Here is a 72089-nt window from a genome sequence, read left to right on the forward strand (position 1 = left end):
TATGGGGCGAGGGTCTCCTCCAGTTAACCCAGGCCGGATGGAATTGATGCGTTCGCGTATTGATGCGGCCCGCAACAATTTTTGCCTCTTTCGCCTAGAGTCGTACTCCTCGTCAGATGGACCTCCGTTAATATAGTTTATAACGACCTTGGGGGCGGCTGGGGCCCTGGGGGCGGCTGGGGCCCTGGGGGCTCCAGGATTGTGATGTTGGGAAGTGACTTTTCCTTCAGTATCTGAGCGGAGATATTGCTTTAGATGTCCTGCCTTGATAAGCTTCTCGACCAGATACTGGAGGCTCCTGCATGTTTCTGTCGTGTGACCGTGTTCCTTGTGGAAGGCACATGTCTTGCTATGATCCCTTGTGGATGGGTCTGTTCCTTGGGGTCTTGGCCACCTGAAGTCAGACAAGCCTTGGATCATTGGGAGAAGTTTTTCATACGATATGGAAAGAGGTGTGAGAGGCGGCCTATCCGGGCGACTTGGTCCCTCCTGCCTCCGATCGGACGGCCTTGGTCGGTCCGGAGGTTTGGCATTTCTCTCCACGTCACCTCTAGATGGTCGTCCGGCAACCAAAACTTGCTGGGTGGCTGCACGCACGTCATCTTCGAGCATTGAATATTTGTTGGCACGCCTGAATAAGTCATCCATCGTTGTAGGAGGCTTTTTGGCTAGTAATTCGAAAAATGGAGTGCCTGGACAGATGCTTCGCTTGAAGATCTGCAGGACAGCATCCATGCTGCAAGCCTCTACTTGAAGTACGGCTTGGCCAAACCGCTTCACAAATTCCCTCAAGGATTCGTTATCTTGCATTTTTATGTTCTGCAGGGTGCTGATATTTTGCTTGTGTCGAGTGGAACACAAGTATTGTCCCACGAAAGCTTCGGACAAGTCCTTGAAATTGCCAACAGAGTTGGAAGGTAAGCGATGAAACCATGAGAGGGTCTGCCCTTGTAGGCTGGCGGGGAACACTTTGCACAGTAGCGCATCGTTGCCAATATCGAGCGTCATAAGCTGCCGATAAAGCATAATGTGGTCGAAGGAATCACTGGTCCCATAGTATGTGGAAAATTTTGGTACGAGGAATCCCCTTGGGGGCTCGTAATGAATGATATGAGAGCAGAAGGGCGTGGAGAGCATGTCATCCAGCCTTCTGCTGATGGAGCCAATGGGTGGCTCGTTTGGGAGGTTTCCCCCAGCTTGCTGTACCGCTGGGTGCGAATGAACGTTCCGCGTCACGGGGGTGACCATGGGGTCACGATGCGGGTGAACGTTCTGCACCATGGGGGTGACCATGGGTTAGGGCGTGGTGCCCAGGTTGTGGCTCCTGGTGGCCTTGGTCTTCCAGGCTCTTGTGGGCCTAGTCTTGCGCGCATTGAATTTGACAACTGAGATCTTCTATCACGTTGTCTTTTTGCTGAAAAATGAGTAGAGTCTGAGCTTTCCTCACGGGGAGCTCGGGGCATAGGCGTGTGTGGCTCATGAGGCCTCACGTTGCATGCTCCTGGGATAGCTCCTGTTGTCCCAGGATATATTGATTCTGGTTCTTGTTGAGGCCTTGAGTTTGCTACTTGGCTTCTTGAACGCTGACGTCGAGGAGGCCCTGATGTTGAAGCTTGGATGCGTAATACAACGTTTTCTTCTCTCAATCTTTCTGTTTCCTGGAGGAGAGCTTTCAGTTGTCGTTCGCTTGCCAACTGTCTTCTTTCGATGGTTTGACGCCATTCAAAATTATCATCCTCTCCCCTACCAGATGAACGGCTTCGGGATGGTGTGGCCATCTTTGCTAGTGACTGACTCAAAATGAAAAGGTTCCCACAGACGACGCCAATGTTGATACCTCGCGTCCCTAACGATCCACGTAGTTGCCAAATGGATGGATGCGCGACCTCAACAAAAATAGGTTCTTGATTCAGTCGTTATACCTGCAAAAAAGGTATCCGGACAGGGTGTCCAGACGCACCCTCCGATGGTTTTGTTAGCCATGGTTTGGGAGAGAGATAAATCAGTTGGCTTTTTACTAGGTATAGCAAGCTTACCTTCCTCTTTGTGTGAAGGTTGATATATATAGTATCAGAAGCTTTGATTCCCTCTTTAATGGCAAGGAGATATTTTGTGTTGTTATGATGACATTAGGAGGTGGCAGGGCTATCATCACCCTACGGGTGGCTGACAGAGATCGTGGTAGGTGATGCGGCTGTCAGAGATCGTGGGAAGTGACCATGTGGAATGATCGTAGGAAGTGACTTGTTGTCACTTCATCTTGTCCTCTCACCCTGCAGGCGGCGGAACGTGGGCCATGACAGGCTATTGTGGTAACGTGTGAGACTTGCTTACTTCAGTCAATGATCCGGACCATTGTATCCGGATGGCATATGTTGATCATCCGGATATATTGTGTAAGCCGTTCAGATGATATGTTTATAAATGTCGTTTGATCTTCCTTGAGGTAGTCCGGAAAAGCGTGCCATGTGTGCTTTATAGGAAGATCCGGATGAGGGTGACTCGGATGACAATGCGTGCCATGTGTCACTATAAGATGCGTGCCACGTGTTCTCGGAGGGAGGGGTCCCTACAATGATGACTTCCTTACTATACTACTACAAGACCAGATTGAAGTCCTCCAAGTTCTTCATCAGCATCAGGGGGTTTATGTTGGTGATCGTCTACAAGTAAACATTTCTGTATTATGAGGCAGCTTTAATCTATGAAAATAATGCATTCTTCATATTCGTTGCATTGCATTTCTGATACTTGTAGAAATGCTTACACTAGTGCAAACCAAAGTGAGATACAGATTATGTACTCATTAATCAGTGACTAAAAATAACTTTGTTTATTGTTGTTCTCTTCAGTCTATAACCAACGACAGGTTTAAGAGTACAGAACACAGAGTATTGGCAAACCGACGGGGTTGAAGAGTCTCAGTATTTGGGTAAATAAAAATTTATCAGGAAAATTGTCATCTATTTGCCATAAATAAAAATTATTTGGGAAAAAAATTATTTGTCATAAATAAAAATTTATGACATGATTTTCTAATAACCATTTACATTAACTCATATTGTGATTGAATTTATTTTTTTATTATGAACACAAGATTCATACTAAAATATTATGAAAATGTATTAGCCTCAAATGTATTTTGTGGCTGAACATATTCCTTTGCCACAAATAAAAATTTCATCCCTACAAGAACTTTTTTACCACTAAAAGAAAATTCATTGCAAAAATCTTTTGTTTTTGTTTTTGTTTTTATCTTTTGCCATTAAATACTGTTCATATATAAAAAAAAAAGGATTGTAGCAACAAGAGCTCTACTACAATAAATTCATTTAGTTACATGAAACAGTGATCTACTTGCCTGAAATTGTATGTTGGCCAGTGCCGCCTCCTTCATCTGAAATCTATGTTTAAAGACCCACCTTTAACTTATTGAAAAACATTTGAATCTATGCGGCTTTTCTATCGTCAAGTCGGGGCCGAATGTAATCAAGCAAAGGGTATTATTGTTCATGATGGGTGTGTCCCTTACTCTTCATTGTTGATTTCTTCCACAGCTATTACCCTACCTTGTTTTCTTTTGTTCATGAGTCAAATGTATAAATCTTATAGCAGAGATCGAGTTTCAGATCACTGATTCAATGCTCTTTTGGATTGATCAAAAACTTGAGATGAATAAGCAGAAATTTATTAACATGGTCCAGATTGGCTCAATTCTCTAGGATTGTTTGCAAGATTGTAGGAGATGGGGATGTGATAGACGAGAATCTTATTTTTGGTGAGCCATCATGTTTGAGCATAATTTCCTTTATGTTTTTAAGTACTAAAGGTAATAATGATATTTCAAGTTTGGAAATACATACATCCACTTCTAGCTTATATAAACATTATTTTGTAATTGAAACTTTTCAATTATTATGTTGAAGTCATATAAAATTAATTAATTGAATGTTAATAAATTTAATACAAATTAATAAAATTAAATAGAATTAACAGAAAGGTATCACCTGAATACTCTTCTATTTCTATAATTTTTCAAAACAAAAAATATAAATGATTTTTCAATTATATTTTTATTTTTTGTAAACATAAAATATATTTGGTGGTTAAAATTTTTGTTTTATTTTAAAAAGGAAAAAGTAAAATATGTTTGATAATTAAATAAAAAGGGAAATTAATATAAATTTCTTTTATTTTCTATTTTTTGGATGAAAATTTTTATTCCTATAGGTGGAACTCATACGTTGTTAGTTTAGTATATAAGAATATAAAACGAGGGTGAGTTGGGTGATAATTTTGTATTTTAATTTTTTTAAATTTAGAAAAAAAATGTTATATCTTTCTTTTAAAATTTTGTTATCAAATTTAAAAATTAAAAAGTAAAAAATAGATTATCAAATATGATTTGTAAAATTATTTTTAAATATTTATTATTTTTTAAAAAAAATTAAGAAACAAATTGTGTAAAGATGTTTTAATCAATGTTTTTAAAACCAATCATTGAATTGAAAATTTTAACGATTTACTTTTCATTGGTCAAATTTATAGTGAAATCACAATCAAACTAGTGATGTCATAAATATTTAGTTTATATATTACGAAAACTAAAAATATTTATAAAAATCTTAAAATATATAAATAAATTTAAAATCAATAATATTTATTTTTTATCTTTGATATATCAAATTTAATCATACATAAATGTAAATGTATTAATATTTTAAATTTTATTAAATAAAATATGTCTAATATTTAAATATGAATATATTAAAAATGGCAGAAAATTCAATTATTTAATTTTAACTATATATTAAAAGCTATATATATTCTATTTTTTAAAATTTTTAAAATATTAAATGTTTTCTTATATTATTTAAAATATTAATATTACAATTTTTTTATTGTAAAAAATATATTTTACTTTTGGTTGCAACCCTGAGAAATAAAACACAAAGCAGTTGGGTGATCCCTACGCCATGCCTTGAGCTTGAAGTTCAAGTCACCTAGGTGTATTTTGTTGGGTTTTTTCTCATGTGGAAAACCCAAATTAAGAGCCCAAAATTTTAAGGCCTCTTAGGCCTTTGTATAAAAGGGCTAGAAAAAGAATCCTTTTTTTACTTCTTCTTCCAATTTTTTGCAGCCACTGGAGGTAGGAGAAAAAAGAGAGAAAGGGGAGAACCACCATTTTTGAAGTTAGAGAGAAAAATTCAGTTTTTTCTTCACTGCCCAGATTTCATCAAAGGTTCGATCCCACTTCGTTTGTGGGCCAAATGATCTAAAATTTGGAGGAGAGGTTCGTGACTCATTGATCTTCATTCTGAACGGTGAAGATCGGATTTGGAGATCCGGATGGTCGTCTTTCAGTCCGAGAATAGAGCCTCCGTTTTGATGAGTTTTCTATCCGGACAGTTTTGATCATGAACTCCGATCAAGGTTAATCCGTGGTTCGATTGAGCCAATTTTTGGAGAGCACATTCAGAACTCATTGATATTCATTCTAAACAGTGGAGATTGGATTTGGAGTTCTGAAAAGTTATATTTTAGTCCGAGAATAGTGGTGTGTTTGGTGAGATCTCTCCATTGCTTTTATGCAAATTTGTTGAAATTGCCAAGATCAATATGTCTTGAGACATGGTTGATGTATGCCTCTAGTTTTATCTGGAGAGAATTGTATAACCCATTAATTATATTAGTGGAGTTTTTAAGTGGCCTAAGGCCTAAGGGTACCGTGGTTTTTACTTCTCATATTAAAGAAGGTTTTCCATGCTAAAATTATTAGTGTTCATATACTTGTAGATTGGGTGTCTTCTTGCTACTCTATTTGATTGATTCCTATTAGGTTCTCATAAGAGGGGATAAAACCTAGTTGTGCATTATTTGTATTTATCCCATCAAAGTGGTATCAGAGCATTGGTTCAAGATAATCTGTGCCTTGTGTAGAACAATGGAAAGCAATACAAGTAGAATGATTACTTTGAATGGCTCCAATTATCATGTTTGGAAAGGAAAAATGGAAGACTTATTATATGTGAAGGATTATTATTTGCCTGTGTTTGCTTCTGAAAAGCCAGAAAATAAAACTGATGCAGAATGGAATTTACTTGATTAGCAGGTTTGTGGTTATATCAGACAGTGGGTAGATGATAATGTTCTCAATCATGTTAGTGAAGAGAAAAATGCACAAAGTCTATGGAATAAGCTCGAACAATTATATGCTCAAAAGATTGGTAATAATAAATTGTTTTTGATCAAGAAGATGATTAACTTGAAGTATCAAGATGGAACTCCTATGACAGATCACTTGAATACATTCCAAGGTATTATTCTGGAATGAATATCAAGTTTGAGGAAGAGGTGCAAGGGTTGTGGCTTCTTGGTACATTGTTGGACTCATGGGAGACGTTTAGAACTTCTTTGTATGGATTTGGTTAAGAGTTATGTTCTGAATGAAGAGATGAGAAGAAAGTCATAGGGTTCTTCTTCACAGTCAGATATCCTAGTTACTGAAAAGAGGGGGGGAGTAAGAGTAGAGGTCCAAAGAACAGAGACAGAAGCAAAAGCAAGACTAACAAGTTTGCCAATGTTGAGTGTCATTATTGCCATTTGAAAGGGCATATAAGGAAGTATTGTTGCCAATTGAAGAGAGATATGAAACAATGGAAAGTGAAAGACAAAAAGAATGAAATGATGGTGAAGATGATTGAGTTGCCACTACCACTTCAGATTTCCTTATTGTTTATGATAGTGATGTTGTTAATTTTGCTTACCAGGAGACCAGTTGGGTGATTGATAGCGGTGCCTCAATTCATGTCACACCTTAGAAAGATTTCTTTACATCCTACACATCTGGTGACTTTGGAAGTGTTAAAATGGGTAATGATGGCTCAGCTAAAGCCATTGGTATAAGATATGTGCGTTTGGAGACCAGTAATGGTATTATGTTGATTTTGAAGAATGTCAAACACATTCTAGATATCCGCATGAATTTAATCTCCACAGGTAAGCTTGATGATGAGGGGTTTTGCAACACCTTTCGTGATAGTCAATGGAAGCTCACCAAAGGTTCTATGGTGGTAGCAAAAGGAAAGAAGTGTTACTCGTTGTATTTGATGCAGGCAAGGGTAATTGATTCCAGTATCAATGTAGTGGATGATGATAGCACAGTTGAGCTTTGGCACAACAGACTTGATCACATGAGTGAGAAAGGCTTGATGATTTTGGCTAAGAAGAATCTTCTTTCTAGTATGAAGAAGGGATTTTTGAAAAGGTGTGCTCATTGTTTAGCAGGAAAGCAGACCAGAGTTGCATTCAAAACACACCGCCATACAAGGAAGCCAGGTATGCTTGATTTAGTGTATTATGATGTGTGTGGTCCTATGAAAACAAAAACACTTGGTGGATCTCTATATTTTGTGACTTTTATATATGATCATTCAAGAAAGATTTGGGTGTATACCTTGAAAACAAAAGACCAAGTGTTAGAAGTGTTTAAGCAATTTCATGCTTTTTTTTAGAGACAATCTGGTGAAAAATTGAAATGCATCCGGACTAATAATGGGGGTGAGTATTATGGTCCTTTTGATGAGTATTGTAGACAACATGGTATTCGACATCAAAAGACACCTCCTAAGACTCCTCAGTTGAATGAGTTGGCTGAGAGAATGAATAAGACACTGGTTGAAAGGGTGAGATGTTTACTTTCACAGTCACAGTTGCCAAGATCCTTTTGAGGTGAGGCTTTGAATACTGTTGTACATGTTCTCAATCTTACACCATGTGTTCCTTTAGAATTTGATGTTTTGGATAGAATTTGGTCAAATAATGAAATATTTTATGATCACTTGCGTGTCTTTGGATACAAAGCTTTTGTGCACATTCTGAAAGATGAGAGGTTTAAGCTTGATGCTAAGACAAGACTTTGTGTATTCATTGGTTATGGTCAGAATGAGCTTGGTTATAGGTTTTATGATCCGGTGCAGAAAAAGCTTGTAAGAAGCCGAGATGCTATGTTTATGGAAGATCATACCATACAGGACATTGAGAAGACTGATGTAATAGAGTTTTAGTATAGTGATAATCTGATTGACTTTGATCCAGTTCCTTTGACACATCTTCCTACACAAGTTGAAGATGAAGCACATAATGACCAACCTGACATTGGTGATGTTGAAACCCCCATACAAGTTGAGATGGATGATTATGTTCATAAGCAGTCACCAGTAGTAGAGGCTCCACTAGATATTCCACTCAAGAGGTCTACCAGAGACTGACTGACATCCTTCCACACGATATTCTGTTGATGATTATGTATTACTAACTGACGGGGGAGAACCTGAAAGTTATGAGGAAGCCATGGGAGATGAGAATAAGATAAAGTGGGTTGATGCTATGCAAGATGAGATGAAGTCATTGCATGAGAATATTTCTTATGAGTTTATCAAGTTGCCAAATGAAAAAAGAGCTTTGAAGAACAAGTGGGTCTACAGAGTGAAGCAAGAAGAACACGCTTCACAGCCATGTTACAAAGCTAAATTGGTTGTCAAAGGGTTCATTCAAAATAAAGGTATTGATTTTGATGAGATTTTTTCTCCTGTTGTTAAGATGTCGTTTATTCGTGTAGTTTTGGGCTTGGCAGCTAGTCTTGATTTGGAGATTGAGCAGATGGATGTTAAGACTACATTTCTCCATGGTGATTTAGACAAAGAAATTTATATGGAACAGCTAGAGGGTTTCATAATAAAAGGAAAAGAGGATTATGCGTGTAAGTTGAAGAAAAGTCTTTATGGCTTAAAGCAGGCACCGAGGCAGTGGTATAAGAAGTTTGAATCAGTTATGGGGGAGCAAGGCTACAAAAAAACTACTTCTAACCATTGTGTATTTGTGCATAAATTCTCTGATGATGATTTTGTTATATTGTTGCTCTATGTTGATGATATCTTGATTGTTGGCAGAAATGTTTCAAGAATTGATAAGCTGAAGAAGCAATTAAGCAAATCCTTTTCCATGAAGGATTTAGGGCCAGTAAAGAAAATTCTTGGTATTAGAATTGAGCGAGATAGAGCATCCAAGAAGCTGTATATGTCACAGGAGCAATATATTGAAAAGGTGCTTGAAAGATTTAACATGAGCAAAGCTAAAGTGGTTAATTCTCCTCTAGCTAGTCACTTTAAGCTAAGCAGAAGACATAGCCCTTCTATAGATAAGGAGAAGGAAGACATGAGAAGAGTTCCATATGCCTCAGCAGTAGGAAGTTTGATGAATCCCATGGTATGTACTAGACCAGACATAGCTTATGTAATTGGTGTTGTTAGTCGCTTTCTATCTAATCCAGGAAGACTACATTGGGAGGCAGTCAAGTGGATTATGAGATATTTGCAAGGCACTTCCAAGTTGAAACTCACTTTTGAAAGTGGGAAACCAGTACTTGTTAGCTACACTGATTCAAATATGGCAGGGGATGTAGATAATAGAAGGCCTACTTTAGGTTATTTGATGACATTCTCAGGAGGTGCTGTGTTTTGGCAATCAAGACTACAAAAAAGTGTTGCACTTTCTACAACAGAGGCAGAGTACATTGCAGCAGCAGAAGCATGTAAAGAGTTGTTGTGGATGAAGCGTTTCATACATGAGCTCGGGTTTAAGCAGCAGCGCTATGTGGTATACTGTGATAACCAGAGCGTCATTCACCTTAGTAAGAATTCTATTTTTCATGCAAGATCGAAGCACATTGATGTGAGGTATCATTGGATGAGAGATGCTCTTAATGATAATTTGTTTGAACTTGAGAAGATACATATCGATCACAATGGCTCAGATATGTTAACGAAGTCCTTACCAAAGGAGAAGCTTGAAGTTTGTTGTTCAATTGCCGAGATGGCGAGTCCCTCCAAATAATCGAAAAGAGAGAGATTTATTAGGTTTTTCCTCATATGGAAGGCCCAAATTAAGAGCCCAAATTTTAAGGCCTCTTAAGCCTTTATATAAAAGGGCTAGAAAAAGAATCCTTTTTTTACTTGTTCTTCTTCTTCCAATTTTTTGCAGCCACCGGAGGTAGGCGAAAAGAGAGAGAAAGGGGAGAACCACCATTTTTGAAGTTAGAGAGAAAAATTCAATTTTTTCTTCACTGCCCAGATTTCATCAAAGGTCTAATCCCACTTTGTCTGTGGGCCGATCGATCTGAAATTTGGAAGAGAGGTTCGTGACTTATTGATATTCATTCTAAACGGTGAAGATCGGATTTGGAGATCCGGACGGTCGTCTTTCAGTCCAAGAACAGAGCCTCCATTTTGATGTGTTTTCTATTCGGACAGTTTTGATCATTAACTCCAATAAAGGTTAATCCGTGGTTCGATTGAACTGATTTTTGGAGAGCACGTTCAGAACTCATTGATATTCATTCTGAACAGTGGAGATTGGATTTGGAGTTCTAAAAAGTTATATTTTAGTCCAAGAACAGTGGTGTGTTTGGTGAGATCTCTTCATTGCTTTTATGCAAAGTTGTTGAAATTGCCAAGATCAATTTGTCTTGAGACATGGTTGATGTATGCCTCTAGTTTCATCTAGAGAGAATTTTGTAACTCATTAATTATATTAGTGGAGCTTTTAAGTGGCTTAAGGGTCTCGTGGTTTTTACTTCTCATATTGGAGAAGGTTTTCCATGCTAAAATTATTAGTGTTCATATACTTGTTGATTGAGTGTCTTCTTGCTACTCTATTTGATTGATTCTTATTAGATTCTCATAAGAGGGGATAAAACTTGGTTGTGCATTATTTGTATTTATCTCATCATATTTTTTGTAAACTCAATATCATCCATCCCACAACACGCAGAAGGGAATAAAGAAGGGTTTTAAATCCTTAAACAATGTTGTAGTGGCATTTGAACCAAAGTTGGATCTCAACAAGTCACCTATTGAGTTGGGCCAAATCTTTTTTGCTTAAAAAAAATTAAGGTTATGTTTGGTCCCGAAAAGTACTAAGGAAAGAAAAAAAAAATGTTAAGAAAAATAATTTTATCATGTTTGGTGTTTTATAGAAAATAATATATAAATATGATTAATTAAAAATTTATATATTTTTAAATTATTTAATCTTTACATTGAAAAGTGAAAATAAGTAAAAATGAGTTTGAAGTAGCATGTAAAAATAATTTATTAATTTTAAATCCATTTTTTATTTTCCCTTATTTTTTCTTTCCTTCCATTTTTCCTTTTTATTTTCTTTTCCTCACATTTTCCCTTACATTTTTCGAGAACCAACACATAGCGTAAAGGAAAAACGACCACCAACCCATAACTGGTTCATCGGTTCAGTATGTACTCCAGGAACCGATTCAATATATACTCTAGTCGAGGGTCTGATCAATCAAATAGTCCAATCTAGTTTTAAAACATTGGTCTAAATAATATTAACTATAAGAGAATTTCATCTAGTTATGCTAATTATAAGAGAGAATTCATAATTTTTTACTAACAAATCTCTAAGTGTAATATATTTTTATTTAAAAGATTAAAATTAGGATGAGATATATTTTTCATTTCAATTTTTTATTTTTTATTTCTTCAATAAATAAAGTATTAACATGACAAAATTTCTTGATAAGAAGTTTGCCTTTAGTGTTGGATTTGGTGCACGTTTCAATAAAATAAGCAATATGCAACTTGGGATTATCTTTGCCATCAAACTGTAGAAACTTGACAGATTGATACCCCATAAACAATCTTAAGTTGCCAATTCTCCTATTATAAGGCTTTGAGTATATTAGTTTATAGTATGATGAACCTTCATGTTATGCTTTAACAGCATTTACATTCATGTCCTCGAGTTGTTCAACAGAGACATGTAGACCTTGATAATGCACATATGCATTCTTTCAAATTTTATTTTTTGTTTCTAATTTTTAATTTTCATTTTATAAATATTTCAAATATTTTAAACTTCTAGTCTTTTAAAATTCTATTTTTTTTTAATTTTAAAATTTTAGTACTTGTTTGAATGTACTTTTTATTTTTTATTTTTAAAAATAAAAATAAGTAATAACTTCTATATAACATATGGTAACTCTCATATAAAAAATATGCACTTATTCAATCTCCTTAAAAATTACTTTAAATTTTTTTATAAAAAAAATTGAGATAAGTTAATTTTTTTAATACTTTAATTTTTAAATAATTTTTATAAATTACTATTTTTTAAAAATAAATCTTGAAGAGTTGTTGTATTTTTTATTGGAACTATTATCATTCTCTGTTTTATAACAGAAAACAAGGTGTGGATCCAAATGATATCTTAGTTTTAATATTTTAGGTGACAACTTTTTCCTTGTAATTTTTAATTCTCGATTAATCATAATAACAATAAAAATAAAACGAGAAAAATACAGCATTTAATGTGGGAGGCGCTCAACATTTGGCATGCATGGTACCTTTGAGTCTTGACAGTTCCTGAGAGATCAAGTGATTAGCCATTAGTTTTTCTTTTTTGGTATTAATTTTTTTTATTAAAATTATAATTGATGAATATAATTTTAACCATCAACTATGATTTTGATATAGAAAATGGTTAGTAATAATAATATATGATCACTGTTGTAATAACAATGAATTACTTTGATAAATATTTTTACAAAAAAGTTAAATTTTAAAATATTTAAAAAAAAATTAAAAAGATTATTTTTATAGCATATTCATGTTCTGATGGATAGATCGAGAATCTTATACATCTGCAAAATTATCTTATATATTTGCAATATCCATTTTCTTTTCTACATTCAAACTATTCATAAAAACTTGAGTTTTTAATAAAAGTAATCTTTTTAAAAAATATTCTAAATTTAGATTTTTTTTAAAAAATATATTAACTAATTTTTCTGGCATTATTAATCTTATATCATCTTTTAATTTATATATTAAAACCACATTCATCATAAGTAATTAAAATTATAGTAAAAATTAGAAGCATAATTGGCGAAAATGTGACTATGGTTTTAACACGACAATATAAAATAAATAAATAAATAAGAGATAGATCTAGGTTTAGAAATTTTTTTGTGAGACCTTACTTTTGTAGCAATCGCTAAAAACTTTGCCCATTTGATTCGAAGCTTTTTGAATCTCTCCACCCACGTGGCCAACAGTCTCCAGCCATTTTTTTAATGCCACAAAAGGCAAAACCACCTGACACCATTTACTTGAAAAGTTTTAAATGATCTTTAGAAGAAAAGGAAATTAAATTAACCATTCAACTCATTCTTGGTTTATAGATTGTAGAGTAGAATTTTTAAGGCCATACAACTCATTCTTGGTTTATAGTTTGTAGAGTAGAATTTTTAAGGCAAATTAAATTAATGGTATGACTTATTATTGTTTTATGGTGTGTGGAGTGGAATCTTGAAGGAAAATTAAATTAATGATGCAACTCATTTTTGGTTTATAGAAATACATTTTTACAAGTGATTGAGTTAATATCATCTCCATTGAACCATCATGTGTAACAAATTGATGTTCTTCTTTATAGTTCCCTATAGGATAGTTCACATATTTCCCTCAAATATGGATATTATTGACTTTTCTTTTAAAAAATATTAACATATTTGTTTTCATTAATTAAACTTTTGGTCAGTTTGATAATGATTTTAGTAAGTGTTTTTAGTTTAAAAAATATTTTTGAAAAAAAAAAGTTAGGTATTTGACGAATTTTATAAAATATTTTAAAAATCTTAAAATTATTTGTAATATTTTTTTCAAGAAACGCTCGTCAAGAGATTTTCTTAAAAATACTTGTCCTATTGAGTTCCAATCATAACTATTATAATAAATATTTTTATGATAATTATATAAACATTTTAAGAATTGAGACAAGAAATTATAGGATGTCGCAAATCTTTATACACATTCATAATATTTATAAGATCTATCAATAAAACTTATTATAATAAAATTTTAATAGGCAAAGCTCTCCACTCCCATAATCAACCAACATAACTAAATTAAATCTATTAATAACAAATTTACTTTACTTATATCGATTGATATCAATGAATTACTTTTACCCAAGTAAAAAAAGTTAAATATTTTATTTTTTTTTATTAAGTCAAAAAACCAAACACTACCTCAGTGAAATCAAGGTTTAACCGGATAAATCTATCTTACATTCATTGTAGTAAATTCTAATAACTAATATTAATAAAGAATAGAGATTAGGCCACTTTGGCATTATATTAATTTTCGGTCATTTTTGTATTAATGAAATGTAGATGGGCCCTGCTCCCTCTTTCTCGATTAATGCAATACGCATGGGACGGCCTTGGAATCATATTTTCGATTAATGCAATTCACATGGGGCTTCGCTCTGAAGACTGAATTATATTAATTTTCAACTATTTTTCTACTGGTGCAATTCACTTGGGCCTTCTCCTTCTCGCTCTCTGAATTATGTTAATTTTCAGGCATTTTCTATTAGTGCAATGCATATGGGCTTGTCTCTCTACAAACTTATTTTACACGGTTACAGTAAATTCTAATAACTAGTATATGTTAGTATTATATAGGGTTTTGTTGCTAGATATTAAGGCGTGTGACTCTGAGTCTAGACTGAGTTGTGGGAGTGAGATGCAGGTGAATAATGGCAGACAATGGAATCGGTTGTTGAGATTTGACTCTTGGAAAAGGCAGCCCCACCCTCATATTATAAGCCATGGAGACCTGTTTTCCACTTACTTCTGTTTTTATATACAGACAGTATGGTTTCCACTACTTTTCACAACAATTATAATAATCCATGCTCCATGCCAGGAATCCAAGGCTGAAAAATATTTGTTTTTGTTAAAAATGCCTAAATACACTCAAATCATTCATCAATTTTGGTGGTGTATTCTCATTTCTCTCTGCTTGGAACCCTGCTGCTGCTGCTGCTGCTCTCTCTCAAAAGTCATCTACTACTCTAATCTCCTTTCAGTCTTCACATTCAGCCTTACATCAGGGATCTGCTGCATTTTTTTTATTTTTTTGGCTTCCAAAACACCATCTTTCCTTGTTCTCTTTTTGTCGCACTGAATCAACTTACAAGCAATCCTTGAGCTTTCTCCATCTCTTCACTCTCTACACCTTTCCCTTTTTATCATCCATTCCTAACTTCACTCATTTCCAATTTCCCCACTGTTTTTTCCCTTTTCCTATTCACCATCCCTCTGCTTGGAACAAATACTCTTCTCCTTCCATTTCTTGCGCTCTCTTCTTTTAGTTTGTTCTTTATTGCTGCTTTCATTTGTTTCTGCCTTTTCTCGCTTCCCATTTGTTTTCCAAAAAAAAAAAAAACGAAAAAAAAAAAAAAAAACCGAACTGAAACGAAATGGCAGAGAGCGTTATTACCATCGCTACTACCATTGCTGAAAAAATTGCAGGCTACTTGGTTGCTCCAATTGGACGCCGGCTTAGTTATCTGTTTTGCTACCGCAGCCACATGGATGATCTCAACAAGAAGGTTCAAGAGTTGGGGAGTGTGAGGGGCGACCTTCAGATTACTGTTGATGAAGCTATTAGAAGAGGGGATGAAATCAGACCTATTGTTGAAGACTGGTTGACTCGGGAGGACAAGAATACAGGGGAGGCAAAGACATTCATGGAAGATGAAAAGAAAAGAACCAAGAGCTGTTTCTATGGGTGGTGTCCTAATCTCAAGTCACGTTACCAGCTAGGCAGAGAAGCAGACAAGAAGGCGCAGGTTATTGTTGAAATCCAACAACAATGCAATTTCCCATATGGCGTATCATATCGTGTCCCTCTACGGAATGTAACCTTTAAAAATTATGAACCTTTTAAGTCAAGAGCCTCGACTGTGAATCAAGTTATGGATGCATTAAGAGATGATGAGATCGACAAGATTGGGGTATGGGGCATGGGCGGTGTGGGCAAAACCACGCTGGTCAAACAAGTGGCTCAACTAGCTGAAGATGAGAAGCTGTTCACCGCAGGAGTCTACATAGATGTATCCTGGACTCGAGATTCGGAAAAACTTCAAGAAGGAATTGCTAAAATTCAACAAAAAATTGCAGACATGTTGGGCTTGGAATTTAAGGGGAAGGATGAATCCACGAGAGCAGTTGAACTGAAGCAGAGACTGCAGAAAGAGAAGATCCTTATCATCTTAGATGACATTTGGAAGTTAGTTTGTTTGGAGGAAGTTGGCATTCCTTCTAAAGATGACCAGAAAGGATGCAAAATAGTGTTGGCTTCTAGAAATGAGGACCTATTACGCAAAGACATGGGCGCAAGGGAATGTTTTCCACTTCAACATCTACCAAAAGAAGAAGCTTGGCATTTATTTAAGAAGACAGCAGGTGATTCTGTGGAGGGGGATAAACTGCGACCCATAGCAATTGAGGTAGTTAACGAATGTGAGGGTCTACCAATTGCAATTGTAACAATTGCAAATGCATTAAAAGATGAAAGTGTGGCTGTATGGGAGAATGCTTTGGAAGAACTGAGGAGTGCTGCGCCAACAAACATCAGCGGAGTGGATGACAGGGTATACGGATGTCTGAAGTGGAGCTACAACCATTTGAAAGGTGATGAAGTCAAGTCATTGTTCTTACTTTGTGGTTGGTTGAGTTATGGCGATATTTCAATGCATCAATTGTTGCAGTATGCTATGGGTTTGGATTTGTTTGACCACCTCAAGTCATTGGAGCAAGCAATAAATAAACTAGTTACATTGGTGAGAATCCTCAAAGCCTCAAGCTTGTTACTTGACGGTGAAGATCATGGAGACGATTTTGAAGAAGAAGCCTCAATGTTGCTTTTCATGGATGCTGATAACAAGTATGTCAGGATGCATGATGTTGTTCGTGATGTTGCCAGAAATATTGCATCCAAGGATCCTCATCGATTTGTAGTCAGAGAAGATGTTGAAGAATGGTCAGAGACTGATGGATCCAAATACATCTCTTTAAATTGCAAAGATGTGCATGAGCTTCCTCACAGGTTGGTATGTCCGAAACTTCAATTTTTTCTATTGCAGAAGGGTCCTTCCTTGAAAATCCCACACACATTTTTTGAAGGGATGAACCTACTCAAAGTCTTAGACTTGTCTGAAATGCATTTCACAACACTACCTTCAACGCTTCATTCCCTTCCAAATCTTCGAACATTAAGTCTAGACAGGTGCAAGTTGGGAGACATAGCTCTAATTGGAGAGCTAAAGAAACTACAAGTTCTTAGCTTGGTGGGTTCCGATATTCAACAATTGCCTAGTGAAATGGGGCAGTTGACGAATCTAAGGTTGTTGGATTTGAATGATTGTGAGAAGCTTGAAGTAATTCCACGAAATATCTTATCAAGTCTGTCTCGATTAGAATGTTTGTGCATGAAATCTAGCTTTACTCAATGGGCAGCTGAAGGAGTTAGTGATGGAGAAAGCAATGCTTGTTTATCGGAGCTGAATAATTTGCGTCATTTGACAACTATAGAGATGCAAGTACCAGCTGTCAAGTTGCTACCAAAAGAAGACATGTTCTTTGAGAACTTGACAAGATATGCGATATTTGTAGGCGAAATTCAGCCGTGGGAAACAAATTATAAAACATCAAAAACATTAAGGCTCAGACAGGTTGATAGAAGCTCACTTTTAAGGGATGGAATTGACAAGTTGTTGAAGAAAACTGAAGAACTAAGTTAGAGTAAATTGGAAGAAGTATGTCGTGGCCCAATTCCCCTAAGGTCTTTGGATAACCTTAAAACTTTAGATGTGGATAAATGTCATGGATTGAAATTTCTCTTTTTACTTTCCACAACCAGAGGCCTTTCCCAATTAGAAGAAATGACAATAAAAGATTGCAATGCCATGCAGCAAATAATCGCATGTGAAGGGGAGTTCGAAATAAAAGAAGTTGATCATGTTGGGACCAACTTGCAGCTGCTCCCTAAATTACGATTTTTAAAACTTGAGAATCTACCGGAGCTCATGAACTTCGATTACTTCAGCTCTAATTTGGAAACAACATCACAAGGAATGTGTTCCCAAGGCAATCTTGATATCCACATGCCATTTTTCAGTTATCAGGTATGTTTAAGCTTAATTAATAGCTAATTTCGATAGTTTTTTATTTTTTTCATATCACTTTTTTTATAAAAAAAATAAATCAAAAGAAAAACTAGGTTAGGTCCACATGAACTTTTTAATTGCACCTTATAAGTTTGTTTAAAGCAGATAACATAAGGAGGAGAAGAGAATTTAGTAAATTATTTTACTTGAAGATACACTCAATATTTGGAAAAAGTTTAGTTTGAATAAAAAAATCTTAAAATATTAGTAATGTTTTATAACTTTTATAAATAAATTGAAAATGATTAATAAGGAAAGATAGGAAAATGAAGAGAAAAATGAATCTTCATTTTGTTTATTTATTTATTTTTTATTTTTACAATTATTTATTATAACATAATAAGAAATATTCTATCTCTTTTTCTTAATAATTAACTTTGTTTTTTAAAATCTAATTGAACTATATAATACATTTTTTTATAAAGATAAAAAGCTTTAGTGATTCTCTTTTATTAAAATATTGGTAAAAATAAACAAAAATAGAAAAAATTTAGATAAAACAAATAAAATGATAAATAATATATAAAGACACACATGATTGAATTAATGCTATGATTAAATTAGTGTAGTTTGTCAATAATATAGATATGTATGATCAAATTAGTATGATTTGTAAATGATATTGCATTAGTAATGATAAGTATGACTTTCAAGAAGAATGCTAAAATTAAAGAATTAGATATGAAGGAAGATGTGGGAAAGGTTAGGCCTTTGACCAACCCTCCTATTTGTTTTTATTTTTATTTTTATTTTTTTAACTTATTGAAAGAGCATCTTATTTTGATAAGTTTGTAAATGCTACTTCTTCTTCTTCTTCTTCTTGTTTTTATTTTTATTTTTATTTTTTTAATTTATTGAAAGAGCATCTTATTTTGATAAGTTTGTAAATGCTTCTTCTTCTTCTTCTTCTTCTTTAAGAAAGTGTTTCAACCACAACACCAATGCACTCATCATCCCCCACTATTTTTCACTATTTTGTCACACCAACATAGCATTTCTATGTTCTTTTAACAAAAAATATAGTAAAAAAATCATCATTAAACATCTAATATTATGTGAGAACTTGCTAGAACCAATAAATTTTCTATTTTTTTGGGACAATTTTTGAAAATTTTCACATGATTCTTTTTAGTTCTCCTTGATTGTTTTAAAATTTTAAAATATGACAAAGTGAAGATGTGAATATTTGGAAGTTGAAGAATATTTAAGAAATGTAATATGTTTGTGTTAATCATAACTTTCTAATTGATTGTGTCATGTATTATATTGCAGGTTTCATTCCCTAATTTGGAGAAGTTGGAATTCACTCATCTTCCCAAATTGAAGGAGATATGGCATCACCAACCTTCACTTGAGTCATTCTACAATTTGGAGATCCTTGAAGTGTTCTGTTGTTCATGTCTACTTAATCTTATCCCATCTTATTTGATACAAAGGTTCAACAATTTGAAAAAGATACACGTCTATGGCTGCAAAGTCCTAGAATATACGTTTGATCTTCAAGGACTTGATGAAAATGTTGAAATCCTCCCAAAGTTAGAAACCTTGAAGTTACATAAACTACCTAGGCTAAGGTATATTATATGCAATGAGGACAAGAATGATGGTATGAGGTGTCTTTTCTCTTCTCAAACGCTCATGGATTTTCAAAACCTCAAATGTCTATCCATCCAAGATTGTGCATACGAAAACAATGAAGAGGGACATGTTAATACTCCTATAGAAGATATAGTGCTCTTCGGCGAAAAGGTTAGTTTTCTCCCATTTTTTTTATTTTTATCTTTCCATATACTATTTTTGAAAATATTGACAAAGATTTTCCATAAAAATAATAATAATAATAATAATAATATGAGAAGATCATATCAATCTTTAATAATAAATTTATTAAATTATTTAGACATTTAATTTTAGATAATAAAAATGGTGAATAATAATTAAATTATATAGGAGCTGAAAAAAAAAAGAAAAAATTAAAATTAAAATTTTAAAAATAATAAATATGAATAGAAATAATATAAAATAAAAAAATCATAAGTATTATTTTAATTTAAAAGTAAAAAAAAAAAGGTGCTAATTGGAATAAATATTATGATGAATTGAAAACGGAATTAGAGGAATATTTTAATTAAAAAAGTAAATTTTAAAAAGGAATTAGTGAAATTTATTAATAAGAAATAATGAAAGAATGTATGATATAATATAGAGTAATAAATGATTAGATATAAATAAAAGTAATTTAGTATGGGAATATATGTAACATAGATTACTAATAAATAAATAAATAAACTATTCAAATCATAATATTTTATCTGAATCTTAGAATATTTAAAATAAATAATATTTAGGAAAATTTGGGTAAGGTGTAAAATGGTAAAAATATTTTAAAAATTATGATTGGTTAAAATATTCTAAAAACTATGATTAATATTTTCCTTTTGAAAATAAAAATAATAAAGGATAAAAACTAATTGTCGTTCTTTTAAAATAACAACTAAAATATTCATATTTAACACTTTTATAAAAATTAATTTCAGGTTAATTTGTTGTTTTGGCTAAATAGACATAGCTTTCATCTCAGGTTATAAGTGAAAATATATATATATATATATATTTGTTGAGAAAATCTGAAGCTCTTTTGGATTTAAAATAAGGGGTAAGGGTTTTGTAGGTATATTATAATTGAAGATCAAGATAAGATGGAGGGTGAGGGAAAGGCCTTTATCCAACCCTCTTACCCAACCTGTTTTGTTTTTTATTTTTATTGTTTAGAAATTTATAATATTTTAAATTGTTTTTTTAAATAATTTTTTTCTCTTGTGCAAGGATAAAATTACTTAGTTCTTTGACAATTTCTCTGTTTTTATTAATTTTACAAAAAAAAAAATTCAAATTTTAAGATTTTTTATTTTTTTATTCTTGAAAACATAAATTTGAAATTTTTTTATTTAATTCTAAATTTTATCCATAAGATATTTTCATTAAGGGTAATTTTGGTGTGTTAAAAAAAGTTTTTTTTAATTTATTTAAAAAGCATCTAATTGGTTATTCAACATGGTATCAAAACTTACTTTGGTAGAAGGTCATAGGTTTGAGTCATCTCTCCACAATTTATATGTTTGTTTCCTCATTTGTTTGTTGGATATAAATCCAAATTTTGTGTATCTCTCCCCATGTGGGCCTAAATTAAGCTTAAGCTTTTAGGAAAAAATTGGTAGTTATATATTTTAAAAGCTTTATAAGGAAATTGAAAATAATATTTTGGAGGGAAAATGATTAAAATAAAATTTAAAAATGGATATTCATTTTTTAATATTTTTTTATTTATAATTATTTATTATAATGAAATGAGAAAAAGGAGAACTTTATTTTGTCTGGTTTCTTCAACGACTAATTCTCTTTATTTTTAATATAAAATTATAATTAAATTAAATCAATTTTAATCTATCATGAAATTAATTTTAATAAAAAATTGTGAATAGAAAGTGAATTATAAAGGAGCCGGAGAAAAAAATTAAAGTGAAAATTTAATTTTAACAATAAATGTTAATATAAATAATATAAGAATAATAAAATAATGGTTGTTATTATTTTAATTTAGAAAGGAAAATTTTAGGTGTAATTGGAATAAATGTTGCAATGAATTGGATAGGAGAATTAATGAAAATTTTATTCAAATAATAACATTTTATTTAAATATTAGAATATTTAAAATGATTTATATTTGGAAAATTTGGGGTAAGATGTTAGATGATTAAAATATTTTAAAATTTATGACTAATTTTTTACTTTTGAAAATAAAAAAGAGTATAATATATTTTATTTTATATAAGAAGACTAATTAATTTTCATTTTAAAATAACGGTGAGAGTTAATAATTTTATTAACTTTATATTTACATTAATCATTAATAATAATTTTATTATTTAGTTTTTTTTTATATAAAAAAAAAAAAGGCTAGTGGATCGTAGATAAAATATGAAGAAGTAGAGAAAAATAATAAAGTTAAAAGTGAAATTTTAATTTAAAAACATTAAATATTAATAAGAAAAACATTATAAGAAAGGGTTAATCTTTAATAGGAATAAATATAGCAATGATTTTAAAAGCCAAATTATTGAAATTTTTAATAGAAAAAATAATTTTAAAAATAAAATTGTTCAAATGTGTATATGATTTAAAATGAAATAATAAGTGGTTGCATATGGAACGTATCAAAATGAATGATTGTTTGCCAAGCAAAGCTCTTGATCACCATTCATGAAACATTATTTGTTTTAATTTGATTTATCGAATTTTTTTGTAACATTATTATTTTTTTAAATATAATAGAAGTGAACATGTGAATATTTGAGAGTTATGAATTATGTTTAAAGAATATTTTTATATTTATCATAACTTTATAATTGTTGATGTTACATAATGCATTGTATCTATGTTGTAGGTTTCATTCCCTAACTTAGAGGAGTTAAAACTTGTTGATCTTCCCAAGTTGAAGATGATATGGCATCACCAACTTTCACTTGAATTCTTCTGCAAGTTACGAATATTAAGTGTGCATAATTGTCCATGTCTAGTCAATCTTGTTCCATCTCATTTGATACAAAGCTTCCAGAATTTGAAAGAGGTAAATGTGTATAATTGTGAAGCCCTAGAATCTGTGTTTGATTATCGAGGATTTAATGGAGATGGTAGAATCCTCTCAAAAATAGAAATATTGACGTTGAAGAAACTACCTAAACTAAGGCTCATTATATGCAATGAAGACAAGAATGACAACATGAGCTATCTTTTATCACCTTCCAAGTTCAAGGATTTTTACCAACTCAAAGAGCTACATATCATTGATTGTGGGATGCTTTTGGATGAAGAGGTTAGTTTTCTCCTATATTTTTTCTTTTTCCTTATGCTACTTGAAATATTTAGGGAGATATACTATAAAAATAATTTTGAAAAAAAGTATGAAAAGAGTACATTAATCTTTAATAATAATTTTATTAAATTAATTTAAAATTTAAATTTAAATAATAAAAATTGTGAATAATAAGTAAATTACAAATGAGTTGAAAAAAGAAAAATTTAAAGTGAAAAAATAATTTTAAAAAGGATAAATGTTAATAGAAATAATATACAAATAAGGAAAAAATGGTATTTATTATTTTAATTTAGAAAGAAAAAAATTTAGGTGCTAATTGAAAGAAATATTATAATGAATTGGAAAGGAGAATTAGTGAAAATTTAATTCAAATAATAATATTTTATTTAAATTTTATAATATTTAAGATCAATAACATTTGGAAAAATTGGGGTAAGATGTTAGATGATTAAAATATTTTAAAATTTATAACTAACTTCTTACTTTTGAAAATAAAAAAGAGTAAAACACATTTTATTTTATACAAGGTAATTAAAACATATTTGATTTCATATAATGAGACTAATTAATCTTGATTTTAAAAGAACCTTCAAAGTTATAATTTTATTATTTAGTTTGGAAAACTATAAAAAGAACCGGTAGTTCATAAATAAAATATAAAGGGGTCGAAATTAAGAATAAAGTTAAAATCAATTTTTTTTTATTTTAAAAATATTAAATATTAATATAAAAAATTAAAAAGTAAGGAAATATTGTAAATTTTATTTTAATTTAAATAAAAAGGTTTAGTGTTAATAGAAATAAATATAGTCATGAATTTAAAAGTAAAATTATTGAAAATTTTAATAAGAAAAATAAATTTAAAAAAGAAATGATTAAAGTTTGTATATGATTTGAGAGTTAAAGAATTATATTAAAAACATATTTTTATGGTTATCACACTTTTGTAATTGATGATATCATGTATTATATATTGGGTTTCTAATGTAGGTTTCATGTCCTCCTAATTTGGAAGTGTTGGTTCTAAAAAGTCTTCCCAATTTGAAGGAGATAGATGTTGGGATCTTCGCAAAGTTAAAAATCCTAAGATTAGAGAAACTACCTAGGCTAAGATACACATTTGCTTCCCAGTCCAAGAATTTTCACAATCTCAAAGGGCTACACATCATTGATTGTGGGATGGAAGCCGAGAGAGATGTCAGTACTCCTAGTAATGATGTGGTTCTCTTCAATGAGAAGGTTAGTTTTCTCCCGTATTTTTTATTTTTCCTTATACTACTCTCTTGAAATATTAAACTACCAATCCTTTAAAATAACAATCAAATTACTTTATTATCCTTTTTTTAACATTTAAAAAAAATTAAAATACAATCCTACATATTGTTTATTACATAGAAATTATATATACACATCATTTTTAGTTTGGACATCCTTTCTCCTTCACACTTGTTTTTTCTAAAAAAATTATGTATTATTTTATTGTTAACATTAAAAGAAATGTAATATTTTTCAAAAAACAAAGTTATGAACTTTTTCTTCATATCAATTATGTAAGTTTTGCAATTTTATATTTTATTTTGTATGTTTTGATTAATTTTTTAATTTTTCATACTCTATTTATTTAATATTTTGTTTGAGAACCCATTTAAATATATTTCTTGAAAAATATTAATTTTATAATAGTTGTTTGATTTTTGGGGAAATTATTTAAAATGAAAATTACTTTTTATTTAAAAAATGGAAAAACTAAAAAAATATATATATGTTATATTTTTTTATTGTGCTCTAAAATTTAAAATTTGTTTTATTTTAAGTACATCTGCTACATTCTCAAGTTAATAAAAAGATTTGATATTTTTTTATTTAAATTTATCATGCTCTACTATGTTTAATTCAATCTTCTTATATGCATTTGTTAGATAAATATTTTATCAATAATATCAATAAATTAATTAATTATTGATAATTTATTTATTTATATGGTATTTTAATTTTACAAAATAATTTTTTTTCTTAAATGGTATTTTAATTTTTATAAAACAAAAAAAAATTGTCATCAAATAAGATATCATAAATATTAGTTTTAATTAAGAGTTTTTTTAGGTTAAATAAAATAAATTTTAATCCTTTTATGTTGAAAAATAAAAGAAAATAATAAAAAATTTTCAAATATTTTAATCCCAGTTGTGTCAAAATAATTTCTAATTTTTTTTTTCTGTTATAAATCAAGTTGGGAGATATTCACTCGGACATATTGGGCAATTTTAATATATGAAATGTGTGTGTGAAACAAAAGGAACCGGTTTCCGACATGCCACCTCTTCCCAAAAGTACAAAACTATGTACCTTATTTCCATTTTCCACTCCTTTGCTCGCATTGCAGTTGGCCTCATGGCCTGACCTTGTTCTACTCATCCCTCTTTTCTATTATTTTTAACGGAAAATAAAAAAAAATATAAATATATATATATAAGGGTATTATGTGGGTCCCAATAAATTCTAGATGTTTAGGTGATATTTAATCCTTGATTTACCAAAGTTTCCCAAAATATTCTATCACAATTTTCCAATTCATGGATATAATCCGTAAAAGATAAAACAATTCTTCAAAATGAGGTAACAAAATGTATTTTTCCTCTTAAAAAAATTAAAAATTCAATGCAATTGCTCCATTATATTATAAAAAGAATCAAGAAGAAATCACCAAAAGCTTGTTGAGATATTTTGGATGTATTTATAAAAATTAATAAATAGCAAAATATATATAAAGTATAGTAGTGGAGAGCATGTAAATGTGGACAATATATTAAAAATTAATAAATGACATTATATATAGTATGTGGAAATAATACATGTACATCTTTTTTTTTAATTTGGATGTTTTTTTTTTCTCTTTTTCTCTTTTTCTTTGAAAAAAAAAATTATGTGTCATTTTGTTATTGACATCTATTTTACTAAACTTTCAAAAAGAAAATTTTTGTAGTTTTTTATTTTTAAAAATAAAAAGAGTAAGACATACTTTATCTCTTATAAGGAGACTAATTACTATTCTTTTAAAATAATAAAAATACAATCCTGAATATTATTTTTTATATGAAAATTGTGCATATACATATACATCCTTTTTAATTTAAATAGTTTTTCTCTTTCTCTTTTTCCTTTTTTTTTTAAAAAAAAAATTGTACTATTTTGTTGTTAATATCAAAATAAACATAATATTTTTCAAAAACAAAAGTTAAAAGCTTTTTCTTTGTATGATGAAGTAAGTTTTGTAATTTGTATTTTTTTAATTAGTCATACTTTATTTACTATTAGTCAGAAGCTCATTTGAATTGTATTTCTTGAGAGATATTAATTTCATAAGAGTTGTTTGATTTGTTTTGGAAATTGTTTAGAACGAAAATTACTTTTTTCTTTCACTAATGAAAAATTTATAATGTAACAGAAGTGAATATGCAATTATTTCAGGGTTGAATTGAATTATATTTAAGGAATTTGTTTATGCCTATCATCACAACTTTCCAATTGATGCCTTATATTGTGTTTTTGCTACAGGCTTCATTCCTTGAATCAAGAGCCTCCACTGTGAACAAAATTATGGATGCCTTAAGAGATGACAATATCAACTTGATAAGAGTATGGGGCACGGCCGGTGTGGGCAAAACAACACTGCTGAAACAAGTGGCTCAACAAGCTAAGCAACAACATTTGTTCCCCAAACAAGCCTATATGGATGTATCCTGGACTCGAGACTCGGATAAACTTCAAGAAGGAGTTGCTGAACTTCAACAAAAAATTGCAAAAAAGGTGTTGGGCTTCTCACTTTGGTTGCAGGATGAATCAGGAATGGCGGATGAACTGAAGCAGAGACTGATGATGCAAGGGAAGATCCTTATTATCTTAGATGATATTTGGACGGAAGTTGATTTGGTGAAAGTAGGAATTCCTTTTGAAGGTGATGAGACGCAATGCAAAATAGTGTTGGCTTCGAGAGATGGAGACGTATTATGCAAAGACATGGGCGCACAAATATGTTTTCAGGTGGAACCTTTGCCACCAGAAGAAGCTTGGAGTTTTTTTAAGAAGACATCAGGTGATTCCGTGGAAGAGGATCTTGAACTGCGACCCATAGCCATTCAAGTGGTTGAAGAATGTGAGGGTCTACCAATTGCAATTGTAACAATTGCAAAGGCATTAGAAGATGAGACCGTGGCTGTATGGAAGAATGCCTTGGAACAACTCAGGAGTTGTTCACCAACAAACATTAGAGCAGTGGGTAAGAAGGTTTACTCATGTTTGGAGTGGAGCTACACCCATTTGAAGGGTGATGACGTTAAGTCGTTGTTCTTACTTTGTGGTATGCTGGGATATGGTGATATTTCATTGGATCTCTTGTTTCAATATTGTATGGGTTTGGATTTGTTTGACCACATGGAGCCATTGGAGCAAGCAACAAATAAACTAGTTAGATTGGTGGAAATCCTCAAAGCCTCAGGCTTGTTACTTGATAGTCATAAAGATAGACACAATTTTGATGAAAAAAGAGCTTCAAGTTTGCTTTTCATGGATGCTAATGACAAGTTTGTGAGGATGCACGGTGTTGTTCGTGAAGTTGCCAGAGCAATTGCATCCAAGGATCCTCATCCATTTGTAGTTAGAGAAGATGTTGGATTGGGAGAATGGTCAGAGACTGACGAATCCAAAAGGTGCACTTTCATCTCTTTGAATTGTAGAGCTGTGCATGAGCTTCCTCAAGGGTTGGTATGTCCGGAACTTCAATTTTTTCTATTGCATAACAACAATCCTTCCTTGAATATCCCAAACTCATTTTTCGAAGCAATGAAAAAACTCAAAGTTTTAGATTTGCCCAAAATGTGTTTTACAACACTACCTTCATCCTTTGATTCCCTTGCAAATCTCCAAACATTGCGTCTAAATGGGTGCAAGTTGGTAGACATTGCTGTAATTGGAAAGCTAACGAAACTACAAGTTCTTAGCTTGGTGGGTTCTAGAATCCAACAATTGCCTAATGAAATGGTGCAATTGACCAATCTAAGGTTGTTGGATTTGAATGATTGTATGTTTCTTAAAGTAATTCCACGAAATATCTTATCAAGCCTGTCTCGATTAGAATGTTTGTACATGACTTCTAGTTTTACTCAATGGGCGGTTGAAGGTGAAAGCAATGCTTGTTTATCCGAGCTAAATCATTTGTCTTATTTGACAGCTTTAGATATACATATACCAGATGCCAACTTGCTACCAAAAGACACTTTAGTTGAGAACTTGACAAGATATGCAATATTTGTAGGCAATTTCCGGAGGTACGAAAGATGTTGTAGAACCAAAAGAGTGTTGAAGCTTAGGAAAGTCAATAGAAGCTTACATTTGGGGGATGGAATTAGCAAGTTGATGGAGAGAAGTGAAGAACTAGAGTTCATGGAATTAAGTGGTACTAAATATGTTCTTCACTCATCTGATAGGGAAAGTTTTCTTGAACTGAAGCATCTTGAGGTTAGTGATAGTCCTGAGATTCATTATATCATTGATTCAAAGGATCAATGGTTTCTACAACATGGTGTCTTTCCTTCATTGGAGTCATTGGTTCTTAATAGTCTGCGTAACATGGAAGAAATATGGTGTGGCCCAATTCCAATAGGGTCTTTTGGTAATTTAAAGACTCTGCATGTGACTTTTTGTGGTGAAATGAAATTTCTCTTTTTTCTTTCCACGGCAAGAGGCCTTTCCCACCTTGAAGAAATGACAATAGCAGATTGCAATCTCATGCAACAAATAATCGTATATGAAACAGAGTCAGAAATAAAAGAAGATGGACATGCTGGGACCAACTTGCAATTATTCCCAAAATTGCGATCCTTGAAACTCAGTAGTCTACCACAACTCATCAACTTCAGCTCCGAGTTAGAAACAACATCTTCCACAACTATGAGGACAAATGCAAGGTTGGAAAACTCATTTTTCAGTCATAAGGTATGTTAAAACTTATTAGCCAATTTCGTTGGTTTTATTTATTTTTTTACACCACTTTATATCAATATAAGTAAAAGGAAAAACTAAGGTGGTCCCACATGCACTTTCCAAACTCCACAATATTAAACTTATTTGAGCATTTAATTTTAAATAATATTAAAATAATGAATAATATATAAAATATGAAGAAGTTGAAAAACTAATAAGGTTAAAAGAAATTTTAATTTTAAACACATTAAATATTAATAGGAATGAGTATAAAAATAAGGAAAAACTATAAGTATTATTTTACTTTAAATAAGAAAAAAATTCAAGTTAATAGGAATAAATACAAAATAAATTTAGGAGTGAAATCATTGTAATCTTTTAAAAGAAAAAGGAAATTTAAAAAAGGCATTCACAAGAATTTATTAATGGGAGAAAATAAAAGAGTGCATATGATTTAAAATAATAAATTAATTTATATGAATAAAATTAATTTGTGGCATGAGAAATATCCCTTATCTTTTCCTTTTTTTTTTTAGTATAATTAAAGTAAACTTGTGAATAATCCTAAGTTGATGAATTATATTTAAGGAATATGTTTATATTTATCACAACTTTCCAATTGATGATGTCATATTATATTGCAGGTTTCATTCCCTAACTTAGAGAAGTTGATACTCAATGATCTATCCAAATTGAAGGATATATGGCATCATCAACTTCTATTTGGATCCTTTTACAATCTACAGATCTTAAGGGTGTATGAATGTCCATGTCTACTCAATCTTGTCCCATCTCATTTGATACACAACTTCCAAAATTTAAAAGAGATGGATGTGCAAGATTGTGAACTCTTAGAACATGTGATTGTTCCTCAAGGAATTGATGAAAATTTTGAGATCCTCTTAAAGTTAGAAACCTTGAAGTTGACCAACCTGCCTAGGCTGAGATGGATCGAAGACGGGAATGATAGCATGAAATATGTTTCCTCTCCTCTGACATTGATGAATATTCCAAACCTCAAAGAAGTACGTATCGAAGACCTATAGAAGATGTAATACTCTTTTGTTAAAAGGTTAGTTCTCATACTTTTTATTTTTCTCTCTCATACTTTTTATTTCTCCTTATACTATTTTTTGGAATTATTGAAAAAACATATTCTATAAAAAAAAAGTATGAAGATTATATTAATGTTTAATAATAAATTACTAAATTAAAAAATTAATTTAATTTTAAATATATTTCATATAAGAGATTAATTATCATTCTTCCAAAATACAATCAAATCACCCTTATTTGAAAAAAATTATAGAATTTATTTTTCATAGATTAAAAAAATTGTAAATATTCTAGCTCTTTGCATTCATAATAATTAACACCCTTTATTTTCATCTAATTTAACTAAATAATACACCTTTTTTACAATGAAAAAACCTTGGTAATTTAAATTAGTATAATATGCAAATGATATCATATAAGTTTATGATAAGTATAACTTTCAATATGAATACTAAAAAAAGAATAATATTTTGAATGTTTACTATTAACATGTAATAATAAATTTCATTAATTAAAAATTTATTTTTAAATAATATAAAAAAATGGATAATAAATAAAATATAAAGGTATTGAAAAACAAGATTAAAGAAATTTTAATTTTAAAAAACATTAAATATTAATAGGATGAAAGTAGAATCCATCTTTTTATCTAGAAGCAAGAATGTGTTTTTTTTTTCTTTTTAATATATTCTACAAACACTATTGCTAAGTTTTACCTTATTTATATTGAAATGGTATCATTTTCTTTTTTTTAGGTTTACTAGTTTTGCTCTATATTTTCCTTTATTTATATTGAAATGATATCATTCCTATTTGTTCTTATCATTTTCATTTTTTTTAGGTAAACTGGATTTAATTTATGTTTTGCTCTATTTGAGATGAAGTGCAGATGCAGCCTTTGTAAGAGAAATTATTAATGATGTTTGAGAAATTGTCAATGATGTTTCCTTCAATCATTTCCTTCATTTGAAAGAGTTTATTTTCTTAAATACATGCTAGATTTTCATATGCATTTTGTTCTAGTCATTGTTATATTCCTAATAAAATGTGTTTGCTAACTGTGTGGTCTTGCATAATGATGAAAGTTTTAATTTATCAGTTTTCAACTTCTTGTATTGCATATGTTAACATTTCATAAATTATGAAATAAATATGATAAAAGAATCCTTTTTATTTGCTAAATTTATGTATGTTGTTTGAGTAAATTTTTAATCATGTCTTAAATTATGAAATATTGCTTTCAAAGGTGAAATACGAAATTGTGAAAATTCATTAAATATGATCTAATAATAGATAAAGGATTCATAACATCATTTGATAGGGTGTTTAGAGTTTAGCTTGACATATGATTTTAGTCAAATATATTCAAGAATGCCTTGTGAAGACATTTGTTAGAGTAAAAACCTCTTTATTTATTCGATGAGTCTAATTGACTAGAATATTTTTCTTGGATGATCGACCTCAAATAACATGATCCAAATGACTTTTTCACTTGTATGCTCATTGTTAAGAATCCATCCATTTTATGTTTGGATGGTTATTGATTGCTAGGGAAATCAAATTCACTTGCAAATTGCTTAATTATGATATCTAATTATGTAACCAAAGTGACAATATTCTAAAGCAACCTCCAAGTCTTTCAAGGGTTATGAAAAGTCTACTTGAAAAATAAATAGATAAATAGGACTAGCAACCGGTCAATTTGACCATCTAGTGATTTAGGCTTTAGATGACACCACATCGAATTTAGAATGATTTGGTAATAACATTATGTTAGAGGGACGCCATATGTTGTCCTAAGTGTAATTCAGAATTTGCATGCATTAAGTGAAAAATTCACAAGCCCTCTTTCGTATTTGTTATTCTAAATTTCATATTTTAAACAACATTATTATGAAACTTAAGTCATTTAACCAAAGAGAAAGAAAACTTGATATCCAAGAATAACAGGAGAACACATAATAATTTGATACTTAAATACTTTAACCGTCTAATGTTTCTTATGAAAATATATCTTTTTATCTCTTTCCATTGTAGATACTACCAAAAGAATAAGATATGGTCACGTAGTTTTAGAAAGGGTTAACAAAATTCGCAGCTAAAAAGTATATTTAACCTCACAGCTGTGGGATGAAACTGGGCGCCACTATAAATATCCTATTGCTGTGGGTTGAAATTGGCCGGCACCGGCACCATATATGGCCCCATGGACGCCACTAGGCCGCTACCATAAAACCCATATACAAACTGCAACATTTCTCCCCTGCTCACCCTCATTGCCAAACCCACTTCTATCCCGCCTACCATTGATTGCCAAAGCCATTTCTTCTTTCATCATTGTCGGTACCAAACTCGTTCTTTTTCTCTCTCTCTCTTGCAATTGTTGGCTGATTCTTCAAGCATTGCGACGCGGCTGGTATTTTTTTCTTTCAACATTGTCATTTTATTTTATTTTTTATTTTTTCTATTTCACTCTTATTTTCTACCATATGATTTTCTGTAGGGTTTCGAATTTCTAGGGTTTTAATTTACCAGAGGATTTGGACGCTTTTCAAGTATGACTTATCCATTTTTTTTGTCCCCTGAGTACTGTAGAAATTTCGATTTAGACGTTTTCTAGCTGATTTTCGTTCCCTTCTTGTGGATTGAGATAAGCTCTTAAGTTTGATGATTTCTCAAAGATGCTGTTGGTGTAATTTGAAGCCCTAAACGTAGGTATGAAAATTCCACCTGAGAGTGCCCTAAAAGGCTTTACTGGGTTAGACAGGAAAGGTATGAAGATCATCCACCTACTTGGATATCATTGAAACATAACTTTTGGGGAAATCAAGCCTAACTTGAACTTGATTCAACCTTGCACCTATGCTTCTAGGAAAATTATTGATTTTGTGAATGGACTGTGTTCAATTGGTCTACGGATATTTGATGTTCCTTTTTTTTTTTTTTCTGGAGAAAAGTAGGCCATGATGTGTGTATTTGATGAATTAATTCAACATATTTGGTTGATTGATTCGGTAAACCTTGCTCTCACCTAATTTAATAAAAATCCTAAATCTATTAGGTAATATTATTGCTGGATGTAACATATATGATAAGAGTTATTCTCCAGTATTTTCTAATTTGGATAAGGTATGAGACATGAAAACAATTTGATGGAAACCTTCTGAATCCCATTCTGTTGTGCTTGTTTCTTGTGTTATGTTGTTTACCCCTTTTTAAATTTTTTTTATTTCTTTGCCAAATAAGGTGAGAAAAAAGGACCTCAAGTTTGTAGCTCATTTTTACAAATTGTTTAAGGCACTGGCTTCTCACCTATGGATGTTGATGCCCTTTGCTCTGTTTCTTTTATCCTTTTGTTGTTGGTTTTATGGCTACTAGAATTTGTTGACATTGCTGTTACTAGATGCTACTTTGGGCATATTGTTTTAGCAAGTTACCAAGTTTGTTGGATTCTCCTTTATGTTCTCTAGTTTGGAAACTAAGACAAGTATCAAGAACGGGTATCAAACCCCTATTTATTATCCCTGCTCAATTGAGACAAGTATCAATTTACTGGTGACCCTTTTCCATATGGATTTCTAATGCTAAAATTGACCTCTTCCACATGTAAAGTTTGATTGGTGTCTTAATCCCAAAAGTTCATCGAATAACTCACACTACTATTGAAGTATATCATTTCAAATATATGCTTATGCCAGCTCACATTAAAAGAAGATAGGGTAGGGAGGAAGAACCCCAAATTTAATTGGGACACCAGCCTAGCCATTACCATATAAGATGAGCCAAAAAAGGCGTTCAAAATCACATGTGAGCTGTTAATTCATCATGCCACTCAAATCTGCTCATCATTTCTCACTTGTGACGTGAAAAATCTGTATTTATGTATGTAGCTTTAACAGGAAACCGTTTGCCTACACTACTATCCAAGCCAAATTTCAGAGAGACAAATTCTAGGAATACAAGCAGGGAACTTAATTTGCCTTCATCAAGCTCCCTTATATTTGGAAGGATAAAAATTATGTATGACGCTTGATAATTAATTATTTTAAAAATCACTTTATTAATTTTAGAATATGTCACTAAAAATACTATTACAAATTTACAAAGTACTTTTTCTAATTTATATTATATTAATTGATTCTTAAATTTTAATAGAAGTGTGATTGAAAAAGAAAATAGTAGCAACTGAAGTGGTTGGTAAAATATAAGCAAATACTAGACAATAAATTATTACTTTCAAATTATATTTTTGTATATTATTGCTGGACAGGAAAAATCTTATTGCTTCTTAGGTATGTCTTACCAAGGTAAATGAGAAAATTTAATCAAGTAGTTATCTCTTTTGCATGTGAAAGTGTTGGTCATGTAGTCATATGCATGGCTATAACATGTAGGACAAGAAGCCTTGAACACTTTAGAATAGTCTGTTGGCTTGCAGGTTTTAGGAGTATGGAATTTGGCATGTTGTAGCCATCAACTAGGCTAACACCATAGAAATCTACTGGTTTGTCAAGGGTATACTCTGCTAGTGTTGCAACCGCTGTAGTAGATAGCAGGTGTAGAAGTCACCAATGATCCATACCGTAAGCCTATTTGCATGGTTTCAAAAGCACATATCAGACAGTACTAGATCAGGAGCACTGACAATTTATATTTTCTGGAAAAATGAATTCTACTAATCCGCAGGATATAATCTAGCAGAACTCTTCCATTTTTAATATTATCTAGTATTAAAGTAACCAACAAGCATACTTTAGTCCCCATTTAGTCTGGTTCTCAAAATTGCAGCATGCAACATGGTATGCCATTGCTAAAACTTCATTAGACTAGATTGACTTGTTCACTAGATGATCCTGGTTCAGTTCTGAGGTTTCTAATGGGCCACCAAAGAAGACTCCTCACCTGAAAAGGCATCTAGTACTTTGGATTTTGGTATGCTTGAAGATCACTTACTCCAGTCAAGTTTAGTCGGTAATAGACCCTGAGGAAGAATGGCCTGCAAACAATATGATGGAGCATCAATAGTTGAGGAAGAATGGCCTCTGTTTGGTAACTGTTAAGGCATTCAGCATGAAACAAACTAATAATCTTTATGGGTAAATGATTTTGTTTTGATATTGATGAATTGTAGCCTTGTCTTTACCTGATGTGAACTCCTATCCTCCATTGTTTTGAATATCTTAAGATAATATCAAGCTGAATAGAAAGATGGGAGCATAGTGGAGTGTCTAGGATCCATGCCCCTGGTGTTTTTGGAGTGAGCATTGGAGAAGAATTAGTTTCCTGGCCTACTGTCTAAACATTGAAGGTAGGATTCATTTGCTCAGGAATCTGCTACCTGCTCCCTTAAGATGAATTAAAAGGATGTATCTTTGAGGCAGGAAGCCTGGAAGGCAAGGCATACAATTGATATAAGCATAACAATAAACTTTTTGAAGATGCTTAAATTATGATATTGGAAATTAGTTTGGACCAAAATATTCATGGCTAGTCATTATAAATATAGGCATCTGAGATTGCCCTCATATTTGCCAAGTTTCTAAATTGATGGTCACCTGTGTGTAGCTGAATTTCTTTTTGTTAAAATGCCCTATGCCATTGGGTTGAAACCATAATTTTGCTAGGGTCTTTCTGCTGTTGCTTAGAGAAACCTAAACATTCTAGAACTTCAAAGTCCCTTCTCTTTTCTTAATTGCTTGTCTCTTCCATTGAACTGTTCCCATTAATTTCCCATGGAAAGTACAGTTCTCCTTGTTACGTCTGTGATGCGGTATGGTTTGAATCTCTCTCTATTTGTTGATGCCCACTCTAGGTGAAAGAAACTGCAGAAAATGCTGATGAAGCTATGAGATAACTTCCAAATGCTAATTTGGTAAGGTCCCAGATTGTTTAAACCATATCTTTATAAAAGAATTATATCTTGAATAGTAACAACATTTTTTTCTTTTTTCACGAACCAGAGGATTTGTGGATTTATCATTCAAAGGTTGTTCTCCCCAAGCCTCATAGGAAGGAAACTCCGCATGGAGAGCTATATAGAAGGTACATTGGCTAGATAAATATAACATGGTACTTATACCACATTTTTCTGCATTCCATGTTATTTTCCTGGATTTATTTTATTTTATTATTATACTCTAATTTAACACTATGCTTTCTTTATCTCATTCCTTTTCTTAGGTACTCATTTGCAGATTCTAGATGCTGAAGAATAGATAGGCCTGAAGCATTTTAGGCCGGTAAAACCATTGGGATCTGGTGACACTGGCGGGTTTAGATGGTTTTTCTATTTGTTGCCCAACTTTTTGCCCCAATTTTGTTGGAATTATGTTCTATCCTATGGCTCCTATTTTGGAACCAAAGGATTTATTTCCCTTTTAGGCCTAATTTGACTCCATTCATTTCTGGGTGTTGAAAATTTTTCGTTTTTGAGAAGATTTGCTTCTGGGTATTTACTGTGTGTTGTTTATCTTGAAGAAACCGCATTTTGCTTTTACAGGAGCAAGTTATAGGCATGTTTCCTCTTGATTCTTTCATTCTCTGTTCCCATATATTTGTGTTCTCGGTTCATGTTTCAGGATGAATCTATATTGATATGGTACTCTATCAGAGAAGAGAAACAACTTAAACTAAGCAATGTTTCAAGAATTATTCTTGGACAGTGTACTATAAGTTTCTATAAATCATAACTTGAGGCAACTTTTAGACCATTCTTGAATTCAAACTTACATCTTGTTCTTATGTTTTCCATCTATTGTTGTAGTTCATCCAAATCTCTCCCCACTCATATCTACTCTTGAGTTGAGGCCTCTCAACCTTTCAATGTATGCCACTGATTTTGAGGATAGTTTCTTCTTAAAAGTTGCAGCTAGAGTGAATTTTGGTGCTCCATTACTACTCTTCAGTGTTTACTAGCATTACTAGCATTACTTATCGTCAGTTCCACAGTAGTATGACTAATATATTTATGTGTTTGTGAGAGTTTTTTCATATATACAAATGGAATCTTATGAAGTTATTCTATTAGTAATTTTTTTTTTTGAATTTCTATTGGATTATGATTTGGATTTATTTATTTCTTTTTCTTGGTTGGTTGCACCTTTTGATTTGCAAGAAAAGAGGATGAAAATGAAAAGCTAAAGATATTCTTATTAATTTAACCATTTGATTCTCTTTCGGGCAGAATATGAGGGAAATTTGAAGGGAATCCTTGGTTACACTAATGATGATGTGGTATCAAGTGATTTTATGGGAGACTTCATGTCACATCCCAAATTCCAGGCAACCCAAAATTTGGCCTATGACCCCAGGTCAAAGGTTTAACCTTAAGGGTTCTCCTAATACACGTTCTGAAATTATTTTTATTTTTCTACGCCTCCCTCCAATTAACAATTCAATTTATCAACATACTAACCACTACTCAAGAGCAATTATATATAATAATGATCATTAAAATTTAGAAATAAGAGTTCACAATTGAGCAAATTAATCAAAATAAAGTTTCATTACAAAAATATAATTTCAAAGTTTGCTAATACAAGTCCCAAAATAGCCAACATAACAAATACACTACAATCTGATAGATTGCTCCAAGATCTCCTAGGGCATCTTAAAGTTCTCCTTGCCTCACCTATGGATCCTCAGGAGTTACATTTGCATATAAAAAGATGTAAAAAGAAAGGGGTGAGCATTCCACATTGCTCAGTAGGGTGCTTTACATAGGGTGCCTTACACCTAAGGGGTTAATTGGAATACTAAGTTCCAAGTGAATACAAAAGAAACATTCTACCAGCATTGGTCAACCCACATATTTTAATTTCTATAATTATAACAATTCCACAATTTTTAACAATTAAATAAAATGCATATAAATATGTGACACACACACTCATACAGTGCATTGTCGTTCTCGGGCTTTCATCGAAGGATACACATCTGTACCCAAATACGCTCTCTATTCGAAGTCTTATTTTTGGGTCTTTCACCCTTAGGATCTTTCTCTCTTCTTAATTTGTCTCACATGAGCCTTTACTGTTCATTAGTATTTCATTTTTCTTCTTTTTTCATTTCATGCACTTTTCTCAATTTTTATTTTTTCCTTCACATAATCACGATGCAAATGAAATGCAATGAGGTCAATTATCTTATTCGCGAATATCACAATATCAAATAAAAATTTTCAACTAGTCTAAATATCATTGAAATTACGATCATACCACAATTTCATAATTTTCCAACAATCCCAATAATTCAAATAATCAAATATAATTATTTTCTCCATAATAAAATTATCAAAAACAATAAAATAAATTTCCAACAATTCAAATCTCAATTAAACATAATTTATAGCAAAATTCCATAATTTTCCAACAACTCTAATTACTCCAATAATCAAATATAATTATCTTTCCACAATAAAATTGCCAAAAATATTCCAATAAATTATCAAAAACTCCACATATTAATAAATTATAATTTATACGACAATTTCATTTATTCTCAACAATTCCATTAATTTTAACAACCCAAATGCAATCATTTATCGACCAAAAAAAAAAAAAAAATTCTCGTAATCACCAAATTTTCAAAAATATTTTCAAATCATCTAATCAAATTTCCTATATCACAAATATTACCTATTTAACTCCTAACAACAAAATTTATAATTTTTTTCAAGAAAAAAACATTTAATTAAAGTTTTAGGGTTAAGTTTCCTTACCACAGTTCTACCAATTGGACCGTTGAAAACAAAATCAGTCACCATAGAAACGCTCCTCGCATTGAGTAGAACTCTCCCTCAAAATTCCATGTGAAACATACCTCGTTTGACTGTCCAAACAGTCGGCTAAAGGCAGCGGCACTATGACTCTTCCTATTGCCACCAAGATCCTTGCCCTTTCTGCCACTTCTCTTTTCCTTTTCTCCTTCCCCTTTTTCATTTCTTATTCATTTTGCCTTTAAGCCTCTCAGCCACTAAATGACCCACGACCCACCACCATTCAAAGCCTTTGAATGATTGATTTCTTGTTTTGTATTTTTTTTTCTTTTTCAATTCATTTCCCTTTCTTTTCTTAATTCATTTTTCATTTCACTTCATTTTCATTCATTTTTTTTCTAACAACACACAAAATAAATTAACAAACACTATCCTAAAAAATTTTAATTTTTTCAAATTTATTATTAAGCAAATTAATTCAATTAAAATTAATTAGAATTAATGAAGTAAAAATTAAATTAATTTGCTTAATAATAAATTTGAGAAAATTAAAATTTTTTGGGATGATGTTTGTTAATTTATTTTGTGTATTGTTAAAAAAAAAGAATGAAAATGAAGTGAAATGAAAAATGAATTAAGAAAAGAAAGTGAAATGAATTGAAAAAGAAAAAGAAAACAAAAACAAAAAACAAAAGAAATCAAGAATTCAAATGCTTTGAATGGTGTTGGGTCGTGAGCCATTTAGTGGCTGAGAGGCTTAAAGGCAAAATGAATAAGAAATGAAAGAGGGGAAGGAGAAAAGGAAAAGAGAAGTGGTAGAAAGGGGAGGGGTCTCGGCGGTGACAAGGAGAGTCACAGTGCCACTACCTTTGGCCGGCCGTTTAGATAGCCAAACGAGCTCCGTTTCGCGTGGAATTTTGAGGGAGAATTCTACTCGATGCGAGAAACGTTTCTACGCTGGTTGATTTTGTTTTAACGATCTGATTGGTAGATCTGTGATAGGGGAACTTAACCCTAAAACTTTAATTAAATGTTTTTTTCTTGAAAAAAATTATAGATTTTGTTGTTAGGGGCTAAATAGGTAATATTTGTGATATAGGAAATTTTATTGGATGATTTGAGAATATTTTTGGAAATTTGGTGATGACGAGAATTTTTTTTTTTGGTTGATAAATGATTGTACTTGAGTTGTTAAAATTAATGAGATTGTTGAGAATAAATGAAATTGTGGCATAAATTATAATTTATTGATATGTGGATTTTTTGAGAATTTATTGGAATATTTTTGGTAATTTTATTGTGGAAAAATAATTATATTTTATTATTGGAATTATTGGAGTTATTGGAAAATTATGGAATTTTTTTATAAATTATGTTTAATTGAGATTTGAATTATTGAAAATTTATTTGGTTGTTTTTGGTAATTTTATTGTGGAGAAAATAATTATATTTGATTATTGGAATTATTGGGGTTGTTGGAAAATTATGGAATTGTGGTATGATTGTAATTTCAATGATATTTGGACTAGTTGAAAATTTGTATTTGATATTGTGATATTTGTGAATGAGATAATTGACCCCATTGCATTTCATTCGCATCATGGTTGTGTGAAGGAAAAAATAAAATTTGAGAAAAGTGCATGGAATGGAAAATGAAGAAAAAATGAAATAATAATGAAAAGTAAAGGTCCATATGAGGTGAATTAAGAAGGGAGAGAGATCCCTAGGGTGAAAGACCCAAAAATTTACCCTGAGAATACTCCGAATGGGGAGTGTATTTGGGTATGGACGCGTATCATTCGGTGAAAGCCCGAGAACGACAGTGCATTGTATGACTGTATATCATATATCCATATGCATTTTATTTAATAGTTGAAAATTGTGGAATTGTTATAATTATACAAATTAAAATATGTGGGTTGACCAATGCTGATGAAATGTTTCTTTTGTGTTCACTTGGAACTTAGTAATCCCAATTAACCTCTTGAGTGTAAGGCACCCTATTGAACAATGTGAAATGTTCACCCATTTCTTTTTACATCTTTTTAGATGCAGATGTGACTCTTGATGATTCACAGGTGGGGCAAGGAGGACTTCAGGATGCCCCAGGAGATCTTGGAGCAGCCTAGTGGATTGTAATGTATTTGTTATGTTGGTTATTTTGGGACTTGTATTAGTAAACTTTGAAACTATATTTTTGTAATGAGACTTTATTTTGATTAATTTGCTCAACTGTGAACCCTTATTTATAGACTTTAATGATCATTATTATATCTAGTTGCTCTTGAGTAGTGGTTAGTATGTTGATAAATTGGATTGTTAATTGGAGGGAGTTCTAGTGTGATTATTTGTAGACAAAAAAAAAAAAAAAATTCTTGACTGCTAGCGTGGATTAGGAGGAACCCTTAGGGTTAAACCTTTGACCTGGGGTCATGAACCAAATTTTGGGTCACCCAGAGTTTTGTGACACTACACGTGAGGCAAATCTTAAATCAATGCTTTGTCTATTCTGCAAGTGAATTGTACAATGAACTGCCCTTTGGTTGAGTATTTTTTATGCCAAGGCTAGAATTTCTCTGAATGACAACTTTATCAAGTTGGTCTCTTGGTATATAATGAATGGGGTTACACGTAATTTTCACTGAATGTTCATAATTTAAGCCAGTTGTTATAAATGATGAATATATAGTTAAATGAACTACTTCCAATGTGCTGCTCAACTTCATTTTTTGATGATTCAAATATGTAAATGTAAATCGATCACACTTGCATCATTGTTCAGGTTGCATTTTCTGAAAACCTATAAAAATTAAAAAATAATGTAGCTTTTCCATTTATGTCTTAAAGTTGGTTAAGAAGAAGATAGAATAGCAGTCCAGTGGTAATAGTTGGAGCAAAAGATGAGGAGTACTGATTGACTATAGAAGACATTGATTTGAGTTTGGTGTTCATGTACACACCTGTAACAGAGAAGGTTCTTAAAGGAGAAGCACAATATAAACATACAGATTTTGTAAAAGCAGGTGTGAGGTAGATGAAATTTGTGTTACATATTCTAATAGATCTGTGGAGTTATGATTTTACAGACATGCTAGCAAGCTATTGTAACTGTTTCTAAACCTTATCTGGTTTTAGAAAATGCATGAGATATCTTTTTGGAAGCGTTCTCTTGTCAATGGACTATCATCTCCATTAGTGTTACCATGTTTTGACTTATTATTGAAGCATTCTCTTGTCAATGGACTATCATCTCCATTAGTGCTACCGTGTTTCGACTTATTATTGAAGAAGTGTGCAACAAGTTGATTGTAGCCATTAGTTTAGTGCTAGCATTTTCTTGCCAGCATTACTGATTGTGGGGTGGGGTTGGGGGGGGGGGGGGGGGGGGGGGGTGTGGTTTGTATCTGTCATTGATCAATCCATGTGTGATATTCTACATCCTCTTTACTAATGGAATCAGAATGAAATCTGTGTACTGAAAAAGTAATTCCTTTCCTTTTTTATTTTTTGGCAGTGGTGCCAAAGTTGTTGCTTAACAGGTTGTCCATTTAGGGTGTTTAGCCTGAACACCGGAAGGTTCAACCCAGATGTAGCATCCGCAATTGAATGCATGTTTCCAGACGCTATTGAAGTTCAGGGCTTGGTGAGTGTCGTCGTGTGAGGAAAGTGAGACCTCATCTTCTAGCTGGCAAAATTCAATTTGTAAATGTTAGTCTAATTGATGTTGTTCTCAACTACAGTATGTAGTTTTTGCAATATGATGTGGTTGCATTTATTCTTACTTTTGGCTAGCGCTATTGGCCCCCACCATAGACCCCTTTTCTCTTATAGTGAGAATTGAATAAAAAGTTTATTAGTTATTGTTAAATAAAAAATTTAAAATAAGATTAAGACTAATATAAGAACAAAATATTAAATTCCCACCCGAAAATATAAAATAATATTTGAAAATTCATCACTCTATTAATTCTTATCTTTTGTTTATCTAATCCTTCTTCAACTTCTATTTCCCTAATTAATTTTTTTTAATTACAAACAAATTAAAATTTTATAGGATTGTAATTTAAATATTCAACTTGAATAATTTATATTACTATAAAGTAAAACTTTTAAAATTGGTTAACATTGAAAGAAAATTAATAAAAACATTACTATTAAACAAATTAAATTAAAAAAAAAAAATTTAAGCCTTAAAAATGATGTGAAATAAAATTTAGATTATGAATTCATGAATGTAGGGACCCCTCCCTCTGGGAAACACGTGGCACACATCTCACAGTGACACGTGGCACGCATCATCATCCGGACCACCACCATCCGGATTCCCCTAAAAATATGCATGAGGCAGTTCTCCTATCCGGACCGCCTCAAGGAAAGGCAAATGACGTTTCAGCTTCTTCTATCCAAGGAAGAGCAAACGACGCTGGCAGAGCATGGAAATCCGGACAACCTTCATAATGCATCCGCTCCACAATACATCCGGATAATCAACATATGTCATCCGGATATAATCGTCCGGATGATCAATTAAAGTAAAGCGAGTCTTACACGCTATCACAACAAACAGTCATGGCCCACATCCCATCACCTGCAGAGTGAGAAGACAAGATGAAGTGACAACAAGTCACTTCCCACGATCATTCTACATAATCACTTCCCACGATCTCTGACAGCCGCATCACCTACCATGGTTTCTGACAGTCGTTCGTAGGGTGATAATGCTCCTACTGACGCCTATTATCATCATAACAACATAAAATATCTCCTCACCATTAATGAGAGGAACAGTACCCCTGAAGCTGTATATATAAAGCCTTCAGACAAAGAAGAAGGCGATCCCCTGGTAACCTCCTGATACCTAGTAAAAGGCCAACTGATTTATATCTCTCTCTCTGACCATGGCTAACAAAACCATCGGAGGGTGCGTCCGGACACCCTGTCCGGATGCCTTCTTGCAGGTATGACGACTGGATCAAGAACCTTTATGAGTTGAAATCACGCGTCCATCCATCTGGCAACTACGTGGATCATCAAAGACGCGAGGTACCAACAATGAACAAAAAATAAAAAGCAATTACATGGGGCTAAGTTCTTCTCCAAGTTAGATTTGAGATCAAGTTACCACCATATTCAAGTACACCCTAATGATATCCATAATACGGATTTCTGAACTCATGAAGGGCACTATGTGTTTTTGGTCATGCCCTTTGGTTTGACAAATGCTCCATTAACATTCCAAGGTATCATGAATGAGATTTTCTGGCCTTATTTGAGAAAATTTGCGTTGGCATTTTTTTTATGACATTTTGGTATTTAGTAAGGGTTGGGTTGAGCATTTGGAACATTTGGAGATGGTGTTGAAGATCTTACTTCAAAACTAGTTATATGCTAAGAAATCAAAGTGTTCATTCAGTAAAGAACAATTAGAATATTTGTGACACTTAATTTATGTGCAAGCGGTGGAAACTGATCTAGCAAGATTGAATGTATGACACAATGGCCTATACCCAACTCCTTGAAGTCTTTACGAGGATTTTTGGGACTCGTAGGTTACTATAGAAGATTTATAAAAGATTATGGTAAGATTAGTCAACCCTTAACAGATTTACTTAAGAAGAATAGCTTCTTTTGGAATAAGGAGGCAGAGGATGCATTCAACAACCTGAAGACAACCATGTGTAGGGCTCTTGTCTTAGTAATGCCTAATTTTCAGAAGGAATTCAAGATCGAATGCGATGCAGCAGGTGGGGGAATTGGAGTAGTACTATTACAAGAAGGATGACCAGTGGCTTACTAGAGTAAAGGGTTGTCACCTAAACATCTTGGCATGTCTGTCTATGAAAAATAGATGATAGCGGTTGTGTATGCAGTTCAAAAATGGAGTCCTTATCTTACAGGAAGGCATTCCAAGATATACACTGATCATTTCAGCTTAAAGTACATGATGAAAGAACACATCTCTATCCCAATGCAACAAAAATGGCTCTCTAAGTTCATTGGTTATGATTTTGAAATATGTTTTAGAAGTGGGAAAGAGAATAAGGTCGTTGATTCGTTGTCAAGAATGAATGAGCCCTCTAAAAAGGCTATAGTGATGGCTATTTCATTTCCATTGACTGATTGGGTGGAACAACTCAAGCAAGAATGGCAGCAGGATATGGAAATTCAGAAACTAATCCAGGAATTACAAGAAAACCCAACTTCTCACTCTAAGTTCAATTGGGAACACGACTTACTCAAGCATGAGGTAAGATTATGGTTAGGCAGGAGTTCAAACTTGAAACCAGTTATACTTAAAGAGGCTCACGTGGGTGTAGGAGGACATTATGGTATAAAGAAGACTTTGGCAAGAATCCGATAGGCTTTTTATTGGAAGAAGATGCATAAAGAAATAGGTGCATTTGTGGCAGAATGCGCCTTATGTCAGAGGAACAAACATGAGAATGTTTCTTACCCTGGGCTACTACGACTGTTATCCATTCCGGAGCAAGTTTGGACAAACATATCCATGGATTTTATAGAAGGATTACCTAAGTCACATGGTAAGCAAGTCATATTTGTGGTGGTAGATCAGGTGAGTAAGTATGCTCATTTCATGCCTATGATCCATCCTTATATTGCTCTGGATGTTGCACAAACGTTCATGGATAATATTTACTAGTAACTTCTGGTAAGGCTTATTTTCTCAACTAAAATTGGTTTAATGAGGAGCACTGCTTATCACCCTCAAACTGACGATCAAACATAAGTGATTAATAAGTGCTTGGAGTGGTACTTAAGGTGTATGATGGGTGACAAACCAAAAGAGTGGACTAAATGGCTTCCTTTGACTGAGTGGTGGTATAACACTTCCTATCATTTATCTACTCAACTAACACCCTTTGAAGTTGTTTATGGTCGACCACCACCCACATATGCTACTTATATACCTAGCAAGTCTACTGTGGCTGTTGTTGATCAAAGTTTAAGGGATCGGGATGCCATGATACAACTACTCAAGACTAACCTTATTCAAGCCCAAGCTAGGATGAAGATGTATGTAGACCAAAAAAGAAGTGAAAGGACATTTGAAGTAGGAGATATGGTCTTCCTTTACCTACGACCTTATAAACAAACTATTGTGTCATTAAAAGGAAATAGGAAGTTGTCTCCTCAGTTCTTTGGGCCATATAAGGTTATTTAACGGGTTGGACAAGTCACCTACAAGTTGCAGTTACCAGTTGAGTCAAAAATTCACCCTGTGTTTCATGTTTCTTGCCTAAAGAAAAAAATTGGGAAGTCAATCACTCCATTCACAGAGTTGCCAACAACACGAGAAGATGGACAGCTGCAACTTGAGCTCACTTTTGTCTTGGATAGGAGAGTGGTTAAGCCGAACAATCATCCGGTGACACAATGGTTAGTTCAATGGTCAAATTCTTCTTTGGAGGATGCAACATGGGAGGTGCATTTAAGTTACAACAAAAGTTTCCTCTATTTTAATTAACTACAAGAAATTCTAATTTTTGGCACAATTTTTTTGGACATGAATATAATTTTGTCTCCAAAGATGATTTTAGGAGACAAAATTTGATTTTGTTACAAAAATTTGTGTCTAAAATTTTAATTGAATGTGAAATGAAGCCAAATTATTTGTGACGACATCATAAATTTTAACAACAAAATATTTTGTGGTAGAAAATATATTGGGAGATGAAAACTTAATGTCATCCCAAAAGGTAAATAATGAGCAATAAAAATTATTTTGTTGGTAAATAGTTTTGGAGAGCAAAAACCTCACAATGAGAGACAAAATTATTGTCCTAATACAATTAGGCGGAGGAATAAAGAAATTTATTGGAGAAGAAATTGTTTTGTTGTAAAAACTCAATATTGGAGACAAAAATATTTCATCTCCAATAAAATGCACTATTAGTCTTCTTCGTATTAAAATCTAAATTGTGAATGTAAAAAATAACAAAATTTTAAAAGTAATTTACTTTAATTTTTTATAGTATTATATCTTATTATAATTCATATATAAATTTATAAGATAATGATATTTATAAATATATTTATTTCAATTCTTCTATTTTTTTTCATATTTTTTCTAATTGATTTTTTAAAGACATAGGAAAATTTATAGATTACTTAAAGTTGATAAAAAAAAAAAGTCATTTTTTTAATACTTTGACCGTATAATGTTTTACCAATCTCATGTTTTCTATAAAATCATCTATCTCCTTAATTTTTTTTATTTTTTTTATAGGTATTTCTTATGGATATTTTTTAGAAAAAAAAAATCCTTATATTAACTATATAAGACAATAAATTTAAATTTTTAAAAATAAATCCTTTATAAAGATTTTTATAAAACTTTTAGTAAATTCTATATTTCCTAATCTTATACATTCCATAAAACCACCTTATGTCGTTATCTATAGGTATTTGATTTTAATGTCAATATTTTACACTATCCTTAATAACTTATAATAAAATTAAATTAAATTATAAAAAAATAAAAAATATTAAGTTAAAATAATTTATTTTGTTTATAACTTTTATTCTATATATATATATATATATATATAAAGTCTAATTTGGATTATATTGATTATACAAAATATAAAAATAGGTTTATCATGTGAGAACCTAACACTGTTAGTTTTTCTCATATGAAAACATAAAATAAATCTAAATTGTGAATGTATAAGATAAAAAAAATAGTAATTTAAAACAATAAATTAATTTTTTTTTAAAAATTAATCCTTTATAAAAAATTTCTAAAACTTTTGGTATATATATATCTATATATATATATATATATATATATATATATATATATAAAGTCTAATTTGGATTATATTGATTATACAAAATATAAAAATAGGTTTATCATGTGAGAACCTAACACTGTTAGTTTTTCTCATATGAAAACATAAAATAAATCTAAATTGGGAATGTATAAGATAAAAAAAATAGTAATTTAAAACAATAAATTAATTTTTTTTTTAAAATTAATCCTTTATAAAAAATTTCTAAAACTTTTGGTAATGTACTTAATCTTGTACTTGCCATAAAACCACCTCATGCCTTTATCTCTAAATATTTAATTTTAATCTCAATATTCTAAACTATCTTAAATAATGATCCAAATTAATTTGAAACTTTAAATTATATTAATAATTATTAAAATTTTAAATATAATCTCTTTTAATAGTTTTAATTCTTAGAATATTACATTTTTGTAGGACTAAAAGAAACTAGTTGCTTTACATTTATTGTATTTAAAATTTAAAATCTATTTAATCAAATATTTTTAAAGTAATCTTGAAAATTTTTTAAAAGAATAAAAATTAAAACCGAAAAACCAAAATAAAAAACAATCCCAAAAACTATTTTATAACTGTCAAATATTTATATAAGGAATTATAAAGTAATATTATGGGATGTTAAATGGAAATGTAAAAAGAAGAAAAAAAAATAACTAAAATTAAAAACTTTCCTAAACTCCCTACAAAAACCCTTGCTCTTACTTCCTCAATTATTCCAAACCCATCACCATACCTGTTGTCGCCAGTTGTTGCCTTCTTTGCCATTAAGTGATGTCGCCAACTGTTGTTGGTCACTCTCGTGTCGTTGATGTTGTTGTCGTTGCACAACGCTACACATCACACAGGTGTGGGGTTATTATAACTTTATTTTTTATTTTTTTATTTAAGTTTAGGATTGTTGTGGCCCATAATTTTATTTCGGTTTGTTCTACTGACTGTTGTTGGTCACTTTTATTCCGAAAATTTTTGTTATTATATATAATTTTATTGGAGAAGATATTTGATTAAATATTTTTTATGGGTATTTGATGTATTCTACACATCACGTAATACATTATTTATTTTTATTTTATATTTTTCTGTTTTTTTTCTATTATACATAATTCTAGTTTGTTTGTTATTTTTAGGATTCCCATTGGTTTGTTTGTTATTATACATAATTTTTTTTGTTTCTAAAATTATTTATTTTATTTTTCATTTTTTGAGTAGTTTGCTATTAAGCAAAATTTTGTTTGAGAAATTGTGTATTTTCCCATTTTTTTCACCTAGTTGGTTTGTTATTATGTGGAATTTGATTTGAGAATTTATGTATTATTATTTATTTTATAAGGTAAAAAATATATCTTTTTGTGTCGAAAATTGTTAAATAGTGATGTTCAAATATTTATTTTAAAATAAAAATTGTAATTATTAGATATATTTGAAGGTCTTAGTTTTGGTAATTCATTATCATATTGATGTATTTAATTATGTTTGTGTGGACCCCGCATTTCGGCTCAATGCGTTTCCCACTCGAATGGCGAGCTCGATTTTTATTTTAATTAAAAATTGATTTTATTTATTCAAAAATGACTTGGAGTCGCCACTTATTTTTGTTTTATTTTTAAAGGGTAAACAAAATAAGAAAGAAAAACCCTAAGTGTGACTCCTTATTTTGGAAAAGGTGGTCTGTGAAAACCGGATCGGGTTCGGGGGTCAGGTTACTTATCGGGAAGGTACGGTAAAGACCGTAGCACCCCTCTAAGTCCCTAAGTCGGGTCTCTACTAATGAGATGAAGCTGACATGACAATCAATGAGAAAATCAATGAATACTTGAATCAATCATGCACATATGAAAGTCAGAAAATGCATATAAACTAACCAGAGTGGGAATGAGTCTGTACCTGAGCAGTGAGCCACTATACGCTATCAAGAGAGAGGGTTAGTGCAAAATAAAGAGCATAAACATAGCTCACATGTCACTAAATCGAGTACAAAATCATCAAAGGCACGCATGACACTTCACTCAAAATTCATTTTTATTTTAAAGAAAATTTATTTGATGTTGGGCCCCCACCAAAGCCCATTTCATTTTTGTATGAATTAATCCCATGAATATCTATTATTTAGAATTACGGGATTTGATCCACACTTATTTCAAAACATTTTAAAATCAAGAGAAGTATGGAAAAGATGAAAAGGCTTGCCAAAGAGGAAAATGGCAACCAAAAATTTATTAAAAATGGAACCTTGGAACCTAAAGAGGCTCTCGGGATGAAAAGCTTGGGTGATTTGAAACTATTTGAAAATAAAAAATTATCAAACTATTCACAAAGTGAAGTTCAAGAAATTCATTTTCAAAATCAGAGAAGGGGGAATGAGAGGAGATGACACGTGATTCTGCCCTGGGTGCAGAAGCTGAGAAGAAAGTCCCATATCAAGGAGCATGAAGATTATCAAAACTGAAGACGCCAACTGCTTCCAACACCACACGCAGATGCCAAATCAAATGACAGTCCAATGAATCATGTGCTAACAAGAAGACACTGAACATTATCTTCCTAAGTCCAAGTCTGTTACTTTCACTAGCTTGTGGAAGCATAAGATAACAGGCTGAGTCATAATGCTCACCCCCTACACTCCAAGATGCAGCCTCATCTATAGGACCTTCATGTTGCTAGGAATGAGGACTGTGATGATGAGTGCAACACCAAGGATATCTTATCCAATCCAAGCAAAGTTGATGCGGCAAAAAAACTTAACAAATGATTCTGGAGCTTGTTCAAACCATCTGAAACAAGATAACAAAACTCAGGACACCATAGCAAATTCTCTGAACATCAGATCCCCCAAGAAGCTTGAATCACAGTGGCTTTCTTCTGAACCCTTGCAGCCAGTTCTCTTCTTCCCTGCTTACAGAGGACATTCTGATTATGAGTGGCATTAATGATAATCTCTGTGAGCATTGGGATTACTCTAACTTCAACGCCAGAGCCTTCGTTCTCATCAAAAAGCTTGCTTACCATCTGAACTGGAGGACGAATATGCCTAGGATCTACTTCTGAGGGGGAATATTTTCATAACCTGCACAGGATCATTCTTCATTGCTTGCAGAAGCATCATCGATTCTCACCCTCCTGTAGAAAAAGCACATAAGCAGTAGCAGATTTGACATCCTCTTCATTTAGCTGATATGTGGCTATCATCAAAGTTGTACCACTTGTCCTCATCTAGAAACTTTATGTGTGCAGTGCCGGGTCCACTTCCCAAAAACAGATCGATTAACAACCATTGATGTATCTTCCAAGACAATGGTACTCGTAGCAAGAACTTTATAAGGAAGTAGTAATCCACCAGCCAACTGCAAGTTATCCAATGCAAAACTGTTTTCATCTGTTTCGGATAATGAGGAGTGAGGTTGTTGAAAGCTTTGAGAACCATCCAAAGATTCTGCAGCATCCAGTTTATAGTCATCCATCACCTCAGCTTTTCTTTGAAACTTTAGACCATAGGATTCTAACATCCTAGACAAATCAAATCCATAAACTTCAGCAGGCAAAACAACTTCAGTCATGTTCACCTAGGCGTCAGCTGAGCTATCATTTGCAAGTAGTGGCTGCTTGTCGATAGCTATAACCTCTTTACCAGTAATACCTAGGCTTGGAATTGTACTTTGACTGCCAACAGTAACAATTCTATCCTGCATCCCAGGATGCTTGGATTTAACAGAAAGAGGTGAACTTATCTGCAAGACACAATCTCCATTTACTAATGCTGTCGCTCCTTCTTCAGACATGCTCTTTGCCTTATCAATGCTTTTGGAAATGAGATCAAACTCCATATAGAACCAAGGGAATTCCTCCATATTTTAAAGCACTAGGATGGATCATGAGAACGATCATCATTACAGTCTCTGGTAGTTGAAGAGCTGTAAATTGACAACAGAACTGATTTATACAAACCAGCTTTCAAGATACTGAATCCAATCGGAGGGTTTGGGGTGGACCGCACCATTTCTGAGAAAGAAAACAACACATCTAAACAATGCTTATGAACTGCACAGCAACATGCAAGCATAGCTATTTCTAATAAATCCCAGAAATGGTCGTGGCTAGCATGCTTTCCCCTTCTTACGCTGCGTGCCCACCATTTTTCCTTGGATAGCAGCTGCAGCTTCACGAGCCTTGTACTCATCAATAGCATCTTGAGCAAATGCAATATCTACATTCTTCTCCCATGTTGCTTTAGCTGATGACCTGAACTATCTCGGTTAAGCTGGTCATAATCCATGACTTTCCGTTACATTGAAGCTTTCTTTGCTTTCTCACTTCTCTTATGAAATATTCCATACTCAGCATCTTAGGTATACCCCAAGTAGTCCACAAAATTCACGACAGCTGGCTATAACGAGAATATATATTCAAACACCCGTGACTTTGATATTTACATGGAGGTCCATAGACGCAGCTATCCGCTTTAAAAAGAGACATCTGTCATTACCAAGTTCATACATGCACATGGAACACGGGCCAATGCCTCCCAAGCTCGTATCCAGAACACCATGCATGATCATTCGAACATCATTGGATGAGGTAGTGGGTTTGAAAAGTGCAGGTTGTGATTAATGTGACGAATAATGAGAGAAATTGGTTGGGTGGTAGGAAGAAAGAAGGAGACGTGGGCATGATAATGGAATAAAAAGATTAAATCTGAGATGATGATCAAATGAGGAAAGAAAGACATGGAGAATGGTAGACAAATGGGAAATGAGGAGCGAGTTAGCTGGGTATGTGTGAATAAAGTAGAAGGTTATGAATAGTAATGGGTATGAAGATTTAGTGAGAGAAATGGATGGATGAATGATGGGTATGGTGGAGTAGAGAGAGAGTAGTGATAATAGAAATGGGTATGAAAGATGGGGAAAGTGATGAGAGAAAGTGGGTGTAATGGGGTGGTAGAACGAATATATGCATGAGTGGGTGGTAATGGATGTGGTCAGTATGAACCGGACATTTGGTGGAGCATTCTGGGTGTAATGGATATGAATATGGGTAGGAAAATGGTAGTCGGTTAGATGATGGTTTGTAGTTGAATGGAAATGAGAGGCATGAACATAGAGATGAGTGTGAGTCCATGCTAGAACTACAGGAATCACAATGACTTTCAGAGGTAATTTCCCTTCCAGTTTCAATGCGAAACTGCTCAGATCTGCCTGGAGATTATCACTACCAGAACTGGCAGTGAATGAGGGCTCCAATGCTTCTTGACATCTTCAGGCACATGGAAAAGTTCATATGGCCATCCAAAGCTTTTCGTTAACAGAGGCTCCCCTCTGGCTTTAGGAGATCTGAAGCTCAGCTTCCTCTTCCGGCATCATACGCGATTGGATACCAGGGGGTTGCCTAAATGGATCACGTTTTGAAGACCCGGGAAACAATGATGGTTGATTCTCATCTCAGCAAATATCCAACCCACAGACTACACATCAACAGGAGAGGAATAGTAACGCAGTCCAAACAGTATCGTAGGTGTTCTGTACCACAAAAACCATCACCTTGTGTATGAATATTTTAACAGAAACCAAGTGCACTGACCAATCCAGAATCTGTCAGCTCTAATGCATCGGTACATCGATATAAAAACAAGCTTTGTGGTCTCGTTTCCTTCACGAACTTAATGGTGACCATGTTGAGCTTAGATCTACTTTCGGGAATCTGAAGGAAATAAAGAGAGCCTAGAAGGTTTCATTGTGTCATCCGGGTGCTTGACATCCAAGTATATTGAAAATGCCCAGAAAATCCCTTGAAATGGGAGTTTTTCGTGAAAGATGAACGCTAATAGAAAGCACGCAGCTACTAGGAAATGATGGCGAAAGATGTCCCGTCACAAAGCATGCCAACATAGGACTTCTTCACAGTTCTGTGCATCTTCATGCATCACGCAATCATTAGAGAGCCCCCAATGAATATCAGTTTCATCACCGTGTTATGAACTGAGATGAAGTCTATAAATAGACCCGAATGCCGAATCAAGAGCACAAGCACGCAGGGCTCCGAGTTTTGAGAGAAATCCCGTCAGTTCATTAACATGTTCAATCCTGGAAATGGTAGTACGGAGACTGTCGTTTGCACAGCTGATATTGATGCCATAGAAACTGCCGCGGCTGAGGAGGTTTGGCGCATAATGGTAAAGAGCAGAGAATCTGTTGCTAAGAAGAACATTGACATTGTCACTGCCTCGGGCTCATGAAGAAACTATGATCGGCTTGCATGACCCAAAAGCAACTGAGAAAGCCCTGGATGAGTGGTGTGTAACAGGAATCTGGGTGTGGCCATTTAATAAGAACACCCACTGAGCATCTCATGCGGACATTTTCTGATTCAGATTCTACAGCTTCCAATATCCTCTTCACACCACCGTCATCCTCCGTAAATCAACCTCTCCAGCTTCCTGGTCTTAAAGTCTGACAGTCTCCTTCAAGGGGAAAACAGAGGAGCAAGAAAAAAAAAAAACCGAAAGGAGAACAGAGCATGGAACTTTTAACCAGTATGCTAAACCCATGTCATTATTTCATCCATGAGTTTAACAATCAGTGGGTTCGAACGGAAGATATTCGCCAAAGTAAAACATAAAATGCAGCAAACTCTTCAAATTTTAAACCAATAATCACCCAATCAAAGCAACTCAACAAGCAAAGTCAAAAATCACAGAGAATGAGATAAGAAAAGTATGAAGAATGGAAACGTACATGAAAACCATAGTAACCAAACCTAAAAGTCTCTTCCTCAGCTGGGTGTTTTGAGTTGTGACTTGTTGATCCGTCTTGGGTGAATCCTCAGCTCAGAATCCTTCTTGAAGCTCCTGCAGCTCCAAAGAACCCCCTCCAAATATCTCTCTCTAAGCTCCCCTGAAACTCCTCTCCCTCTCTGGTCATCCTTCCCCTAAGCTCCAGGAATCTTCCCTATCCCAAAGCTCTCTGCTATCACTCCTCACCTATACCCGATCTCCCCTCTCTGTTTTCTCTCCAGTGTTTTTCCACTCCTCTCTTTTTCTCACCTTTTTTTCCTCTAGTGCAGCTGCCCTCTCTCTCCCCAAAGTAACCAAACAAAAACCCCTGCCCCCCTTCCTGGCCTGCCCTTTCTCCCTCTAAAAATATCTCCAACGGCTTGCTCTCAGACCACCCTCCTGCAGCCCCAGGTACCGTCCCCACTACCATGCAGCTGGCAGCCAAAAGCACTCTCCTAACGGCCAGACAACCTTTACAGGTGTCCAGCCTTGATTGTTCCTCCAAAAAGCATTGTCTGATTCCATAGTAGCCAACTAAGAGATGCCATGTGGTCTCTTAGGGTTGCGACACTTGGCAACACAAGCTGCATAAAATGACACCCAAATGGGGGGTCTACAAATATGCCCCTCTTCGGTAGAGTTCACGAGTGTAAGAGATATGAACACTGAAGTGAAAAGTAAGTGTGAATAGTGAGTGGAATGAAGTGAACTCTACCGAAGAATCAAAGAGACCCCCATAGGGATACTGGTGAAACGCAAAGTCACCCAGGCTAGTAGATGAACACAAAGGCTCTAATCCTAAAAGAGAAATGATGTCACAAAATGCCTCTGCGGCCATACTAAGGATCCAAGCTCCCTCTAAGACGTCTCCAAAAGTGACCCGAAGATCGATGTCAAAGGTGAGTAACGGTCGAACCACCCTGGAGTACGAACAAGAATGCGTCTAAAGGAGACTGCCCTATGTGGACTACGAGATGAATAGGCGATAAGCACAGGGTAACGAGGTGAGGAGAGTGAGAATAAGTGCAAATCCATGAAGGTGAGACATGCAATGCCAGAGAATATGAACGCTAGGAGCTGTGACTCTGCATGACAAGACTGACTCTAAACGCTAAACTAGAAAATAAGAAAATAAAGCTCTGCAAGCCAAACCAAAAAAACTAACTCTAAATGCTAAACTGAGAAAATAATAGCTCTGGAAGCCAAACCAAAAAACTAACCCTAAACACTAAACTAGAAGGCCCATAGGTGAAGACCTACGGTGGTGACACAATAAAAATGCCCATAGATGTCAATCTATGGTGGTGAAAATCTCGAAAGCCCGAGGATGAAAATCCATGGTGGTGATAACTGAAAGCCCAATGATGAAAATCCATGGTGGTGATATCTAAAAGCCCAAGGATGAAAATCTATGGTGGTGATAACTGAAAGCCCAAGGACGAAAATCCATGGTGGTGAATCTAAAAGCCCAAGGATGAAAATCCATGGTGGTGAAATAACTGAAATAAATGCTCATAGATGAAAATCTATGATGGTGAAAAATCTGAAAGCCCAAGGATGAAAATCCATGGTGGTGATAAATCTGAAAAGCCCAAGGACAAAATCCATGGTGGTGATATAATCTCAAAAGCCCAAGGATGAAAATCCATGATGGTGATAACTGAAACAAAGGCTCATGGATGAAAATCCATGATGGTGATAATCTCAAAAGCCCAAGGATGAAAATCCATGGTGGTGAAAATCTGAAACAAAGGCTCATGGATGAAAATCCATGATGGTGAATCTGAAATGCCCATAGATGTATGATCTATGGTGGTGAAAATCTGAAACAAAGGCTCATGGATGAAAATCCATGATGGTAAATCTGAAATGCCCATAGATGTCTGATCTATGGTGGTGAAAATCTGAAACAAAGGCTCATGGATGAAAATCCATGATGGTGAAGCTGAAATGCCTATAGATGTCTGATCTATGGTGGTGAAAACTGAATGAAGGGGGATGCCCTAGACAAACTAATGGTAGGGGGATGTCCTGAACAAGATGACAATAGGGGGAATGCCCTAAACAAGATGACAGTAGGGGGACGCCCTAGGTGATAACTCATAAAGATCAGCAAATGGGTCTGACAATCATGAAATCAGCACGAGACATGGCAAACCCCAAAGAGAGGGGAATGCCCCAAGTCAAACGCTAAAGGGGTACGCCCTAGTATGACGACTCACAAAGATCAAGAAATAGATCGAGCAGTGAGAAAGTACACACAAGACCTGATTAACTCAAGGATGGGGGGTATGCCCCAGTGTGACGACCCATGAAGATCAAGAAGTAGATCGAGTAGTGAGAGAATCTGCAAAAGATCCGATGAACTCAAGGATGGGGGTATGCCCCAGTGTAGGATAGTAGCCAACGTGGGACACAGAATGTCACCAAACAAGATACTCTGGGATATCCTTAATGATGATGCAATAAAAAAACACATACAGAGCCTCAATGAACAAATACTAAAACAAGCCCAAGCATCACCGAAACTATGCTGACAAAGCAAAACTAAAATAATGGATCAAACAAATGCTGACCAAAACTCTAGGTCTGAAATGTAAGCAAATCAAAACATGACATGTCAACTATCAATATGAGTACATCATCACAAGTGCATCAACAATCTAATAGGCCCTACCATCAGGGGAGATGTTGAACCTAATGTCCAAAGGCATGTGAAAACTCAACCAGAAAGCTCGAGACTAGTCTGTATCTTCCTCTGATAAAGAGAAATGGGATAAGGTCATGTAAGACGATGAAATATGTGGGCTCAAAAGATGTAAGGCTCTGATAAGATGGGTGCAGGTATAACAGTGTCCAATGTAGGATGTATAGGTGTGTAACAAAGGAAAGTGGGTACCCAAATCAAACTAGGTATGCTGAGGAGACTGAGCCCAGGGTGTCAATGACTCTATGATCCATCGAAAACAACAATCATAAACACGAAATGGAGTCTCAATGTCGAAATCGGCAAGGTGGCTATGCCCCAGTGTGAATGCATCATCTCAGAATGGGTAAGCTCTCAATGCAGATAATCTCTGGAAAGTAAGCATCTGGTATAAACTGTCATCTCACAAAATCATCATCAAGACGAGTGGGCTATGCCCCAGTGTAAGCATCTCCAAAACAAACATCCATGAGAAGAGTACAACCAATCATACATCATCTGATCGAAATGAACCTTTGCTCCTCAAAAGTCATAGCGGTAATGTGAAGAGAGTATCTGATTTCCTCTAAAGAAATATGTCCCAATGTGAACTGGTATCTCTAAGATCAACCGCCAATGAAAGGGTTATGCCCTAGTATAGGGCAAACCCTGAAATGACTAAACTCCGCCGCATGCTCTCATAAGTGCTCGTGTCCTGATCCAATCATCTCAAAAATATGTCAACAATGATGAGAAGGCCATGCTCCTATGATCACATCAAAGAAATCAACCAATCATATCCCGTACTCCAATGTGAAATGAATCTAATCGTCTCGAAAGAACAACTACGCCTAAAAACCATCATCGACCGAAAAGGGGTATGCCCCTGTGTAAAGTACACCAGATGAAATGCGCCGATCATGTCTCATGCTCCAATGTGAAAAAGGACATCTGATATCCTCCGAGGAATGGACATGACTCAAAAATCCGTCATCGACTGAGAAGAGTATGCCTCGGCATAATGGTCATCCGATAATAAAACCCTCTGAGATGGCTATGCCCCAGTGTAGGGTCATACCATAACTCCTGATCCATCACAAACAGAATGCTCCTGAATCAATCCCAAGTATCGCTCACATAAGAGCTATCAAACACAATGTGTGATGTCATGGCCTCAGGGTGGTCTTAAGACTCAGGACGTAATGAAGGCTAGGGTGATAGGGTGATAGAAATGAAGGGAAACTAGGCCCAAATACCCAATGATCAAAACCCATGCCCTCATGTATAAAATGCAACATATATAGAAAATATCGTGAGCCATGGACCTGAAGATGCCTACTGTGAACATGGTAGCAATGATGATGCAATGAAGAAAAATCAAACTGATGACGAGATGTATAATGATGGCGCGAAGAGGGTATCAAACCCGAAAATGAGGTCACTGTAAGAATGGAATAAGGGGTGGAATGAAAATGATGAAACAGAAGTGAAAACGAGAATGATGATGAAGCATAGAATACGAGAACAAGTGATGATCTGCTCAAATCAAATATGAAAGGAAGTCACGTCAATAACGAACACAATGATGGAATGGACAATGACCCAAAGCTCCTAAGAGAAAGACACTCATCTCGCTCTCAAAACATACAACAAAAATGAATACGAAGAATGAAAGGTCCCGAGGAGCTCACATACGAACTCCCATGAATAGACATATCCAACAAAGCGACCCCTCGAACACTAATATACACATACTCAATGATAGAGAATAATACACACATGTGCCTTTTTTTTTTTTTTACATATATACAAATATACATGCTCTAAACACAAACCAAGAAAGACCCAAAGACGGGATCAAAAATGAATAAACATGCCCTCAAATATCAATATATCACAAACTCTCTCTAATGATGTGACCCTCTCAAGCCAAGGATCCCTGGATCAACGTCCGTAGGATAGATAGTGGAAAATGACATGACTACCCTCCATGTAATGAACTGAGGATGATCACCACTCAGGGTGGGAGAAGATGAAGCGGAACAAACGATAGATATAATAAAGAAGAGGATGAAGAACCAACGAGATGTGACGAAATGCAATGACAGGAAAAGATAATGAGAAAGATGCGCTCCTCGGTCCAAGGCTCATGAAACTCCTAAACAATGCATGCATACACTGAAGGGCCCCTATCCCGGTGTAGAAGGTGAGCAAGGCTATAAGAAATAAAAGGCTATGATGCTCATGCGAGGCTCAAAGGGCTAGCAATGGTCTAGATGTCAATAAAGGTAATAAGGTGTGAGCTAACCGAAATGAAGGCCACCCATCCTGCGACCACGGTCTCAAACATCGTGCTATCAAGTCCTCAACTGATCAATACTAAAGATCGATGTCCATATGATATAACCATGTCAAACCTCTAGAATCATGCATCAAATCGTACTCCAAATGCTCTATAATAATCTCAAAGATGATCCTCTCAAAGCAAAGTGAACGGTGATCTCATCAGGCACGAGTGCCCATCACAAGCCAACTCTCATCATACAATATCAATCTCTATACTCATGGCAAAATAAGTAACAGTCCCATCAAGCAATCGACCAATCCACATATCGTAAACCACCCAAAGATCATAAGATATCCCTCGCCATGCAAGATCAACCCTGGGCTCAAACTCCTCACACTCTACCTGGTCGGATCAGAGAGGGGATGTGTAAAGCTAGAAAAACTGAGGATGGAAAAGGTCATGTAATGGTCTCAAGGGTGATGCTGTGTAAAGCTGATAATGGATGGATGTAGGTCAAAACAAGAGTCAAGGTGTGGGAAGTGAGTAAGGTACGACTCTGATCATAAGAAGATGTGTCATAGTCTCAAACTCTCTAGGTCAAATCTTTGATCCTAGGCTAATAGGCTCAATATCCTCCATGATAGGTCAGGCCTCAAGACCACAATGTGCAAGTGAAAAGGCGCCTCAAGTCAAAAGTACAACACATCATATCACAAAACACAAACACATGTCCATAAAGGAAAATGCATCCAATGGGATAATTCGATGAGTACATCATGTAAAAGAAGGACAACAAAGACAATACTCAAGAATCGAGTTATAGTCTCTAAAAGTCAAAAGCAAAACAAGACTAAACAAACAAAAACAAAAATAGCGACTGGTCCTGTCATCACGTCTCTGGCCACAGAATGAACAAAATCTGAGTGCCACCACACCAAGGTAAGCCAATCATGAGTCAATCGCCCAAATCAATAAGATCAGGGACTGCTGGTGAAGGGGCGTCTGCATGCATGGCCTGAGCTGGGGTAGAAATAAGAGACATATCAGACTGAGGATGCCCAAACGTCCCAGAATCAACAATGTCCTGTATGGCATGTCGTAGAGCAGTGCAACGATCAGTGTGATGTCCTACTGACTGGTGGTACGCACAATATAAATCAAGACGAAACTGTGGAGGCACAGGATCTGGAAGCGCCCTAGGAGCCAGAGAAGCCAAAAATCCCAGGGCCTGCAACGTCTCAAAAACCCCGCTCAGGGGTGCACTCAAATCTGAAAAGTGTCTCCGACATCGTCGATGGGGAGGAAATCGATCCTGAGGAACTGTAACGACCGAAGGGCCCCGAAGCCGGGATGGAGGTCGTGTCGGCGTAGCCAGTGAAATGGATGAGGAATGCTGCTGGAACATTGAATGTGGGCGAGGTCGTGGATGTGAGGCACCCAAAGTAGCAGGTGTCGATGAAGTCAAGTGTGGCAATGAAGGCATCGCTACTCCTGGAGCTCCTCTCGATGACGATGGATGCCCTGACAAAATGAGCTCAATCCTCTCAACCCTCCGCGTCAAATCCACCATCATCTCATAAAGAGTAGTAAGAGTAATGGGTGCGATCTCGTCCGACATGGTGAACCTCAACTGACGAAGTATAATCTCAATGTACTCTGAAAATATCATAACCATCATGCCATCAATCTCTGCTCGCGGACCAGTCACAACACTAAAACTATCCAAGACTCTAAAACAAACACATGCAAGAGAAAAAAAACAAAGCAACACAAGATGCTACACAAGATAACAACACATAAAATGCATGATACGATACAATGATAATAATAAAAAGAAGACAGAAACACATACCCAAGAAAAAAACAATATCACTAAGTGAAATGAGAGTACATCATGCGAAATGATAAGATAATAAGGTCTACTCTCAAAACATAGGGTACGAACACGAACCACTAACTACAAAACAAGACTCAAATACAAAATAAAAGAGAACAAAAACTCAAACGACCAACTAACAATGTAGTCCCAAAATACACCAACAAGGTGTGCAATATCAAAGTGTTTGGTGAATATCAGTGCCCTGGGTGTCCAAAATGTGATGGTATACGCCCGAAGGAGGAGGAACTGCATGTGTGGACTAGGCTGGAAAGGAATCCACAGTCATATCCGGACCAAGATCAGTATCTGTGGTCGATACAGGAAAGCTAACCGCACCACTGTCAATAAGATCTTGTATGGTGTGACGTAGAGAAGCACAATAATCAGTACGGTGGCCCGCCATCTGGTGAAATGCACAGAACTCGTGAGCATGAAAACGCGGAGGCAAGGTACTCGGGAGTGGCCTAGGGGCCAATGGTACTAAAACACCAGTAGATCTGAGTCGCTCAAAAGCTCTATCCAAAGGCATCCCCAAATCAGAATAAGTCCTCTAACGTCGCCGATGGGGACGAGACTGCTCATGCCGTGGGATGCTAGTCTGTGGACGCTGAAACTGAAATGAATGTCGCACCGTGACAGCATGAGGATGCGTAGAAGGGTACTGCTGAATTGAATGAGGATGACGATGCTGTAAGGGTGGGAAATCACTCCTGGGTATCTGCAATGATCTAGCATAGGGATGATAACCAGGTCGTCGATGCTGAAAGTCTGCTGAACATACGTCTCCATAACTCTCAAATGATCCACCAACTCTCTTCCCCTCAGTATCTGGAGAAGGAATAATATCTGACCATAATCCTCTAGAGATGCCATCATCTACATCGAACAAAGCCTGAACCAATGATCTGAAATCCTGGAATGGGACTCCTGTCAGATGTCGAGCAAACCTAGGATGCAAGCTTCTCAAAAACATGCTCATCTGATCTCTCTCGGCAAGTCGCTCAATCATCTCTGTAGCCTTCTCCCTCCAGCGGGAGATAAAAGAAAAAACAGACTCATCTGATCCTTGTCTAAGAAGCCCAAGCTCTCTACGTGTAATGCTCGTATCACCACTGAATGAATACTGTCTCAAAAACTCCTGTGCTAAGTCTTCCCAAGTTCTCCGACGAGATGACTCTAATGAAGCGTACCATCTCTGTGTCACGCCACTCAATGACAATGGGAACAAAGTGAGTAACTGTGCCTCATCTAGACCAAGAGCTCTCATAACTGTGCTATAAAGTCTGAGATGAATACGAGGACATCCAACACCCGTATATCTCTCTATATCCGGCATCTTGAAACCGACTGGCAAAGTGGCCACTGGCACATCGTCAGGGTCATCCCATGAAATCATCTCATCAGGATCTCTCATCTGTCCAATCCTCCGCTCGAGTCTGTCCATACGAGAACGAGGATCCTCAACAATGGTAACTGGTGTGACAATAGGTGGAACGATAGCAACTCGATCATGTGAAACAGTAGACAATGTCTGTGTAGCTGGCATCTGAACAGGTAGAACAGGCGGTGTCACTAAATCAGATGGCGTGTCCTCGAGCACTACATGCCTACTCGGCTGAGTATCCATCCTCTAACTCAAACTGGCCAATGCCTCCTGAGAGTGGTTCTCTCCAACCAGATAAACAGGAACTCAGTAAAAACCCTCTTCTTCTTCCCTTTTAGATCTCTACCTCACTCTGTCTGTAGTCGTCTCCCCCCAGAATTTCCCTTCTTCTTCCTCTGCTCAGAATAATCCCCTCCTCTCCAGGTCCATAGTCTACCTCTCCTGCTCCTCAAATCTCTTCCCGGAAAAAAAAATCTCCCTCCTCCTCTGTTCTGCTCCTCTAAGCTTCTCTCAATCTCTAGCTCAGCAATCCCTCCAAAAACCCAAGATTTCTGCAGTCTCTCCTCTCTCATACGCTCCTCCTGCTGAAAAGGTACCCCCCCGGTTCCTGCAGCTGGCCTGCCCCACCTCACTGCAGCCCTGTGCTACCCAAATAACAGCCTGTAAAATCCCCCCAGCATCCTCCCACAGGTGTCGCCTCTTGATAGCTCCTCAAAAAGCAATAACTGATTCTGTAGCTGCCAATTAAAAGATGCCATGTGGTTTCCCGGGGTTGCGACACTTGGTAAAACAAGCTGCATGAAAATGCATGAATCTGAGCCCCAAAATGGGGGTCTACAAATATGCCCCTCTTCGGTAGAGTTCACGAGTGTAAAGAATATGAACACTGAAGTGAAAGGTAAGTGTGAAAGTGAGTGGAATGAAGTGAACTCTACCGAAGACCCAACGAGACCCCCATAGGGACACTAGTGAGATGTGAACTCACTCAGGCCAAAAGACAAACACAAAGGCTCTAATCCTAAGAGAAAAGATGTCTCAAAATGCCTCTGAAGTCACACTAAGGATCTAAGCTCCCCAGTGGAGTCGCCATTTTGTGGACCCCGCATTTCGGCTCAATGCGTTTCCCACTCGAATGGCGAGCTCGATTTTTATTTTAATTAAAAATTGATTTTATTTATTCAAAAATGACTTGGAGTCGCCACTTATTTTTGTTTTATTTTTAAAGGGTAAACAAAATAAGAAAGAAAAACCCTAAGTGTGACTCCTTATTTTGGAAAAGGTGGTCTGTGAAAACCGGATCGGGTTCGGGGGTCAGGTTACTTATCGGGAAGGTACGGTAAAGACCGTAGCACCCCTCTAAGTCCCTAAGTCGGGTCTCTACTAATGAGATGAAGCTGACATGACAATCAATGAGAAAATCAATGAATACTTGAATCAATCATGCACATATGAAAGTCAGAAAATGCATATAAACTAACCAGAGTGGGAATGAGTCTGTACCTGAGCAGTGAGCCACTATACGCTATCAAGAGAGAGGGTTAGTGCAAAATAAAGAGCATAAACATAGCTCACATGTCACTAAATCGAGTACAAAATCATCAAAGGCACGCATGACACTTCACTCAAAATTCATTTTTATTTTAAAGAAAATTTATTTGATGTTGGGCCCCCACCAAAGCCCATTTCATTTTTGTATGAATTAATCCCATGAATATCTATTATTTAGAATTACGGGATTTGATCCACACTTATTTCAAAACATTTTAAAATCAAGAGAAGTATGGAAAAGATGAAAAGGCTTGCCAAAGAGGAAAATGGCAACCAAAAATTTATTAAAAATGGAACCTTGGAACCTAAAGAGGCTCTCGGGATGAAAAGCTTGGGTGATTTGAAACTATTTGAAAATAAAAAATTATCAAACTATTCACAAAGTGAAGTTCAAGAAATTCATTTTCAAAATCAGAGAAGGGGGAATGAGAGGAGATGACACGTGATTCTGCCCTGGGTGCAGAAGCTGAGAAGAAAGTCCCATATCAAGGAGCATGAAGATTATCAAAACTGAAGACGCCAACTGCTTCCAACACCACACGCAGATGCCAAATCAAATGACAGTCCAATGAATCATGTGCTAACAAGAAGACACTGAACATTATCTTCCTAAGTCCAAGTCTGTTACTTTCACTAGCTTGTGGAAGCATAAGATAACAGGCTGAGTCATAATGCTCACCCCCTACACTCCAAGATGCAGCCTCATCTATAGGACCTTCATGTTGCTAGGAATGAGGACTGTGATGATGAGTGCAACACCAAGGATATCTTATCCAATCCAAGCAAAGTTGATGCGGCAAAAAAACTTAACAAATGATTCTGGAGCTTGTTCAAACCATCTGAAACAAGATAACAAAACTCAGGACACCATAGCAAATTCTCTGAACATCAGATCCCCCAAGAAGCTTGAATCACAGTGGCTTTCTTCTGAACCCTTGCAGCCAGTTCTCTTCTTCCCTGCTTACAGAGGACATTCTGATTATGAGTGGCATTAATGATAATCTCTGTGAGCATTGGGATTACTCTAACTTCAACGCCAGAGCCTTCGTTCTCATCAAAAAGCTTGCTTACCATCTGAACTGGAGGACGAATATGCCTAGGATCTACTTCTGAGGGGGAATATTTTCATAACCTGCACAGGATCATTCTTCATTGCTTGCAGAAGCATCATCGATTCTCACCCTCCTGTAGAAAAAGCACATAAGCAGTAGCAGATTTGACATCCTCTTCATTTAGCTGATATGTGGCTATCATCAAAGTTGTACCACTTGTCCTCATCTAGAAACTTTATGTGTGCAGTGCCGGGTCCACTTCCCAAAAACAGATCGATTAACAACCATTGATGTATCTTCCAAGACAATGGTACTCGTAGCAAGAACTTTATAAGGAAGTAGTAATCCACCAGCCAACTGCAAGTTATCCAATGCAAAACTGTTTTCATCTGTTTCGGATAATGAGGAGTGAGGTTGTTGAAAGCTTTGAGAACCATCCAAAGATTCTGCAGCATCCAGTTTATAGTCATCCATCACCTCAGCTTTTCTTTGAAACTTTAGACCATAGGATTCTAACATCCTAGACAAATCAAATCCATAAACTTCAGCAGGCAAAACAACTTCAGTCATGTTCACCTAGGCGTCAGCTGAGCTATCATTTGCAAGTAGTGGCTGCTTGTCGATAGCTATAACCTCTTTACCAGTAATACCTAGGCTTGGAATTGTACTTTGACTGCCAACAGTAACAATTCTATCCTGCATCCCAGGATGCTTGGATTTAACAGAAAGAGGTGAACTTATCTGCAAGACACAATCTCCATTTACTAATGCTGTCGCTCCTTCTTCAGACATGCTCTTTGCCTTATCAATGCTTTTGGAAATGAGATCAAACTCCATATAGAACCAAGGGAATTCCTCCATATTTTAAAGCACTAGGATGGATCATGAGAACGATCATCATTACAGTCTCTGGTAGTTGAAGAGCTGTAAATTGACAACAGAACTGATTTATACAAACCAGCTTTCAAGATACTGAATCCAATCGGAGGGTTTGGGGTGGACCGCACCATTTCTGAGAAAGAAAACAACACATCTAAACAATGCTTATGAACTGCACAGCAACATGCAAGCATAGCTATTTCTAATAAATCCCAGAAATGGTCGTGGCTAGCATGCTTTCCCCTTCTTACGCTGCGTGCCCACCATTTTTCCTTGGATAGCAGCTGCAGCTTCACGAGCCTTGTACTCATCAATAGCATCTTGAGCAAATGCAATATCTACATTCTTCTCCCATGTTGCTTTAGCTGATGACCTGAACTATCTCGGTTAAGCTGGTCATAATCCATGACTTTCCGTTACATTGAAGCTTTCTTTGCTTTCTCACTTCTCTTATGAAATATTCCATACTCAGCATCTTAGGTATACCCCAAGTAGTCCACAAAATTCACGACAGCTGGCTATAACGAGAATATATATTCAAACACCCGTGACTTTGATATTTACATGGAGGTCCATAGACGCAGCTATCCGCTTTAAAAAGAGACATCTGTCATTACCAAGTTCATACATGCACATGGAACACGGGCCAATGCCTCCCAAGCTCGTATCCAGAACACCATGCATGATCATTCGAACATCATTGGATGAGGTAGTGGGTTTGAAAAGTGCAGGTTGTGATTAATGTGACGAATAATGAGAGAAATTGGTTGGGTGGTAGGAAGAAAGAAGGAGACGTGGGCATGATAATGGAATAAAAAGATTAAATCTGAGATGATGATCAAATGAGGAAAGAAAGACATGGAGAATGGTAGACAAATGGGAAATGAGGAGCGAGTTAGCTGGGTATGTGTGAATAAAGTAGAAGGTTATGAATAGTAATGGGTATGAAGATTTAGTGAGAGAAATGGATGGATGAATGATGGGTATGGTGGAGTAGAGAGAGAGTAGTGATAATAGAAATGGGTATGAAAGATGGGGAAAGTGATGAGAGAAAGTGGGTGTAATGGGGTGGTAGAACGAATATATGCATGAGTGGGTGGTAATGGATGTGGTCAGTATGAACCGGACATTTGGTGGAGCATTCTGGGTGTAATGGATATGAATATGGGTAGGAAAATGGTAGTCGGTTAGATGATGGTTTGTAGTTGAATGGAAATGAGAGGCATGAACATAGAGATGAGTGTGAGTCCATGCTAGAACTACAGGAATCACAATGACTTTCAGAGGTAATTTCCCTTCCAGTTTCAATGCGAAACTGCTCAGATCTGCCTGGAGATTATCACTACCAGAACTGGCAGTGAATGAGGGCTCCAATGCTTCTTGACATCTTCAGGCACATGGAAAAGTTCATATGGCCATCCAAAGCTTTTCGTTAACAGAGGCTCCCCTCTGGCTTTAGGAGATCTGAAGCTCAGCTTCCTCTTCCGGCATCATACGCGATTGGATACCAGGGGGTTGCCTAAATGGATCACGTTTTGAAGACCCGGGAAACAATGATGGTTGATTCTCATCTCAGCAAATATCCAACCCACAGACTACACATCAACAGGAGAGGAATAGTAACGCAGTCCAAACAGTATCGTAGGTGTTCTGTACCACAAAAACCATCACCTTGTGTATGAATATTTTAACAGAAACCAAGTGCACTGACCAATCCAGAATCTGTCAGCTCTAATGCATCGGTACATCGATATAAAAACAAGCTTTGTGGTCTCGTTTCCTTCACGAACTTAATGGTGACCATGTTGAGCTTAGATCTACTTTCGGGAATCTGAAGGAAATAAAGAGAGCCTAGAAGGTTTCATTGTGTCATCCGGGTGCTTGACATCCAAGTATATTGAAAATGCCCAGAAAATCCCTTGAAATGGGAGTTTTTCGTGAAAGATGAACGCTAATAGAAAGCACGCAGCTACTAGGAAATGATGGCGAAAGATGTCCCGTCACAAAGCATGCCAACATAGGACTTCTTCACAGTTCTGTGCATCTTCATGCATCACGCAATCATTAGAGAGCCCCCAATGAATATCAGTTTCATCACCGTGTTATGAACTGAGATGAAGTCTATAAATAGACCCGAATGCCGAATCAAGAGCACAAGCACGCAGGGCTCCGAGTTTTGAGAGAAATCCCGTCAGTTCATTAACATGTTCAATCTTGGAAATGGTAGTACGGAGACTGTCGTTTGCACAGCTGATATTGATGCCATAGAAACTGCCGCGGCTGAGGAGGTTTGGCGCATAATGGTAAAGAGCAGAGAATCTGTTGCTAAGAAGAACATTGACATTGTCACTGCCTCGGGCTCATGAAGAAACTATGATCGGCTTGCATGACCCAAAAGCAACTGAGAAAGCCCTGGATGAGTGGTGTGTAACAGGAATCTGGGTGTGGCCATTTAATAAGAACACCCACTGAGCATCTCATGCGGACATTTTCTGATTCAGATTCTACAGCTTCCAATATCCTCTTCACACCACCGTCATCCTCCGTAAATCAACCTCTCCAGCTTCCTGGTCTTAAAGTCTGACAGTCTCCTTCAAGGGGAAAACAGAGGAGCAAGAAAAAAAAAAAAAACCGAAAGGAGAACAGAGCATGGAACTTTTAACCAGTATGCTAAACCCATGTCATTATTTCATCCATGAGTTTAACAATCAGTGGGTTCGAACGGAAGATATTCGCCAAAGTAAAACATAAAATGCAGCAAACTCTTCAAATTTTAAACCAATAATCACCCAATCAAAGCAACTCAACAAGCAAAGTCAAAAATCACAGAGAATGAGATAAGAAAAGTATGAAGAATGGAAACGTACATGAAAACCATAGTAACCAAACCTAAAAGTCTCTTCCTCAGCTGGGTGTTTTGAGTTGTGACTTGTTGATCCGTCTTGGGTGAATCCTCAGCTCAGAATCCTTCTTGAAGCTCCTGCAGCTCCAAAGAACCCCCTCCAAATATCTCTCTCTAAGCTCCCCTGAAACTCCTCTCCCTCTCTGGTCATCCTTCCCCTAAGCTCCAGGAATCTTCCCTATCCCAAAGCTCTCTGCTATCACTCCTCACCTATACCCGATCTCCCCTCTCTGTTTTCTCTCCAGTGTTTTTCCACTCCTCTCTTTTTCTCACCTTTTTTTCCTCTAGTGCAGCTGCCCTCTCTCTCCCCAAAGTAACCAAACAAAAACCCCTGCCCCCCTTCCTGGCCTGCCCTTTCTCCCTCTAAAAATATCTCCAACGGCTTGCTCTCAGACCACCCTCCTGCAGCCCCAGGTACCGTCCCCACTACCATGCAGCTGGCAGCCAAAAGCACTCTCCTAACGGCCAGACAACCTTTACAGGTGTCCAGCCTTGATTGTTCCTCCAAAAAGCATTGTCTGATTCCATAGTAGCCAACTAAGAGATGCCATGTGGTCTCTTAGGGTTGCGACACTTGGCAACACAAGCTGCATAAAATGACACCCAAATGGGGGGTCTACAGTTTGTTTGGAAAACAATAAATGTTTTCATATTGTCAAGTCAAAATATATGATTTTAAATTTATTTCATATTAAAATTAATTTGTTCATATATTTTTTTTTATTCATATTCAGTATATATTTTAAGAAAATTATATATCTAAATTTACTTAAGAAGTAAGGAAGAAATTCTTAAAAAAAAAATAGAAAATATATAAATTATATTTGATTTCTATTAATAATTATTACTAATTGATAATAAATTAATTTGGCAAAGTATTGAATGAAAGCTCATAAATTTAATTTATTTTCAAATTAAGAATTTGGTTTTATTGTGATTGAAAAATCAGGTTTAACTGTTGTAGAAATTCAAAGTTGGAAAGATAAAAAAAAAAAGTGAATTTTTTGTTAATTGATATATTTGGTATATTTTGGAGTAAAAAGCAAAAATTTGTCACTTGAAACAAGTTGAAAATTGAAATTTACGTCATAATGTTGATTCATTATGAAAAATTGAAGTGTTCTATTAGAATGTTTATTTATTATGAATAATTGAAATGCTATGTTGGAATGTTGGTTTATTATGAAAAATTAAAATATTGTACTTAGGTGTTTATATAGTCTGATTAATGGAGGAGACTACTTAAAACATGGTAGAAAAGACTTTACTTTATTATATGTTTGGTTGTTTGTCTAACATATTCATCTAATTCTTAGGTTACTATAATTTTTTCATTTTCATTTTATTTACTCTTTTAGTAATATTATTGTGTAGAAAAGGGACGTTGCTATAAATAATGAAAATCGTGAAAAGCTTCCATTCATTCATTGTGATGGATCTAAACCATTTGTGTTTCATCATCATCATAACTCAATGATATAATATAAACTTCTTAATTATATCTTTAAAATAATATTTTTATTTTATTCTATTTATGTAAAAGACATGTTTTACCTAGAAAGTTGTAAAAGGGAGTTTATTAATTATCTTTAAAAGTAACTTAATAATTTTTTTTGTGCATGTAAAAGAGTCTTACCATTGAAGAGTTGAAAAGGAAGTGGAGTTATTTTGTGCCGCCTACTACAATGCGAGTAAAGGATGGATAAATGATACTTTTAACTCTCGATACATAAGAGTCATGTTACTTGTAGTAGTAAAAGGTAAAACTATCTTTTCATTATATGTTATGGTAATATTTTTACTAATTGAAATTATACTATATTTTTCAGGAAAAGTTGCATGAGATTCAAGAGCAAAGTACCCAGAAGGTTGGTATTCATTGAGTGCTCAAGAAGTAATCAAGTTATGTTCAAGGTTTGGGATACAGATCACAACTTAAGCAGTGCAACTGAATTTCCTAATAAAGAGACAAAGAAGTTGTGACAATAAATCATAGAGTTATAGGAGTTTAAGACTACAACTACCACTTAATTGGAGGAGTTGGAGGCAATGACATAGAGTTTCATGCTACAACAAACCAATACTTCTAACTAACTACCACCTCATTTTGGCTTAGCTTCCCAACCACCACCTTCACTATCAAGTTGACATTATTATGTGGTTTACTATTATATGTTAGTCATTTTTTATTTTAGATAATATTCAAATAGCATAGACAATGTTATTTGCAAGTATGGTTTGCATTGATAAAACAAATGTTTTGTTATTACTTATTTTCTATAGGTTATTATATTTTTACATTATTAAATTCTTCATTTTGTATAATATCATCTTATATTTGAAAGTGTTGAATATCATACAGGTTTATAAATGTTTCAATAGGATTATCTAAAATTTTAAAAAATAATAATAATATTATATTTTGGGAGGAAATTATTTCATCCTCAAATTAGTATAAATACGAAATTTGTTTCATTATTTCATCTTCTAATATAAATAAAAACATTTAGAGATAAAACTATTTCATTGCCTAAACTTGAGTAGTTTTTAAAATGAAATAATGTTGTCTCCAATTGTAACGAAAACATTTAGAGACAAGATTTATTTGTTACCGAAACTATATGTCAATATTTCAAAACTAAAATATTTTCTTCTTAAATATAAGTGGAAATATTTTGAGATAAAATTATTTCATTGCAGAAACTTTGTGTTAACATGATGGAGATGAAAATATTTCATCTCCTAATGTATAAAGTAACATTTAGAGATGAAATAATTTTGTTGCCTAATGAAATCTTGTGTCACCATATGGTTTACTAGATATTTGAAAATCTAATTCCTAACAAAATATTTTACTTTACGCCACAAAAAAACACTCATTGCCAAATAGTTTTGTCTATGAGATTTCATTTCGTCATAGATATGTTTTCCTAATAAAATGTAATTATTTGTGTCCAAAACTATAGGGTGACACAATTGTGGAGACAATTATTGAGACGAAATTTTTTATCAAGAAAGCCTTTTGGCCATAAAAGAAATATTGTTAGAGAAAGCATTTCATCCCTGATCATGTAATTTGTTGTAGTAACCTTGAGGACAAGGCTTTTCTGAAGGGGCAAGGAAATGCAACGACCCATTTAAAATTAGGGTTCTATGATTTTATTTTG

General features: G+C 34.5%; 3 protein-coding genes across 11 annotated transcripts; 2 read left to right on the forward strand and 1 right to left on the reverse strand.

Annotated features, from left to right (window-relative positions):
* The first annotated feature begins 14675 nt into the window (after positions 1-14675).
* Positions 14676-16728, forward strand: LOC104881511 (probable disease resistance protein At1g51480). Its single transcript, XM_019225329.2, has 2 exons — positions 14676-16564; positions 16642-16728. The coding sequence occupies exons 1-2, from the start codon at positions 15349-15351 to the stop codon at positions 16665-16667; spliced, it is 1242 nt and encodes a 413-aa protein (XP_019080874.1). The 5' UTR covers positions 14676-15348; the 3' UTR covers positions 16668-16728.
* Positions 16729-17814: 1086 nt separating this feature from the next.
* LOC100242523 (probable disease resistance protein At4g27220) lies at positions 17815-36546 on the forward strand. Of its 9 annotated transcripts, none has more exons than XM_059742605.1 (9): positions 17815-18057; positions 19372-19848; positions 22544-22972; positions 23966-24214; positions 26531-28966; positions 29599-30026; positions 35823-35882; positions 35971-36079; positions 36191-36546. In XM_059742605.1, the coding sequence occupies exons 1-6, from the start codon at positions 17815-17817 to the stop codon at positions 29998-30000; spliced, it is 4236 nt and encodes a 1411-aa protein (XP_059598588.1). In that variant the 3' UTR covers positions 30001-30026; positions 35823-35882; positions 35971-36079; positions 36191-36546. The 9 variants fall into 9 exon arrangements, 2 of the variants coding, with proteins under 2 accessions (XP_059598588.1, XP_059598589.1); XM_059742606.1 differs by having other exon boundaries at positions 35971-36052; XR_009467614.1 differs by lacking the exons at positions 17815-18057; positions 19372-19848; positions 22544-22972; ... (1 more) ...; positions 26531-28966; positions 29599-30026 and adding exons at positions 32139-32426; positions 32514-32565; positions 32666-32782 and having other exon boundaries at positions 35971-36052.
* Positions 36547-59986: 23440 nt separating this feature from the next.
* Positions 59987-69382, reverse strand: LOC104881490 (uncharacterized). The gene is made up of 2 exons (XM_010661884.3): positions 68910-69382; positions 59987-60934 (listed from the first exon to the last, which is right to left on the reverse strand). Exon 2 carries the CDS (start codon positions 60894-60896, stop codon positions 60234-60236), a length of 663 nt encoding a protein of 220 aa, XP_010660186.1. The 5' UTR covers positions 60897-60934; positions 68910-69382; the 3' UTR covers positions 59987-60233.
* Between the last annotated feature and the right edge of the window lie 2707 nt (positions 69383-72089).

Source organism: Vitis vinifera, chromosome 14, assembly GCF_030704535.1.
Source record: "Vitis vinifera cultivar Pinot Noir 40024 chromosome 14, ASM3070453v1".
Lineage (NCBI taxonomy): Eukaryota > Viridiplantae > Streptophyta > Magnoliopsida > Vitales > Vitaceae > Vitis > Vitis vinifera.

Coding starts and splice junctions, on each gene's coding strand:
- LOC104881511 (XM_019225329.2), top strand. CDS start 15,349: ATGGCAGAGAGCGTTATTACCATCGCTACTACCATTGCTGAAAAAATT. Junction 16,565..16,641: donor GAGCTACAACCATTTGAAAG/GTGATGAAGTCA, acceptor CAATTGTTGCAG/TATGCTATGGGTTTGGATTT.
- LOC100242523 (XM_059742605.1), top strand. CDS start 17,815: ATGACAATAAAAGATTGCAATGCCATGCAGCAAATAATCGCATGTGAA. Junction 19,849..22,543: donor TAGTGCTCTTCGGCGAAAAG/GTTAGTTTTCTC, acceptor TCTATGTTGTAG/GTTTCATTCCCTAACTTAGA. Junction 22,973..23,965: donor GGATGCTTTTGGATGAAGAG/GTTAGTTTTCTC, acceptor TTTCTAATGTAG/GTTTCATGTCCTCCTAATTT.
- LOC104881490 (XM_010661884.3), bottom strand. CDS start 60,896: ATGTCGGACGAGATCGCACCCATTACTCTTACTACTCTTTATGAGATG.